Source organism: Lactuca saligna, chromosome 8 (genome assembly GCF_052625555.1).
Source record: "Lactuca saligna cultivar CGN05327 chromosome 8, ASM5262555v1, whole genome shotgun sequence".
Classification (NCBI taxonomy): domain Eukaryota; kingdom Viridiplantae; phylum Streptophyta; class Magnoliopsida; order Asterales; family Asteraceae; genus Lactuca; species Lactuca saligna.
In genome coordinates, this window is record NC_136424.1 from 12119536 (window position 1) to 12191624 (window position 72089).

The 72089-nt window shown below is 36.7% G+C and overlaps 3 protein-coding genes and 1 non-coding gene across 4 annotated transcripts; 2 read left to right on the forward strand and 2 right to left on the reverse strand.

The window, feature by feature from the left end:
- Window positions 1-9312: 9312 nt before the first annotated feature.
- LOC145013731 (U4 spliceosomal RNA) lies at window positions 9313-9465 on the forward strand. The gene has a single exon (XR_013665251.1). It is a non-coding gene; the product is annotated as a U4 spliceosomal RNA (small nuclear RNA).
- Window positions 9466-10432: 967 nt separating this feature from the next.
- Window positions 10433-21898, reverse strand: LOC145008931 (Clathrin, heavy chain). Its single transcript, XM_078967555.1, has 30 exons — window positions 21600-21898; window positions 20865-21069; window positions 19997-20085; window positions 19821-19899; window positions 19583-19710; window positions 19384-19482; window positions 19147-19255; window positions 18984-19063; window positions 18673-18900; window positions 18529-18594; window positions 18229-18345; window positions 17945-18142; window positions 17718-17834; window positions 17536-17595; window positions 17319-17405; window positions 17146-17229; window positions 16936-17070; window positions 16795-16857; window positions 16613-16717; window positions 16012-16124; window positions 15688-15940; window positions 15469-15605; window positions 15090-15368; window positions 14005-15007; window positions 12535-13020; window positions 12270-12440; window positions 11560-11745; window positions 11338-11460; window positions 11131-11241; window positions 10433-11036 (listed from the first exon to the last, which is right to left on the reverse strand). Exons 1-30 carry the CDS (start codon window positions 21642-21644, stop codon window positions 10878-10880), a joined length of 5115 nt encoding a protein of 1704 aa, XP_078823681.1. The 5' UTR covers window positions 21645-21898; the 3' UTR covers window positions 10433-10877.
- A 585-nt stretch (window positions 21899-22483) lies between these two features.
- Window positions 22484-25550, reverse strand: LOC145009401 (uncharacterized). Its single transcript, XM_078968105.1, has 9 exons — window positions 25542-25550; window positions 25214-25243; window positions 25134-25163; window positions 24706-25029; window positions 24532-24613; window positions 23886-24145; window positions 23632-23794; window positions 23136-23569; window positions 22484-22987 (listed from the first exon to the last, which is right to left on the reverse strand). Exons 1-9 carry the CDS (start codon window positions 25548-25550, stop codon window positions 22484-22486), a joined length of 1836 nt encoding a protein of 611 aa, XP_078824231.1.
- A 33850-nt stretch (window positions 25551-59400) lies between these two features.
- On the forward strand, window positions 59401-60648 carry LOC145009402 (uncharacterized). Its single transcript, XM_078968106.1, has 3 exons — window positions 59401-60009; window positions 60193-60444; window positions 60529-60648. Exons 1-3 carry the CDS (start codon window positions 59401-59403, stop codon window positions 60646-60648), a joined length of 981 nt encoding a protein of 326 aa, XP_078824232.1.
- Window positions 60649-72089: the final 11441 nt, after the last annotated feature.

Sequence of the window (72089 nt, forward strand, 5' to 3'; positions counted from 1 at the left end):
AAATTCATATTCATAAGCACTCATGAATGTTGCAGCAAACATTTGCTTATGTATAATACTCTTTTAGACAATCCACACACCAATTCACGACAATCTTCATTCATATCTACTTCCAACATATGAATGACTGTGGCCCGTTCCAATAATTCGATTATTCTTAATAAACTTAATTATTCTGGAAGTCAAAACATGCAAAGTGAAACACAAGAATAATACTAATCCCATATGGCCTCAAACCTTTGAGTATAAATAAAACTCCTTTTATTTATCACCATATCGATTACTCATTATTTGTCGTTTCGGGTAATCAACTTCTTACTTGAATTATTACACTTGTCCCATGCTCCTAGCATGCACACAATGTTTACCTATGGTTCTTACTTTTGTGGAATAGACAAATTGCACACATTTCCAATCATTCTCATTTCACAACTCCAAATCCATTGTCATAAGTTTAAGAATAACAAATTCTTGCTACTTATAGAATATGCTAGATTCTAACATCCTATGCAATGATTCTTTCGTAATTTCACTGCACCAAAGTCACAAAGATTATTGCCAATGATATTACAAAGTCCTCTATCGTAGATTGTTACAAGACAATTACTTAGATACGATGTCTCTCACTCAAAGTACATTCCTTTGAACATCCTTTTGCATAAAGGTTTCTAATCTAGTCATAAATTTTCAATATTTACTTCCCAGTATGGACACGCTTCCATATGTTCCATATGAAAACTCATTTCTTAATAGAATCTTATCTATTCATAATAATGTCAATATGGTCCATCCAATACCATGCTTTCAACTACTCACAAGCAACCAATCTTCGTCGAACTTTGGATTGTCCTTTGATAGTTGTTTAATTATTTTAGTCAAAACCGATTCTAGTCCCTTTTCCCTCTAAATGCGCTAGACATTTGGAAAATTTTAGAATGGTCAAACATTAAAGCATTTGCAATCGATCCTATACCCGAAGCGTATGGGACACGATGCACAATGTTTTATTTGCTATGTTCTCAAAATTCGAATTGTGAAGAGGAATGCCGTAATCATAATCGAAATTTTAAGAACGCACTATGTACCTTTGACTAAATTTATTAACATTTCTCAACCTAAGCCTTTAGATTTGAAATGAAGCATAATATTCTCTCCCTTAATTATAGCAAAACAACTATTCCATCCTTACAACTTTGCAAAGAATGACTCTTGTTTTCTATAATTAATATTGCCAACTTGCAATACTTTCCTTAATAATCATACAATCATAACATTTATGCTCCCACTATCATGATGATTATTATAAAACATAACACTTATGATCCCACTAGCTTCGACATGTATTCATAAACATCTTAACTTTCAGAAAAACAATACTTATTGAATTTCTTAAGTTCATGTTTCTAATACTTAGTGCTTTGATAATCTTTTATCAAGCCTTCTTGAACTTATACACATTTGCCTTAGATAGTTCATATGTGTGTCTTAAACAATTAAGACTAATTGCCAAACCTCACAATTCAAATCATGGAAAGGGATACCGTAACCATAATTGAATTCAAGAATGCAACTTTACAATCACTATCTTCTTAAAATCTTTCTTAGTGAAAGCATTTCCTCACAATCATTTTCAGGAAGGAGGAAATCTTATGACACTTAGATTTAAAGCGGTGTATTCGTTCCTATCCATGTGAATTTGTTAAAAACAGAGTTTACGACAAATTCAAACTCATATGGATCGAACTTTCTTAATCTTGATTTCTTGCCTTATGGTAGCACAGCTGCCCACCACATCTTCCAAGTAGTTAAGCATCTCACCTTTTTCCTATCAATGTACCTTTCATTGATCAAGGTGCCTTGCCTTTTATGCGTTCAAAATGAGAACTCATAGAACTCACATGCATAATTAACTCAATTGGAAACAGCACAGAAACAAAATAATGTCAACACGATAGGTTGAAAACCTCAACTCGTGTGCTAGTGATGATTGATAAGATTTATTTGATTTGTTCTTGAAACCTTTCAAGACCATTAAGACTCCCACTGACTCATTGACATATAAGATTCTCTTGTCAATAAACAATTCTTGACAAACAAATATTCAAGAGTTAGTGTAGTTTTTATCAAAACACTTCATAAATTGGTCCTAGTCGGTCTTTGTCTTATTCAAGACATCACAACTTTCTACATTTGATGAATGTTATAAACCTTTAATACTTTTCACTCATTGTCACAATCTTAACTTTAAGACTTGCTATTGGAACGAAGTATGATAGACTTCTTGATTTAACCATTTCTTCAATCCTTGATTCCTCTTCTTAAACATACAATTGTACTAAGACTTACTTAGAGGATCAATTGAGACATGGTTCTTAATCATTAAGACTCATTATAAAGCATAAAAGCTACTCTCCCTTCTTCTTAGAATGGAGAAACTTTTATCTTTCTGCCTACTTGATTCTTCTTGTTCGTTCTACTATTGATCTAAACCCTTTAATCAATTCAGAATTACACTTAATCTTGTAAGTGTAATCATATTTACTAAGCCTTTAGTAAATCATGACAAATATCTTTGTTACTCTTATGGTGAACTTGATCAACACACAACTTTGTGTACTTGATCTCCTAGTCCTTCACTTGATACTTTGTCAACGAATTTGTCTAATTTCCAAATATAAAATTTCTCATTCATCATGCAACCAAGTTGCGTGATTCCAAATTTCAGTCCAATTGAAACTTTGGGCGATTAGAAACTCTCCCTATTTGGTAAATTCTCGACATTTCCATAAATAACATAACTAAGAATCATATCCATTCGTTGTAGAAATATGCAAACATCAATTTTCATAACAATTTCATTGCAAGGAAGTAAACAAATAAATAAATAAGTCAAACAAAATTTATTTTATTTATAAAAGCAGCGGAAAAACATTTGTCCTTACAATGCAAAATCTATTGAAAACTATGTAAAAGGAAAATTTCTAACAACTCTATCATAACTATCTAAGCTCAAAATCCAATATTCAAGTCCATGCGATCGAGATCCATTTCTTGTGATTAGATTCATCTTGCTCTTTCACCAAGCTTCCTTTCTTTTCACCGATCCTGCAAAACATTCAAATGCAATCTTATCACATCATGTATTTGAATCAATGAATAGGAACTTAACGAAGTTAGATAGTGGATTTTACCTGAAGCGTAGTCATACTTTTGACTCTCCCATCTCTTAGATCTCTTAGGTAAATAGGGCAACTTCATGTCCAATGCCCCTTCTCTTGGCAATAAAAGCAAATTGACTCTTTTGGAACAACACATGGAACTACTTCATACATCGCCTTTCTCTTATGATCAAACTTTTCGATCATTGCATGTCTTTCATTTCCATTGTCTATATCCATAGAGGTCTTGAAGGCAGATTCACCAATCAACTTTGCTTTTCTATTGCGCCAAACCATTGTTGATTCAGCAGTAATAAGCATATAGGTGAGATCAATAAGGGTTACGTCGTGGTTCATCATATAGTACTCTCCTACGAACTCACTATACGAGTTAGGAAGTGACTGAAGAACCCAATCAACAGCCATCTCTTCACCGACAACGGATCCCATCATTCTTAACCTATCAAAGTGTGACTTCATCCCTAAGACGTGTGCACACACCGACTTTCCTTCTTTATGTTTACTTGCCAACAGGGCTTGAGTAATATTGAACCTTTCAATTTTACAATCTTGTGGGTTAGGGAGAATAATTGGAGGAGGGGGAGGAAGTGAAGCATGATTTCTTGTTCCTTGATCGAATCGTGGAATATCATCTTCATGTGGAATGCTTGTTCCACGGGATTTGGGAAGACCATGATTGTCGAACTTTGACATCTACAAAACGGGAGAAAACAAATTCAAGTTAGTTGATCGATTGAGTCCTTAGTAAATCACCCAAATGAGATACTAAGGCTAGGACCCAACACAATACGCTACAACCTAGAAAAGGGATGCCGTAATCTAGTTGCAGAATATTTGAAGGTAAGTGAATGACGATTCACTAATTTCCACCATGAAAAACGAAAAAGAAATTTAAGTTTTAAATCTATGAAAACTCCTAGATCCTTTGAGATTCATTGAACTTTCAATGGCATGTTTAAATATCGATATGCCCCTCTTGTTTGTGACTGGGATGCCAAGGATCACAAAGCGGGTGTGAATAACCATGCAAACTTACATGGTGCCCTCACATGTTACAATCACCCATTCGATGTGCCAGTAAACCACACACGCTCCACCGAACTATGACAAACATTGAGTCACCCTTTGCAACCTTTTCTTAGAACCATTTAGTGTGCCGGTAAACCACACACGCTCCACTAACGTCTTCGCAAGGGCACAAAGTGTAATTTCATGGAATTGCATCAATTCACTTTTGCCTAAGTAACTAAGATTGGGAATTAGAAAAAACATTTAGTTACTTTGTATCTTATAATGAAAGGTTTCGTCCTATCCTACCCGTTCGGCTAACGACCCTCCACTAGTCAAGAGTGCGGTGGGTAAGAGTGGATACTCATTCAATCGCCATTTTATAGACAATTTTCTTAAACACCCCTTATAGAACAGCTTCGTGAATGAGGCCTACTAACGGTAAGACTGACTTTTACTCATACATACATATATATATATATATATATATATATATATATATATATATATATATATATATATATATAATGTTAGACTTTTAATGTTTTATATATAGTATAGGGTGCATTTCATACTTGTAAAATACTATGTGGTTAACTTTAACAATTACACTTTTAATTCAATTAAATGGTTAACCTAAACTTTTATGGATTTATTAAATCTCTTTTAATTATACTCCTTAATTAATTAATAAAACCATAAGGGTGTATTTGAACTTTTCAAAACTATACTAGGGTTTTAGAATTTAACACTCCTAATTAAACCTTTTTAATCAACTTTTAAATTCCAAAACTTGAGGGCAAGTTTTGAAACATTTCAAAACAATTTAGTTTTAATCTATCTTAAAATTTCGAATTTATGACATTTAAATTAAAATTTTAAATATTAAAACTCTTGATTTAATAATTATCTAGAATTAGACTATTGATTTAATTATTAAATCATAAGGGATTATCTAAATAATGAGGATAATTACCATTTATACATTTAAGTTATCCTAATCCCTTAAATATCTATATAGATTTCGAAAATATGGATGGATAATGCAAGATCTTGAATTACCATATATAACAATTAGAGGATAATTACAAGATATGGGATAATCCAAATCCCTAAAAATTAGGATCTTATCTTGGGGAGGAGGCAAATTTCGAAAAAACAAGGGATTATAACAAACCCTAGATTTCGAAATTTAATGGTTTAAGGAAAGGATTTGAAGATCTTATTCAAACTCTTGCAAATTAGGGTTTGCAAACCCTAGCCTCTTAGGGTTTATTGGCAATAAACCCTAATATATCAAGTTCATACAATTGAAACCAAACCAATGGCTCTGATACCACTGATGGGTTTTTTGGTCATAAGACATCCTACGTGCCCATACAAATCCTAATGCTTGGATCTAGGTTTCTCTATTGTACATGCTTTGAATTCAAGACTATAAACCCTAATTCTAGCATATGGGAATCAATATTAACATATAATTAGGTTTAAGATATTACCTTGATTGTTATGTAGCAATAACAATCCTAATTCCTCCTTGAATTGACTTTGGAATGCTTAGAGTCACAAGTGTCACTCCTCTAATGGCTTACAAACACCAAGAGCAAATGGAGAAGGTATAAAGAGAGAGGAGAGATGTTAGAATTCATCTTTAGGACTTCTTGGGAACAAGTACATGAATTTTAAGGCCTTAGGGTCTTTATATAGGTGTAGAGATAGAGTTTCAGTCATTATCCTTATCTAGTTGCTTATCCACAAAGCAACCATAAGATAAGCCTTGAAAACCCTTATCCTTTATCCTTTGGACGATTTCAAAGATGCTTATCTCCTTGAATTCGTTCAACCCATATTTAGGATAACCATTACCATATTTTGTAACTATCACATATTTATAAATCAGCCCCTCTAGTTTAGTTAATTACACTTGATCACAAAATTAATTCCTAATTAATTATTGACCAATATTAATTAAACAAATATGATTTCTCCTTTAATATATTATTCTTATAACATATTAATAAATCATAATAACCTCTATCTCTATTTATTTCTCCAATCAAGTTGCTTTGGTGAAGGCAACCCAAAAGGACCATGCACCATCAGGTCAAGTACATACCAAAATAGTTATGGACTTAGACACTAATCCAACATCATCTACCTCAAATCTATCATCAGGCAAAGGAAATTGTACATTTGTGGGATTGGACACAAGATCACGAGATTGAACGGGTTCAGATACTTCAAAACTACGAAGAAGATATACAAAGCTAGTATTTGAAGGCCACATTACTTGTTCTTGAGTAATGTATTCAACTAGTATAAAAACTTTATCAGATTCTAACTGTATAATAAATAATAAGATAAAATACATAAACTGTAATGATAAATATAATGTTTCATATTAAATCTATGCAATTTAGACAAGAATATGTACATTATGATTAAGTGATGAAAGAAAGTTGGTAAGTGAAGACGAAAACGTGAATAAATGATAAAACAAACTATGAACACATTTAAGCGAATAGTTATTTGATGAATAAATTATGAGAAAATTTTGAATTCAGTATACCAAAATTTTAGTGCCAAAAAAAATGTATTGAAAAAATATGATTTGACAATTGCTCTTGATTTTTTAGATGATCAATGTGGTGTTTGTTTTATCACATGTGAACAGTGATGTGTTTAATTTATCAGATAAATAGTAGTTGTTTTTTCTTTATCACAAATAGTAAAAAAAAATATTTTGTAAAAGACAATAAAACATAAAAATTTATAAATATATTGATTTTTAACATTTTTAGGTAACATATTCGATATTGGTATAAATTTGAAGGTATTGATGAGATTTTATATTGTTATATTTTAATAAACTAATATAATATATAAAAGTTGTAAATAGAAAATATGATATACTTTAGATAGAAAATATTTTAATAAACTAATATATATATATATATATATATATATATATATATATATATATATATATATAGTAAAGGGTTTAAAATAGAAATTTAAAGAAAAAAAAAAAAAGCTAAAAATGAATTTTTTTTTTTTTTTTTTTTTTTTTTTTTTTTTATAAACAACGACTAAGATATAAATTAAAGATTTAAAATATAAATTATACAGAAACAAAAACACAAAAACTGAAACTATAAAATCATCCTATTTTTGCAAAGTGATTTAAAAGCACTTTATTTTTGGACTTTTTTAAGACGCCTTATTTCTGCACCCACACAAAATAATAATAAAAAAAATAAATAAATAAACACTCCGCTTCACAAAAATTCCTGCAAAATAGATCAATACAATGAGTTTCTGAGCATATATTCTCCAAGACAATATCAAGAACTATTTTATGTTAATATTTTAAAAGTTTTTAAAAGAAGGTTTAGAGAAGAAAAAAAAACACATACGCATACATTTGCGTGGCACTTAACCTATTTAATTTTTTTTTTCGTTTTTCAGCTTGAAAACGTTAGTGAAACCCCTTATATCCGATTACATAGTTGCTTTGAAAAGACGATCAAAGTTCCGGTTATTAAATCAGAAAATATAGGCTTGATGTTTTGGTTTTAACTGGAATTATGATTAGAGTTTGGCATTGGTAAAATTTGGATGATAGCAACTTCTTTACATAATAACTTGTTAAGATCTCAAGTACCCAAAGACTTAATAAATTTGTTTTTTCACAAATACAGATGGAAATTGTATGTCCCTAAAAAATCAAAGAACATCACCAAGAGGTCATCTAAAATCAGTCGAGGTGTAAAACGTTTAATCACAATCAAAACCAGAACTTGATATCAAGTCTTTCAAAACTCCACCTTTATAATATCCTCTCTTTCAACCCAATCTAACCTTCCACCGATGTGGTATTACATTTAACATTTTTCCCCTTTCATTAGTCGGTGATGTTTCATTGGTTTTAGTCACATCCCCTCATTTAAAGCCACCAACTCCAGTTATCTGTTGAATTCTCTTCATTATGCTACAAATCATATTTTGATATTTAAATTAAATAATAAACGAATTTTAAAAATTATTACTTTTAAAGACAATTTCTAACATTGCTAATTAGTGTATTATAAGTTGTAACACATTTGGATTGCTTAAAGTTCGAAATTTGCCCTTGAATATATGTATTATGTATATCAAAATATCAACATCTTACGAGACTTCTAATCAACTGTCAAGATTGAAGACCGTATGCTATCATTTTTATTCAAGTAATTTCAAGGGATAAAATTATATTCTTGAGAAATATTCTATCATTCATCTTTTTAAATGATCTTTTTTTTTTTAAGAATTGATTAATTTAACAAGCGAATGTTTATAAGCTTGATAAAAATGTAAAGTCAAAAGCCAAAACTTGATCTTTATCGACACAAATGTTTGTGAAAGTATTCAATGGACATTTGTTGTGATGCAGAACACATATTTTGCCTTTTAGAAAGTCAAGGTCAAAACTTGAGGACTAGAGGTGCTATGTGCAAAATACCTATATGGTGCTGGGCTGAAAAAGCTCATTGCAAATAGACCCAATTGAGTAAAAACACATAATCAAGTCCTATTGAGTTATTCTTGGCAGGGCGACTGGTCTCTAGGCTCGATATTAGAAAATATAGTCATAACTCATAATACTTACTATCCAGACTAAATAATAGTTTTTCGTTCATCCATGTGATATGTCAAAAGCTACAGTTTTCATCCAAATATTTAATTTGTTGCGCACATGGTCCCTAAGGGATGGTTTTGTTGCATGTTTGTTACATAACGTAATGGTGCAACCATTAAGTCCATTCCAAAATTATTTTTTGTTATTTTCTCTTTCATTTACTTTCTCAAATATTCTTTATTCGTCATCAATCACGTTTTCAGATATTTCTTTGGTTCATCATGTATCATAAACCCCTTTTTTGTGGGTTTATTATATCATATTTGAGGGATTAGTCAAACACAACTGTGTTATGTAAAGCTTCCTTGGTTTCTTGTTATGTAAACCATGTCAATACCTGAGCGTCTAATGAAAAGGTTAGATGTTAATCCCATATCGGTGGAAGCTTAGATTGGGTTGGAAGAAGAGAGTAGTATAAAGGGAGGATTGGAGGCGACTTGAAGAGGCATCTTTGCGCTTGGGGCAATGACGCAGCTAATGAGGTAATAACCGAGGCGCGTCAATTGCTGGTTGAAAACTATTTCCAAACCCCCTCCTTGGCCTTGGGTCTCCCTTGGCCATCGAGAATTTCTAGAAGGGTTCCCTTAATTGGGTAAAACCCTACAATTTCATAGTTTTTAAAAACTTTTTGTAAATTTTGCTCATTAAAAACGATCAATTTTTTTTAAATATGAGATGTGACATTGGTTTTGGTCCCCACAAGTTCCTTTGCTTTTGTCAGTGAGTAATGTATGTGCCCAATGTGACTATACATTTTGTTTGTGATACGGAGCAGGCAGCAGTTAATCATGTATTTCATAAGGTCCTAAGATGAACTCGTTTTTAATCAAAACGAACAACGGATTTTATAGGCCTTCATGTACATGAGATCTTAACGATTGTATCTAGAAACTTCTATCTTCATACGCAGATTTCAGAATCAACCAAGTTTACTCAAATTACCAAAACTTTGACTGATTCTGAATTCAAATCATAATTTCGGATAAAACAAAAGCATCAGCCCCACAATTTTTTTCAAACACAATTGCAACACTGCTGACCAACAATAGGATCTGTCATGAACTGAATCCACTAACTAGGATCATCATTTGTTGTGAAAATCATGATTTTGCTTTCACAGTGGCTTGTTAGGTAATTGAGGCATAATTTAAAGACCGTTTTACCGAAAGTGTAATACTTCAATTATTTTAATGAGTAATGGGACAAAGACAGATTGATTATACAACGTGATATTTGAGGGGTTATGGGCATATTCATTGGTTTAATTGCAAGAAAGGTCCCACAAACATACAGGTTGTTATTGTGGTTAGGTATGAATGGTTATTGTCATTCCTAACAAAGAACTCTCCCAATTCTGAATCTGAAACTAGACCATCCGACCCCATCTCAACTCTTTTGCTTTGTGAATAAAGTTAGATTCTCTATTATTCTCTACTTTGAAGTTGACAAGAAAGCGCTAGTTTTACAAAAACTAAAGTCTCAACATAGAATTAAAACAATGAAGTACAGAGAAAAAAAAAGGTGGTATTAAGTTTTATAGTCTCAAGTCTTGATAAAGAGAAAAGAATAAAATCCCAAAAGAAAACAGATAATATGAAAGTCTTGACAGAGGGGAGAAATACATGGTGAAATCAGAAAAGAAACTGAAAGCATACAAAAAGACAAAGTAGTAGTAGCATATACATGATACATCCTTCTATGGAAATGAAATGGAAATCCTCAACCCCTTTGTTGTTTTGGTACACAATTGACAATTGACAATACATACTCATACTCATACTCATAATGTTTGCTGCTGCTGCTGCCCTACCACCTGCAAAAAATTGCCTCGGCTATGGCTCTTCTCTATCCAAAGAATATTACAAGAAAAACTTATCCACACAAACACAAACACACACACCAATCAATCTTCTTTATCTTTATTATTCTTCTTTTAACCAACGACGACGACTCAAGAAAGAAACTTCCTCTACCACCAACTAACTGGAACTCTTCTTTCAGTGTTGACCAAATCAATAGGACCCCATTTGTGGCATTCCAAATGGAGGCATTGGTGGCATTCCCATTCCCATTCCCATTCCACCCATTGGCGGTGGTGGTTGACCATATCCACCACCGCCCATACCAGGCGGGGCAGGTAGAGCAAGTGGCAGTAGCTGGGCATACATGTTCTGCAACCAAACCATGTCATGTCAGTAATCCATCTTTTCTTTAATTTATTATATATATAGCAAATCCATTTAAAAAATAAATTAAAGAAAATACCTGCTGCTTGATGACATCCTGCTCTTCATTCTCCTTGGCTTTATTTTCCTTCACTGCCTCTATCTTGTCCTTGATTAACTCATCAACTTTCCCGGTGTATTCACGAATAAACTATGAATCAAAACACAAAACAAACAAACAAATAAATAGAAAAATAAAATCTCTCACCAGTCACCTCATTTAAATAAAGTGTAAAGAATTATTTACCTGAAGCAGATATGGGAAGGCAAAATCAATCATGTTGTTCAACCAGGCCAGCTCAAGTGCAACATCTGCACGGATTAGATCATAACAAACAAACAGACACGAAGCAAAGCATTCTTTCTTTCCCTGCACAGCAAATAAAGTTAAAAACAAAAACATTACTATCACATTTTACTGCTTGCTTTACTCCCAAAAAAAAAAACCAACACTTGGTAAAATAGTCACCTGCTCAATGAAATAAACGAGCAACTCTTCTGCAAGTTCACGATCCCCAGACTGTGATGCAGTCTCCATGGCATCTTTGTACACTTTGTCTTTCTTGGACAATGCAATGGATTGTTTCCATCTACCTGCCTTCTTGTAGATATATGCAGCAACTCGCCTCATCTCAAGTAGCTCATGTTTCTCAATCTGCCCAAAAATCAAAATCAGTAATTGACACTTTTTGCCCCTGAATTTTGCTAACTTCGTCCCACAAAGTTATCTCTTGCAACTTTAGAAGTTTTCGTCCCTGTTCCAAGACATTAACTATATTTTTCGGACCAACTTCGTTACCGAAACCTTAAACGAGGACCGAAATTGCATAAAACTATTCGTTTGGAACCAAAACTGCAAAACCCAACTATACTCAGGGTCCAAAAATAGTTTTTTTTTCCTTGGAACACCGATCAAAAACATTACAAGAACCTCAAAGCCAATTTTTTTCAACCAAAATTGCAAAAATCAACTATACATAGGGACCAAAAACAGCAATTTTACTTAAAATAAGGGCCAAAAGAACTTTTTTCGGACCAAAGTTGCAAAAATAAGCTATTCTCAGGGACCAAAAATAGTTTTTTTTTCTTGAAACAGGACCAAAAACATTAATGTGAACCAAAATTGCAAAGAGAAGTTTTTCGGATAAAAAAGAAGAAATTGCAGTTGAATGAAGTAACCTTTTGAGCAAGGCCGATCTGGTCAAAGTTATCATGCAAATCAATAGATTCACGCAATCTATCATAGTCTTCCTCCTCAACATATATTTCATTCAATGCCTCATTAACAGCCGAAACATTATTGCTCTGAACTGCAACCATGTAAGGTTTCACAAGATGAAGGTGTCCAGCCTGTAAAAAGCACAAGTCAAAAACACTATACCAAACAACGGCCAATTTAATTAAATAAAATAACATATGATTATATGATTATATGAATACAAACCTTGCGCATAATGTCAACGACACGAGTATGGTCGACACGAAGTGCAAGGACATTGAGAACATCATTGATGAGATCCGGATGCTCTTGTAGGTAAAAGTGAACAGCCTTATAATAAAGCTCAACATTTGCGACTTTAACTACAATATCCTTGAACTGCATGTGGTCCCAAGCATCTGGAGAATGATTCATGACAGTGGTTGCAGCATTATCAAACTCATCATATTGAATATACAAATATGTGAGTTCCTTCCAGTGTTGTTGTTCATCACATGCACGGATTAGCTTTGGGATGTTGAGACGTGTTGAGAAGAGCTTGATATGTTCCATGAGTTTCTCGTAACGGTATCTTGCGTAAAGAACACCTAACTCAGTGAAGATGCCCATGTGAGCACGTTCCAAACCTAGACCACTTTCCATTAGAGATATTAGCTCGTTGAAGCATCCTCTGTTTTGGTAGTATTCACTCACCTCTTCCAAATCATCCACCTAAAAAATTCACCAAAAAAAATAGCCTCCATTAATATCAAAACATAACACATGCCCATAAATAATACCCCACAGCACCATGCCACCATGCCTTACACCGTTCAAGACTAGTGTTGGCGAATAGTAAAACACTGAAGTTGGTAGTGTTGAACCCTTTTTTTTTTACAATTTACTCCATTCAAGTTTGAATGTCATGTATTTTAGTTTATTTAGTAGTGTAATGATATTTAACGGTAACATTTGATCTCATTTATAGAAAATCTATTCCAATGCATAAATCTCTAATATCTGTTTAAGCTTATGTGTAATAATTCTATCAATGCATGTGTAATATTTATTAAAATGAGTAATAAATGTAATTTTTTATTTAACAAAATGTTTGTTATAAGGATAATCACAAAAAATGTCCACTTTATAATGTGATATTTAACAAAGCAACGACCTTTTTTGACCGATATCACAAAATGATCACCAATTTTGCAACAGGTCAGCTGCCAAATTCCATAAAACTGCGGAATTACCTTTTACAGATAAAAGACTGAAAAAAAAAAACATTTTTATGAACAAGTTCACGACTATGAACAATTTCGCAATTATAATTGCTAAATAGGATTTTTTTTTTTTAGTGGTGGGGAGCACTTGCAAAATTCGCAGCTGACCAGTTGCGCAGTTGGTGGTTGTTTTGTGCTATTGGTCTGAAAAAGGTGGTCAATTTGTTAAATATCAAATCACAAAGTGATCATTTGTGTCATTATCCCTTGTTTTAATAGTATGACAATAAACTCAAAATTAATTAGATACGAATGATTATTTTGGTTATAATGTCACTGAAAATATAATCTGTAAAAGTATTATAATTATAGAGGGTATGAGTTAATTTTGAAATATAAGGGTATTATTGAAATTGTATATAGGTTAGAAAAAAGGAATGTACTTAATAGTTTTTAAAATGGTGTGATGAAGGAGAAGGATAAAGAATGTGACCTGGACAATAATATTGAGGCCGCAAATCTGTGCCAATCGGAACTCCTCGGCATCAACACAAGCAAAGCAAACTTCTTTCCATGTCTTTGAACTATTAGCTTTACGAGCAGCGTCAACAGCACCTTGAAACTGTTGAAGCCTTACAAGTGTGACGGCGAGCTTAGCCCAGTTGGAAATGAAAGCATATATGATCTTAGCAGCTTCATATAAAGCTTCATCAAACAAGCGATCACCAACATTTTGAAGGTTAGCAACATTAGGCATGAGGATGAACTCTTCAATGTCACTCAATCTATCAATTTTCGCATACGCATATATAAGTTCACTGTCCACCCTGGGCTCCTTCGTCTTTTGTCTAACCATGAGTAAATATTTCACCAGATCAGGGTAGCATTCAGTGTCCTCAGAAGCACGAATAACATCTAAAAATTGGGTGGCATCATCAGCACGAATGAACGACTCGATCGCCTCACTGACTAGACCTTCTCTCAGCTGGGCTTTCGCCACCTGGCTCCATACAGCGTCTTCTTCAACACGGAAAGCAAACTCAACAGCACGTGGGATACTTTGGATGTTTTCTAACAGAACATTCACTGCCTGCACGTTTAAGTTGAATTTTTTGAATATCGCATATGCTTCTTCGTAGAGCTGTGCTTCTACAGCGACTTCTCCCACTGCGGGTCCATCGAAGTTGTCTAGACGATTGATGTAGTCCATGACGCGTGATGGATCAGCTTTAATGGCTGTTAAGATGAGAAGGTTTTGAAGGTTGAAGTTTCCACTGAAAGCAGAGTTTTGAAGAACGATTTTCTCGAGTAGCTCGATTAGCTCGTGGGGGAGATCGGCTGTCATGAAAGCTTTCACAGCTGCTGAAACTTGCTCGGGGCTTTTGCTTTCGGGTAAGGCTGTAGAGACAACCTGATCGATGAGCTGGCGTCTGTATTCGTTCTCAGGGTTGAGAACCTTCTCCCATAGATCCGCATCCATTCTCTCCACAACATATCTATAAAACAAAAATAGATATTATTAGTTAACAAGTCCTCAAAAACATCTATTTGTTTAAAGAAAAATAACAGGTTAAGTACCTGGCTTGCAACTTGAAGAGAGAATTCTTGTTTGTGACATTGACGAGTTCTTCATCACACTGGCCTCTACGGTATGCAACAACAGCAAGCGTAGGGTCACGCTTCTCACAGTACTTACCCACAACACGTGAATCATAATAGGGGTTGGTGGTGAGGAAATGCTCTGGATTGTTATTGCTATCTATGATGATTTTACCCAAAGCATTGTGAACATGAACATCTTGGCTTCCTTCACTCACAAGATGCTCTAAAAACTGAGTAAGTAACCGTAGCCGGTTCCTGAAGAGCCACAAATACACAATAATATAAGGATTCAAACTGGAATGATAAACAAACAAAAGCAGAAATAAACAACAAGAGAAGAGAGCAGAGAGCAGACCTCTTTTCACATTCATCCACAAGGGGCTCAACTGGAAGCAAAGAACGAACAGATAGAATCAAGCCTTTGATGAAATCTTCAGGGCACTCATCATCTAGAAGCTGCCCTACAACTAAAGGAGCATTCCCCGGGTTGACCTATACAAATATATCATAACCACTCTCAGACACACAAACTTTTTGCAAACACTTGTAGATGAGCAGAAAAGATTCTGTATACCTTCTGAACATAACCTTCGATGTAGCGGAGCATGTTGTTGGTGTAGAGATAGTGGGTGAGATCTGGGACAAAGCCAAAGCGATCACACACATTGATCAATGGCCTTGCATCTGGAAGCTTGGCTTCCATTAAAAAGTTTTTGGCCTTCTCAGCATCGTAAAAGTTTGATTCTCTTGTCACACGCTCAACCTCCTTAATCTGTCCAGTTTTTGCAGCAGCCTCGATGTACTTAAAGTGGATATCAGGATCCTCACTGTCACATTGACATTAGTTAGTGTAAAGTAAGAGTTTTGCATATATAGGTGTCATTTTTAACCAGCTTACCTGGAGCTCAAATACGACCCCAAAAAGAAGTATAGACCTTCATATGATTTAAATTGCTCAAAGAGTTTGATACATGCTTCAACACCTAGCTGTTCACAGTATTCTTTGGCAACCTACAGTTCATACAATTGTCGGTAAATTGGTCAACCACTTCTGCTTCCTTTATTTGACTTCAGATTTTGACCTTTTACATAGAATTTAGGGAGGTTTTTCTTTTCTTTTTTCTCATTTAAGTTATGGGCAAAGTAGCTGAATGAGTAATGATGTCTGTCTAGATTATGTGTTATAAGGTCTGTTTCTTTTTTAGACTGAATAAACCACCATAATGAGACCATATGACCATTTAACCCTTGAATTCCAAAAAACAAACTTCACAATACTCATCAACTTAAAGTGAGAGGAGTTGGTAGGAAAAAAGAAGGGCAAATAGGTATAGAGTTGATGTCTTAATACATTATACCAAGTTTTTGTCTTAACACATTGAGTCAGTCTGTCCAGATTAAGTCAAACAGAAACAGCCATGTATAGCTGTACAGATTAAGTGCTCAACAGATTGTGCCCGTTATATGAAAAAGACATGGCCTTTAGTGTTACTATTTACCTGCACGATTATCTGAAGGTTTCCCCTAAGATTGACAAGTAAAAGATCCTTCATGCACTCCAATGCCCACTCCTTTGATAGTGTCCCAAAAAATTCCACAAGAGACTGAAAATAAAAGACAGTCAAGTTCTACTCCAGATAACCTCACAATGTAAAGTACATGAGCGTAGCAATAGACAAACCTGTGGTTCAATTGCATGAGTGTTGACAATAACACGTTTGATATCTGGTAGTTCACTGTAATGCTGCAGAAAGCAGAGTTTGAATCAAGCACGTGATATATATTTCAGGGGAAACAGAGAAGTTTCTGGAAATTAGCAAACCTGAAGGGCTCGGACAAAAAGACCTGCTTTCTCACAAAGTTGAGCGATGCGAGGACGATCATAGTGACTGAACATACCATTTGCTAATATCGCATCAGCAACGTTAGGAAATGTCACGAGATTGATTTCAAGAACCTATAGAAAATAGAATTTTTAGAGAATGACTTCTACAGTTATATGGCTGAAGTTTATTAGACTCGGTGAATTTACCTTAGTTTGCAAGTGAGCATGTTCTGGCAGATTGGGCTTAAGGACGTCCAAGAGGAAAGCTGTTGCCTCACGTATTAAGTTCCTCTAAACAGATTGAATTTAGAAAATTAGCATTTTAAACCGGTTTTCAAAATTGGAAAATGTAGACAGGTTATAAGTTTTAGTTAAAATACCTGGAGGAAAAGATCTGTTATTGTGTTGTAATCAACTGGACAACCTCCCTCCATTTGGGACATCATCAAAGCAAAATTAACAGCACCCTACAGAAAGCAACACAAAGTAATTAATCATAATTGCATGAAACCAATTCCAAATTTTAAACATTAAGAACAACAACTTGAGCATTGAAATAACATGTAAGCTTATTATTCACTGAATAAGTTATAGTACCTGGGGATCTGATCGAAGAATTGTTTGCAGAAGGAATAAATAATCAGGTGTATACCCAACCTGCACAATATCAGGCATACTTATAAGATAACGTATGGCAGTAAGAAGTGTACTAAACCCACCCACTTGAGATAAACTTCTACCAGAACACTAAAAATTACTGCAGTAAAAGTTACACCTACCTGCTTGGAGTAAATCAGAATTTTGTCAAACTCCCTCCGCTCAGCAAAAGCTGCAACAACTTTCGGCGTCGCTCTTGCTTTGATGTAAATTTTCAGTGCAAGATCATTATCCACAGTCTACAGGTAAACAAGGAAAACAAGTGTTAATTGTGGAAGATGTGCAGTAAAAAACGAGAACAGTTGGTTTATGCAAACAACTCAAAAGCATCAAATTTCATGTTTTATACCTTCACAAGATCTCCAAGCTCCTCACTGCACTCCAGCTTGTCCTCAGCCAACCAGTTCTCCAGAAGATTCTTCTTGTTCTGATTGACAACAAGACGAGAAAGCTCCAATGATTCAAATGCATTTAGCTTCCCTTTAGTTAGAAGGGTCCCAAAATACTGCAACAGTGGTGGTGTTTGTCCAGCTTGCACAGGTACACTCTGCATATGACACGTATGGAGGTTAAAAAAAAAGGTTAACATCCAGAATAAGTCAGATGATACTATTACTTAAGAGAAGTAGACACCTGAAATTTTGCAACTGTATCTGGTGTACGCAGAATGCCTTGAGGAGATTCTGCAGCAAGTTCAGCAGCTTCTTTGTACTTGGTCTGAGCAAACAATTCTTGAAATCGTTGAACAACCTGGGATAAAAAGTCAATCAGTCAAAATGAGCTGCAGAAAATATCATAACTTTACTTTCTCTAAACTACAAACACTGCTACAAACATGAAAAAACTTATGGTAACATTTATTTTCAATCTACTTCCAAAGCTTGTTGAAGAAACAGAGGAGTCATTTGAAAGACAAAAAATTAAAAGATTTACCAAATTCTCTGCACCAGGAAGATTTCCTCTTTTGGCAAGATTCACAGCAAGCTCCAAGTTGTTCAACTGTAAAAAACATGTTGGTTTCATCAGAACAAAGAAAATGGTGCATTCATCATGGACGGATGAAGGTTATATGCTTACTTGTCCACTGACAAAAGGCACGATTGTTGACTCATTTACGGTGGCGAGTAAGACCTGGCCACGTCTATTGACAGCATAGAAGCCTCCAACTGATGAAGCTTCAGAGGTAAGGAAAATTGGGTCAGGGCTAATTCTATTCCTATATACTGCAGTAGCCGTTTCAAGGTCATACACAAATAGAAGTCCCAGCTTGGTAATTACATAGATCAAACTATATTTGTGGGATATCTGCGAAGTCAGAAATTAAATTGTTAGTTAACAATGCAACTCCCTATTTCAAAAGTCAATACACAAAATGACTGACAAATTACCTGCATGGCAACTGGAAAATCATCTTGAAAGTCAGGAGGAAAGAAAAGGTCTGCTTGCTTCTTAGTGAATGAGGGTTTTCCTACATGTATAAAAACAAGAAGCATCAGCTTTTTATAAATAAGAAACCTAAAAATGAATGAAAATAATGTGTTGAGAATAAACCTGGTTGGGCACCAAGCTCAATGACATGAAGCTTTGAAGTAACTTGTCCAGCATTAGAGCTTTTTGTTGCGAAAGAAATAAGAATCGAAGGATTCTCATTGCCAGGAACCTGTGGAAGGCATATAAATATGTTATTCGTCAGTTTGTTACCAATGCAAGTGACTTAGATGGAAGGCAATAAAAAGAGAGGGGAGTCCATTTTAACTATGGTACTAACAGAAGGAGAAAGATTTTTACTTTGAAAGAGGCAAACGATGCTGCATGTGCTTCAAGAGCTTGACTGCGTTGCTGATCAACAGAAAAAAGCTGCATGTTTCCTTTTACTAGCTGAGGTCTCTGCTCAAATCAAAATGGTAGGAGGGTATTATTAAAGCTGGAAATTCTGGTCAGCAATTTACCATAGGTGGTGCTACATGCTATACTAACAAATACAAACCTCTGGTGAGCCAGGGGCAATTCCAATCAACACCAACCATTTCTCAGATGGATCACATCTGTAGTTGATTATCTGATTGTTTGATAGATTAGCTGTTCTGTCAAACATCTTTGTAGGTTCAGAATCACCTGTAAAGAAAAGAACACATCAGGTTCACAAAATATAACCTTCAGATTATACACCAAATGGAGAGAAAAAATGAAGCAGTATCAATTCAGGGAAAATGATGGCAATGTACCCTCAATTGACCAATGATATACTGAGGTCTGGGTCACCATGCCCAACATCTTGGGGGTAATCCACTTCCAAAAGACGACCTGGAGAAGAAAGTATGATAAGATCATGTAAAACGTCAAAATTAGCAAACAAAATGAAAAGGCCAAAAATCATTAATTAAAACCTTATTGATGTTACCTGCTCAGGCATCTGATGGGACTTCATTTTGGCTTTCATCTCAATATTGAATATTTGTAAGTGGTCCTGAGTAGTTCCCGGTAGTTGAGCTTCAAGAAAATCACACCATCAATTAGGTATACAAGTAGAAACAGGCCTAGCTATCTCTCTGAGAACCTTCATATGAGTTTTATGCATTCTTGGTACATTATGTTGTAAAGTATAGACGATTTAAACATCACACAGTAAATGGAGAACAAAGCAAAGCAGGTTTATTCCAAGTCTTCTACTACCATTACTTTTTTCAAATACTGAAAACTTTTTGGTACTTTTTATTAGACTAATCCAATTAAATTGTGAGTATGAGGGCCTCATGCGCCAAGCAAAAAAATCAATAGCTTAATAGATGTAAACTTCTATCAAAAGCATGAAGAGAATTTCGAGAGCAGTGAACACTGAATTGGAGATCAATATTACCAAAAATTCTAAGGTCCGCAAGTAACTTTGAAAGAATAGTGGGACTAAAATTGCAAATTCTAGTACACTATGCAGCCAAGGAGTGATGGTATTCATACCAGAAGGTTCAATATGGATGAAACAATAAACTGTACCCTGCCCATCCTACAAAAAGTTCCGGAATATTTTGTTTTGAGTTGTCCAGAAGTAAATACAACTCTTCGCTTTTGAACCAATAAGAAAATTTTATTTAGTGGTCCTCATTTCAGGATAGCAAAGATCTTAGTTATAACTGATTTTGGTCAACAATACTTGCTCAAACTAAAACCTAAAAGTTAATTTCAGACATTCTTAAGTTTGACTAATAGTTGAACAGTAATACATTAATTTCAGTTGTCACAACTTCCACAGTACCGAGGAGGCGAGGAAGTACCTTTTAAAGCCAGTATCCTGGAAACAGGATTCATAAGAGCTGAGTCAGCAGTAATTGGTCTCCTCAGTGGCTGCATAGGCATGCTCATATCGATAATCACCACACTATTCTGAGGAGATGTTTCTCGGACACAAATGAACTTATCTGACTCCATTGTGACATTAGTAAACGTGATAAACTGGGGATTGATCCCTACGCTGGGCAACTGCAGCAACAACACATAAGTCAAACCCATTAGAACAATGCACGCATAGCCAATGATTAAGAAACTTATAAATTGTTATATCCCACGGATCTAAAATAATCAATTAAAAACAAGTCTGCTTATCTAACAAATCTAAGCAATCTAAGCAATAGAAGACTAGATAAGCTAGCAAAGTTGATCACTTCAAATCAAATTAACACTATCCGAGACACTATAGGTAGCTAAAACGATAGAATAGCGCTAAATTGAGCAATGCTTATAATATTAAAGTGGAAATCTATTCTTATACAACAATAATAGGCTTCGAAGAAATACAGTAAACATATATCCTCTAATTTACCAAATCTATACAATATGAGAGTAGAGAAGCTCCAAAATTTAATTTTGGATTTCAATTAACCCTAGATTACTCAAACATATTACGAAAAGCATAAAATCATGTAAATTGAGCTAGGTTGTGGACAATACAAGTGTGATCTATTCATCTGTGTGAATATAATCAAACTAGGTTTTCGGGGAGATTTACATACCGTGAGTGCCTCTTTCATAGTAATTGGAGCGTTAGCGGCCGCCATGGTGATGGCGAAAGAGATCAAAACGACGGCAGATCAGATATAGATATGATCTATGAGATACTTGATTTGATTGAATCGCCGGCAAACGAATTCCGGCCTACCGGACAAACAGACGCTCGGCGATCTCCCGGAGGTGATAGATCTAGAGAGAAGAAGAAAAAGGAGAGAGAGAGAGAGAGAGAGAGAGAGAGTATGTGGAGTCTGGTTCTTCTAACAGCCGAAGACTTGGAAAAACACAAAGCAAGAAAGAATTCGAAATAAAAATAGAGCGGAGAGAGAGAGAGAGAGAGAGAATGAAATCTACAGCTTTTTCTCTTTTTTTCTAATTAATTGGAGAACAACCTTCTATTATGTTCGACTTACAAAAATACCCTCAATATATATTTTATGGTTGTTATAATAAAATTTCTATGGAATGATAAATTTTATTTTTATGCTGTTCTCATAACAAATGTAATGATTTATTAGACCATGGGGTATACATAGCACCAGGGTTTCATGGTGATGAGTCGGAGGAAAGGCAACGAACGTTCACATCATTACAAAGGTGTTGTGTTTTAATCGGAAGTTACGATTGTGACATCATGTGTGTATACGATCAATTTGTTCTTGTTTTCATTTCCTATTTGTTCATTTCTCTTCTTTCTATCCACCACCGTCATGACCTCATGTTGCAAGCAGGGACGGATGCAGAAATTAGTAGTAGGGGTTGCACAATTTTTTTTTTCTGGTCGAACATAATATAGAAGGTTAAAAAAAATCCGGTCAAACATAATATAAACCATCTAATACAAATTTTTTTTCTGGTTAAACATTATATAACAACTATCTATTATAATTTAAATTTGTCTTCTTCGTGCAGACATCTTTTGAAATCGCTTCATTACTTTTTCATCCTCAACTTTCGTAAGTGCTTCCGTCTCGACATTACAAAGCAATGCGTCGTTCAAAAATTCATCGCCAATTTTGTTACGCAAGTCTGTCTTCAAGAGCTTCAACTTTGAAAAACATCTTTCTACACTTGCGGTCGCTACGGGTAATATTAAAGCCATCTTTAAAAGCTTATAAACCAACGGATAAGACCGATGCTTCCCTGTACTAACCATCAAACGAGAAAGGTCGGAAATTCCTTTCAAACTAGTGAAACGCTCATCTTTCATGCAAGAGTGATAAAATATCTCAAGTTGCCCTTCGAGGTCTATCATATCTGAATCATCAAAGTCATACTTGTATAACTTACCCAACTTCAATAACTTTGATTTGTCAAATTGTGCAAATGATTCACAAGGGCTCAAAGCACCCATGTAATTGGGTGCTTGTTTCACTAAATCGATCCCGATATTCTGTAAGTTGCATATCTACCACTGTGTTGAAGATTTCAACCTCAAAATGAAACTTATTAGTCTTTGTAGTCCTACGGTTTCTCGCACCAATATACAACTCTTCCATATCTAAAGTTTCAATTTCGTGTGTTTGACAAAAAGATGATACTTTTGGCAAAATGCTAGCAAACCCTATGTTTCTAAAAGACCGCAATGCCTCCATTGTCCCTCTAACCATCGAAGCCGCTTCCAAAATGTCTAGATCTTTTCTTTGAAGTTGCTTTGACAATGTACCCGTGAGGTGTAAAATGTCATACATCATATGTAAGTAAAACACGAACTCATATGATTTAAAATATGCTAAGATTCCAGATGCTTGTTGACGGTTTGCCAATGACCCTCCCTCCTCTTTCACAAAATCTAAAATTACAAGAACATCTGCAAACAACTTCATCAAACTTGTGAGTGTGTTGAAATGTGAACCCCATCTTGTTTCTCCTGCTCGAACAAGTGTAGTCTCTTGATTTAACCCTCTTCTTGTTTCAAGATCACCACTACACAAGCCTTTTTGCACCCTTTCTCTTGCTTGCTCTCGTAGTAAGTCTTTTATTTTACACGAGGCACAAACAACATTAACCACCAACGAAATTTGCTCAAAAAAATACTAACACCATCATGCTTCTTTGCTACAGGCACAACTACTAGTTGAAGTTGGTGTGCAAAGCAATGTACATAAAAAGCCGTGTCATTCTCTTGTAATATCAAAACTTTCAAACCATTGAATTCCCCTCGCATATTGCTAGCCCCATCGTAACCTTGTCCTCTTATCTATTAAAATTTAAAACAATATATATATATATATATATATATATATATATATATAATTAAATTGAAATAAAAAAAGTAAAGAATAAATTACCTGACTAAAACTCAACTTATTACTTGTAAGTACTTCATTTATGACGTTTTTGAGGGTCAAAGAAGATGTATCCTTCACGTGCACTATTCCTATGAATGTTTCTTTCACAAAGCCAAGACTATCGACATAACGCAAAACAATAGCCATTTGTTCCTTTTTTGAAACATCACTAGATTCATCAACTAGTAAAGCAAAAACATCTTGATCAATCTCTTCACGAATACTCAAAAGTACTTCTTGTGCAAAACATTGCACAAGATCTTTTTGAATTTTAGGGGAAATTAGTTGATTGTTTTTAGGAGCATTTTTTAAAGTATTGTTAAAAATCTCTTCACTAGTCTCTCGAATGGCTTTTTAACACTTCAATGTAAAGCCCTCTATTTTCCGAGTTAACCGACTCGTCATGACCACGAAACGGTAAACCGGTTTTTAATAAAAGTCTAACAACAATAATAGAAACACGTAATCGAGCTTTATATTTATTGTCCTCCGCTTCAGTTTGCCTCCTCAAGACTACATTAATTACTTGTTTTTCCCTCATTAAAAACTCACACTTTTCTCTTGCTTTGTTGTGAAAACTATCAACATCACCCACATGAGTCCGAAATGCATCTTTTTTATTCAAAGTATCAAAACCTTGGGAAACAAATGCATATCTCCCTCCTTTTTATCCCATGAGGTCCCCACACAAATAACAATATAAACAATATGCATAATTCTTTTTCACACTATATTCCAACCAATCAAAGTCATTAAACCATGAAGGAACTAATCTTCTAAATCTATCACCTATTTTTTTAGGAAACTTATGTGCCCTTACTTGACACGGTCCTTGAAGCAAATATGCTCTTCTTACATCATCTCTTATATTTGAATTGTAACTTGTAATCAATGGCCTATCCGCCGGGTTCTTTGGAAGATCTTTCAAGTCAACGTTATCATTAGGTTGGTTAGAACATGGTGTTTGTGGAATTGGATTAGAAACCCAAGGGATTAAATGATTGGTGATTGGTGTTTGTGGAGTTACATTAGGATTAGAAACAGAAGGAATTGATTGATTAGTGATTGGTATTTGGGAACATTCTTCACCACTTTCATTAGGATTAGGTTTTTGTCTTTTGGTACAAAAACCACTTCGTTTAACCTACAAAAATATAACAATTACACCTAATCAAACAATAAAACAAGTTGCTTTCACCTAATCAAACAAAAAATCAATAAAAACTTAACAATTACACCTAATCAAACAATGACTTCAATAAAACAAGTTGCTTTTACCTAATCAAACAAAAATTCAATAAAAACATAACAATTACACCTAATCAAACAATGACTTCAATAAAACAAGTTGCTTTCACCTAGTCAAACAAAAATTCAATAAAAAGATAACAATTACACCTAATCAAACAATAACTTCAATAAAACAAGTTGCTTTCACCTAATCAATCAATCATTTAATAAAAAAAAACATATGAATTTCACCTAATCAAACAATCAATTCAATAAAAAAAACATAGCAATATATGAATATAACCTAATCAAACAATATAACTTCAACAAAACAAATCAATTTCACCATCAATCAACAACTTAAAAAAAAACATATCAATTTCAAATATCTAAATGAATTGGTAAATGGTAATTGGTAAAACTTACTTGCTTCATTGTAGAAATTGAAAGAAGACAATTAGACAGAAGTTGATCGATACTATTGTTGAAACCTGCTTCAAGAAATCGATCAAGATTCAAGGATTAAAATCAATCAAACAACAAAATCGATTTTGGGCTGTGACTCACGATCAAGAAGACAGAATTGGGATGTGACTCGATAGAATATAGAAGTCATCCAGAGGCGATCGGCATTAGGCAATCGATTGAATTTTGGAACCTTAGAGGCAAGCCGCAAGCGCCAAGAAGTTGAGTCGACGTCTGGATGATCGTTTACGTTGCTGTGTAATCGGTTTTTTTTTTTTTGCTTGTATGGTTGTACCGATCATCAATTAGAAACTCAAATAATTAGGATGGGCTATCTTTTTTACAAGCAATTAGCCCAATTGCTAATTTATCCACTTAAGTTTTATTTTGGGCTTTGAGCAATTGGGCTATTAGACAATAATCGATTAAAACATTGGATTGTGGGCTCGTTATTATTTTTTTTCGTTTGGTAATTCCCGATAGAGTGACAATTTTTTTTTATGTAGTTGCACAATTTTTTTAGTAGTTGCACGATTTTTTTACGTAGTGGCACAATAGGTAAAAAATTTTAAAAAATGAAATTTTTTCAACTACGTACGCGGAAGCTAGGTGTTGCCGGTGCCACACCGGGCACCTAGCTAGGACCGCTCCTGGTTGCAAGTGCATCAATAAGATAAAATTCATGTGGAAAGAGATAATGGAAATTACTTTAAGTGTCCTTTATATATGATGGCCTTACCGATCAAACCAGATCAATAGTTAAGAAAATAAAATTAGATGCATAATGTTTTCTCAATGTGCTTGATTTAGAATTAGCTAGGTCATAAACTAAACAAAAAAAAAAAACTATTATATATAAGTAAAAAATGAACCTATTGTATATAAACAAAAAAATAAAACTATTACATATATATTATTATTCTTGGTTTTAAAAAATAATGAGGGAATCAAGAGTTCTTGAGTTATCACAAATCTTTTAATTCATGCAATAACTTAACCATATATATATATATATATATATATATATATATATATATATATATATATATATATATATATATACACACACATACACATACCACGTTTTTTTTGCATAAATACAAGTTTTTTTTACTTAAAGTGTAATGTTATGTATTAATTATTTATATTATAACCATTCGCTTTGCATTCCTCCAAAGTACGATGCCCTTACTTTTCAACTTACGTAACTCAAATCATCGCTTTGGGAACGCATCGCGACTCTTTACTCAATGTGTCATGACCTTCCAGAAATATGTTTTCCTTTGCAAGTTCTAAAGCATAATTTCTACTACTTATACATACATATGTATTAACAATGTTCATTATTCTCTAAAACACCAAAATAATCATACTACACACACATATATTTCATGAATCTCATTCACAATTTCATTCATCCAAGAGTTTTTTAGTTTAGCGATTTAGCTTTAACTTTTTTATTCTTTTTTATCACATTACACTGTCTCATGACCAACAACCGCGTCACTACATGTAGGGATGTGTATAATACGTATGAATTAATGAAATAAAGTATTAAAAAAGATGTTGTAGCCAATACATATTTTTAATACATTTAAACTGTATTTTCATGTATATATTTTATTTTAAACCATATTTTTAAATTTAAATTACATATTTATATGCACAATGTAATGTCTCATATTTCAAACCAAAATTTTCATTTTAAACTAAATGAAATCATTACAAATTCTTTCTCAAAACAGATACACAACTACTTGTTTCAAACCATAACTAAGTCAAATTCATATAGATAATAAAATAAAGTGTGCATAAATCTCTAAAATATATATCAACAAATATAATGTAATTAAGTCGCACCCTTCTCATTTATGCTCACTTTTGTTATTGTTTTGGTCAAAAATTGTATTTATCAACCAGATTGAATGAGAGGTTGTCATGTTTGAATTGTGCAATAGAAAAAGGTAAAGAGAATGACACAATTGTTTACAATGAAAGCCCTTGATCATTGCTAGGATCTCCGGCACAAAACCTTGGGAGGTGATAATTATCACTTGCCTTGATGATTTTATTAATATAAAATGATGATTACAGAGAATATTTCGGTAAAAACAAAGAAAAAAGTTATTTGAGTAAGCCCAGAGTTAGCAGTGTGTGTCGTGTGCGAGATACAAGTGTCGATCTACAGTCCAAACTAGCTAACAAGATGTCCAATATTCCTGGGATCCTCTATAACCAGCTTTGTAAACGTTGTTTGACTTGGTACTCCGGGTCTTTAGCATAGTTGAGACGAAACTCTATTGAGAATAAGTCTTCTCTTGACTATTTCTACACATATGTTAGTTATGAACGAAATATAACCGTTATAAATGTTAATAAATAATAATAATAATGGTAATAATTGGGATCCTGAGATAGTTGAGGATTCTGAATATCTAATAAGGTTTGAGGATCCTGAATGATTTGAGGATCCTAGCCCTAACAATTGCCCTCAAGTTATTACTGCAAATGTAGGAGTTAATTTCGAGAATATTAAAGGAATAACTTAAATTAAAGAGAAAATGAAATAAAGAAGAGTTTAAAAATTATCCCTCAATGGATAAGTTTTATCCATCTCGAGGTAACCGAGAAGCAGTCAAATCATCTTTCTTATCTCTTTTGTGTTATAAATATGGGCTTCCGGTAATTTCTTTTTTATTCTCTCAAGTCATCATCGTCTCATTGGGAAGGTGAATTTTTCCTCTCACTTATTTTCTGTTGCTCCGATTTTCCTCGTCATGGCTAAAAAAACTAGTTGTCATCGGGCTAGCGTTGTTACTTCTCCCGAGAATGACTTTAGTGACCAGGCAATCTCATATTATGATGAGGTTTGATCTTTCGACGATGAGGATATGGAATCGTTGAAATCCATTGGGGTTTTTCCTTCCAATGTAGTTTTTCGACCTTTTGAGGCCAACATTCAACCAGATTTTGTTTCCTCGACATGGGTTTTCTTTCCCGAATACTCATTTACTTTAGGTTTACCTTATCATTTTTCTGGTATCGTTCGTCATTTCTTTTTGACTACCCAAATTTCTTATATCCAAATAATGATTGTGGTTTGGAGGATCCTATTTTGGATTGATCGCTTGAATCAGTTCAAGAATATGGACATTGGGTCACCTGAGCTGGTTCTCATTTATGATCTTTCTACTTTTGGTTCTTCACATTTCCTGTTAAGAGTTAAGACAAACAAACACCACCTCATTCTGAAATCGAAACAAAATGATGGTGCTTGGAAGGAAAATACTTCTTCGTGAGACGTGATTCGATTCCCAATGGGGATTCCTTTTCGAAAACATGGATTAAAAAGGGTAAGATTTGAATTCATATTTCAAGGATCTTGAAATTTACTTCCTTTATTTTGTTTGTTTCGGTGTGGTGTTTAAATTTGAGGAACTTGTTCCTGTTACTGGTGATTCTGAGGACAAGATTTCCAAATTTCTTGCACTTCTTGCATTTGAAAGGTAGTTCAAGCTCGAACATTCCAGTCTCCAAGAGGGTTCTTATACTACCGCTTTTATCGCTACTTGTAACATTATTTTTCTTGGATACTTCTTTTAGACTGATAAGGATCCTAAGTTGATAGGGATCCTTGTCAAGTTCCAAGACTACTCTGTGACAACCCGAAGTTTCCATTATGTACAAACCATATCACTTCAATAGAAGTTATAGCAGTCACAGTTAATTTTCAGACTTTTCGTGTAAGTTTGAGTAATTCAGGGTTTACACTTCAGGAAATATCAGGAGAGTGGATGCACTAGAGTTTTGTGCAACACTATTATTCCAACACTCTATTATATTAGAGATCATTTCGGGAATAAAATATTTTCTGCCAAAAATATCAGGACTATAAATAGAATTATGAACCAAAATCATTCATTATTCGCATTTCTAACTAGAGAAAAGCCATTTTCTCTCTCACGGATCTTCAGGTTTTTATACCAAAACGTAAGTAACTCTTCCAAGTAGTGTTAGAAAGATTTATATGTGTTTATGACATGATTTAGAAGGCTAAATCACTAGATTTAGGAGTTTACTCCCCAAGGTGTTCTTGGGAGGTAAACTCCCGAAACAAAGCCTAGACCGTCCCTTGTGTTATGCTACTACCTTAGACTCATATGTATGTGTATTAGGGACAAGAAAACATCAAAGAATCACCCAAGTTTGGTAGTTCACGGCCCAAGAGGATCTTGGACCGTGAACTCCAAAATCATGCACAAAAGGGTGCTTTTAAGGCACCTAAGGCCTTAGGCATTTACATAGACTTATTCCCATTTAATCAAAGGCCTTAAACACATCAAAAACACCTTTCAAAGTGAGTTTACGGCCATGACATGGTTCTTGGGCCGTAAACATGATTAAAGGGCACCAAAGTGTGTCCAAAGCTTTCATATGCTTGGAATAAAAATCTAGAACCTATACCACTTGTGCAAGAGACTTGAAAGCATCAAAAACACCCATCCTTAAGAGTTTACGGCTGCAAACTCTAAGGGAAATGGCCTTAGGGCCGTAAACTCCTCAAAGGAGTGTTTCTATGCCTTAAACCCTTCCAAGAATTGAACCACCAAGTTGGAATAATTCTAGGGATAATTTAGAACTTCAAAACACAAAATACCACCAAGGTTGGGAGTTTACGGCCGTAAACTCAAGAGTTTACAACCATAAACTATATGTGTGATGGTATATGGAGAGTAAATTCATATATGGGGTCCTTTGGAACCCTAAACTCAAGTACCTTGTCCCACAATAGCTCAGATGCAATCCTTAGGGCTTAAAACACTTATATAAAGTGTTTATTTTGTTCTAGGGTGTCTTAACATTTTCAATTTGTAATTTAAGACTAATTGAGTGCATATATGTGTGATTATATGTTCATTAGGATCATAGTGTGTGTACAAGTCCTCACTTGGCACCTAACAATCCTACACCGTTCAGTTCATCCAAATCACCATCTACAGGTGAGTTCATACCCCTAATCAATGTTTTAAATGATTTTAAATGCTTTAATGGGGGGATACAAGTAGAAAACAACATGTTATTAAATCATTTATATGTATTTTATAACTGTGTTTTCATTCAACAGATTTCACATACTACAAAATGTGATGCATGAAATGGTTTTCTATCTTTAAAATACTTTGTTATCAAATGTATTACTTTTGAAATGTTTATCAAAATGACATCAAGTCGTTTTTTATATTTGTTCAAAATCCTTAGATGTCTTACAAAACCATTTTACATTCTTGAACTAAACTATGCATATACTCTTATATTCTTATATATGTATCGATGTTATAGTTGTCATCTTTCATTTAGTTTCCCACACCCTTGAGTAGTAAAAGTGTATAAACCTACTTGAATAATCAATTACCTTTCAGTAAATTATCGAAGGGATAATTTGAAGATATCAAACATTATTCCTATTACAAGGAATCACACAAGAGTTAGTTCATTAATGAGTCTACACAAGTACATTACCTGATACATGAGTACATTTAGATATGATTACATGATACATGAGTACATTTACATATGATTACCTGATACATGAGTACATTTAGATATGATTACCTAATACATGAGTACATTTACATATGATTACATGATACATGAGTACGTTTACATATGCTTACATGATACATGAATAACATACATGAGTACTGTTACATAGATACATTATCCTGTATTCACTTACCTGGATACTTGTACCTAGAGTTATGAGGAAGATTTATTCGTACCTTCTGTGTAAATTTTCCTGCTTATCCCTGTTCGACGGGATATCTAGACGGGACTAACCATTTCGGAACCCATCTGTTAGCACCACGGGTAATGAACATCCACGGATGTCTACGGTTATCACTTATGATAGATAGATTGATATCAGAACTAACCATTCCTCCATCTTACTGTTGCAACAGAGGATGAGATGAAAATCTTTGGATGATCATTAGGTTACCACTTATATTAGGAGTCGGCTACGGGACTAACCCTTCCTCCAACCTACTACTGCTACAGAGGACAATTGGACAATCTTCGGATGTTCATTAGGTTATTCATATCGCTTACTGCGATGGCGTGTTAGTTATGGTATCCAGGGATAACACTTACATGGTTATATTTTTCCTATTCACTTTATTTTGTGATATATTCACATAAACGATGAGTTAGACCAATTACTGTTCGTAGTAGTCAAAAAGAAGGAAAAACTATCATTTTACTTACAAAACATCCGGGTCTTTGTAGAAGACTACATTGTCATAACAAAACATTCGGGTCTTGGTAGAAGACTACATTGTCATAACAAAACATTCGGGTCTTAGTAGAAGACTACATTTCATACTAGTAGGAAATAAGGGATTTCTTAGGGTTTTTCATACTTATATCAACTGTCTTACTTAAAGGTTTTACAGGACATTCATAACAGTTTATCAAAGCAAGAAAATGACACTTAAATACTTATGAATTCACCAGCTTTAAAGCTGATACTATCTTTCAAAATAACTTGTATTCTCAGGTCATCAGTAGACAGGTACGGTGGCCAGGTTTTGAGAAGACGGAGCAGACAAGTCTCGTCTTTTATTTTGATTATGTATTTTTGGTGTCTTATTACAATGAAAGAACACACATGTATTAAAACTTTACTTATAATGCAATGGATGATGTTGTTGCTTGTTTACTATTTTACACTGTTGTGATACTGTACATGACGTCCTCCACCCCTGAACGTTTCCGTCGTTCGTGATTTTGGGGTGTGACATACTTTATCCAAGGCTCGTTTTGGTTTGGCGGATCTTGAAAACGATATGACTAGTGGTTTGATCAAGGTTAAGCAAGAAAAAGGTGTCACACTTCCTATTCCCAAGAGATCTCACATAGACCTTACAGTTAAGGCTTCAGGGTCCTGTAAGTGGAAGACTTCTGAGGCCATAGATTTCAGCCTAGAGAACCTTAGTATCGAGGATGCTCTTGGGAAGTTGATAAGGATCTTGAGTTGATGATGGCTATCACGGAGGACTTATGGAGGGCCACCAATGAAGATCTCCTCCCTAGGGTGGAGTTGTTGAGCAAACAGAAGGGAGATAAGGAGGAGGAACATTATGCGGATCTCGACGAGGTGATCGTCGATACGAAGAAAAGTGTTATGATGGCTATCTCGGAGGCTAAGATCAAGTTGGTGGAGGATCTGGAGAATACAAGTTCTTGGGATGTGGACGGTTGGCGCTAGGCATTGGCCAAATTGATTGGCAAGCCTGCTACCGCCAATCAGGATCCTGTATTGTTGCTGACCGATGGAGTGGAGAATAAGGATGCGGCCGATGATGACCAGGCTAAGATCTAGGCCCGCGAGAAGTTAGTTTAAGCAGTTTTTGTTTTATTCAAGACATTTAGTTTTTGCCTTAGTAGGTTGATGTGCAACTTTTTTAAATGACATGGCAGTATTTTCCTTTTATCTCTCTCTCTTGATTTCTCTTCATGATTGTTACAATATTAGGATCCTTAAATAATCAGGATCCCGAAAAACTTGGTTCCTATTAAAAATCCTTAGACAAAATTATCTTAGTGAATCATTTTTAGCATACTTGAATTTTGATAATCAAATGATTTTTGCTTAGGATACTAGAAAATTCAGGATCCTTAAACTTCACTTAGAGTTTTTCGTGAATAAGGACAGATGGAAACCGATCGTCTTCAAGTTTTTTCTTAAGCTTCATAAGATTTTGAAGCTTAGGATTTGCTGAGGATAAATCTCAACTTAGAAAAGATCTTAGGATCGTTGTTGACTTCTGATGATAAGAATCTTCGTTGATGAGGATCTATAGCGATGAGGATCCTTAATGATGAGGATCCTTAGTCACTAAATCATACGGGGGAATTCCCTTCTTAGGATAACTTGTTTAGGTTATAGACTTTGACAATATTCTTGGGTGATACCATAAATTCAACTAATAACATGTTATATGTTGGGGAGGATCCCAACTTGTAACATATCTTATAGGAAATACCCTTACTTATGAAAATGTTACGATTTATGTATATTTTATGGGGAAAAATCCCAACGTGTGATAACATGAAGATGCTATAAACCTTATGTAATTTCTAGGGTAATATCCCAACGTGTGATAACATGCAGGTGTTATAAACCTTATGTAATTTATGGGGTAAGATCTCAATGTGTGATAACATGAATATGTTATAAACCTTATGTAATTTCTAGGGTAAAATCCCAATGTGTGATAATGGTGGTTGTCGAGGACAACGAAATTAATAAACCTAATTATTACACACTAAAATAGTGTATAGCGGTAAAGGGATCGAATCCACGGAGATTGGTTCAATTTGATAACTCTATGAAAAATCTCTTTGTAAAAATACTTGGAATATGACAATAAATTAAAAATGGGGGTTTTGATGTTTTGAAATACTTGAAACAAACTACAATTAACTATGATTTAAATAGACAATTGCAACAAAAATAAGAGTTTGATGTAAAATCAATAAGGGAGAGATGGTTGACTTAAAGTTTCCTCATTTTGACTTTTGATGAACATATCATTAGAATCCAATGGTGCAATACTTTGATTTAAATCCTTAATTTGGCTATAGTAATCCAAGAAGCTTGAGATTACCTAGAATTTTCTTAGTTGTTAAAATGGTTAGAGAAGCTCATAGCAATTTCCTTAGTTAAAGTCATAATTTCCATTAAGCATGTAATTAGTGAAAGTCAACTAGCATTAAGAACCAAAAAGTCACCAAATCCAAGAGGGGTCAAATGCTTTCACCACCATGTTGGAGGAAATGTTTTCATGATTGTGTGAAGAAAAAACAACACAAAAATCATTTGTTGCTTGCTAATTTGAGGATCCTTTACTTAATCAAGAAATTAGCCAACTAATCACCACAAACACATTTAAACTCATGAACTAAAACATAAAAGTAGTGATAAGATGTTAAAACACAAAACATTTCCATAAAGATTTAAGAACATGTTCATGGATTCTTCAACATTTAACAAAAGTTCAAAGGATTCAACAAAAGTCAACCAAGATTAGTTTAGCCAAGCATGGCTAAACTCAAAGAAACAAAGTTAGAGAAGATTGTACCAAACATTAAGCAAGAATCAAGAGGTAAAAAGATGATGTTCTTGAGGTGTTCTTGGCCTTCAAAAGTCTTCAAAACTCCAGAGAGAATCTTCAAAAATCGGATGTCCAAGAGTATGCAAAAGATAGGCACCAACCTTCCCCATATAGCTTAAAACATGAATTCCCGGAAATGCCCCTGCAAGGCCTTGCACGACCCGCGTGCGGCTGCACGGGTGGTGCCTAACATGGGCTTCTTTGAGTTTTTAGGTCTCCAAAGCATATCCCACTAGCCCAGATCGAATCCAATCACCTCCTAGCCCATTTTCTTCAAGTTTTTACTCATTTTAAGCCCAATTTGGCCTCTTCAAATCCTCTAAACTCGCCCGGTTAATAATCTATGCACGCTTGAATAAACTCCCACATCTTGCAAATTTAAAGTTATTTCTCCCCAAGCCTTCAAATAATCATCAAGCTCGCTCCATGCATCATCTCCATAATCACCAAGCCTAACATCCTTTTTTGTCTACCAAATCCCATCGCTTTCCATACGTCCTGAACACTCCCGCTGCACTAGACCCGAAAACCTGCAATTTTGCTCACAAAATTCGAAAGTACCCGAAATAGTCATAAAATAACAAAAAGGAAAATATGCATGGAGATTATCTAAATTATGGATGAAATAAACTAAAATAAACTATAAAAAGAAGTAAACAAAATAAACTATCTGATAACATGAAGATGTTATAAACCTTATGTAATTTATGGGGTAAAATCCCAACGTGTGATAACATGAAGATGTTATAAACCTTAAGGATCTTAACTTATGTTTAAAGATAGAGGGTTGCCAAGCCACTACATCGTGAAATGATACCCATATTCATATCCTATAGTTAGATATCGTGTGTTCAAGCGAGGTGTATAAAACTTAGTTCGTGTGAAAGTGATAATTAGCTTTTTAAACCTCAGAGGGGATTTAGTACCCTTAAGCGTAGGAGAGATGATCAGTCTCTAGCTTGTGTATATGATAGTTTAAAGATTTTATTGTTGATACAATGGATTTGTTTAAGTGCTGATATGTTAAGATATTTGTGTGTCAAGATCCTTATATTTCAGGATCTTCAACCTCGAGGATCCCTATGTTTCAGTATATTAAAGATCCTTATGTTTAAGGATCATTACTTGTGGAGATCCTTAGTTGTGCGTCATACTGCATAACATACGTTAGCTAGGGGTGGGCGTTAGTGTGACATCCCCAAAATCTCGGCCAAAAAAGACCGATTTTCATTTATGTTTTCAAAATAATTTCAGAGTAAATCCTTTTGATATGAAAGAGTTGCGGAATTTGTTCCCAAAAACAAAACGTGATAAAATAATATTTACCAAAGCATTTCATAAAAGAAATGTATTTTCATTATATAATCAAAACTCGGGATGTCATGTTCCGATATAGACCATAAAGCATAAACGATAACATTACAAGTCATTCAACAAATATATACATATATAGACTTGTAAACAAAACAACTTGATGGTTCATCCATCTTATGCCCTTGCGCCACTTCTTGTAATACAAATAAAACTGAGTGGGTTAGGCTGGGGAGCCTGGTGAACATATAGAGTTTTCAACCCACAATAAATAATTAAATTAATTTTCATCAACCAACAATAACCCAATTACCCATTCCCGTTATTCTCATTTTATGTCCCTAAAATAACTAACACAATGGACCTAGTCTAAGAATATTTCATCGGGGCGACAACACATGCTTTCGGGGGTTTTCCGGCAATATATGTCAAATAAGGCAACCAGGGGGGGATGGAGTACAACGAATGAACACCCAAGTCCATTAACACCTACATGTGGCGAACCTGCTAGCGTTCCACATGACTGTCTAGAAAAGTCTGTGGTCGTCATCTAAACTCCACTAGATGACTGAATCAAAAACAACATCGAGGCCTCTCATCTATTTATCACACGTCAACTATCTACCCATGTTCTACCCGACATATTAGTAGATAAAAATATATATTTTTATACATAGTTTAAAACCTGCATAGCATTCTCATTCAATACATATTCCAAAACAACAGATGAGACACATACACATAACACGTATTTCATAGAGAATAAATCATATCTATGAGATAGAAGAAAGTGAATATACATTCACGCATATAACAACAAAATATACACATAACACGTATTTTATATTAAATACTTGATAATTATGCGTTAGAAGAAAGTAACCACACACTCACTTGATCAGAAGATGATCGGACAACACTACGGCTTGCAGAAGTAGTAATCCTCAGCAGATCTGGAAGATCTCTACAAAAATCGAACTTCTCGCGGGCAGAGCTTCGGCTCGGGAATCGCACTTCTCGGGATCCCGGGAGCGTGAAACTTCCTTCTTGATTTGGATATGAGATCCGGGGTGTCGGGATGGCTTCGGAGGTTTACGCGCAGAGTTTTGGCACAAAGAGGAGAAGAAATGAGCAAAAATACATGGAACCCTCGCATCCTTTTTATAGGAGGCTGAGGCCTCGCCGTACGCTGGGCGTACAGCCTTACGCGGGGCGTAAGCCTCCGAATTCGTCACTGCATGCGTCATCTGAAGAACTCGAGTGCGAGGTGCGTCATGCTTCGCGGTATACTGGGCGTACGCCGGATCAGATCAGTGACTCCTTCGGATATACATCCGAATTAAAGATTAAATTTAAATATTAATTATTTAATAAACTTCGGAAATTCATATCTTCTTCATACGAACTCCGTTTTCAACGTTCTTTATATCCACGTGTAGGTGAGACTACGCTCTACAACTTTCGTTTAGACTTCGTCGGCTAATTTTGAATTTATTTTTATTATTTATTTTTAGTAGGCCCGGACAGGAAAACTTCGTTATAAATTCATAACTTCTTCGTTTGACGTCCGTTCTCGCATAACTTTTTATCGTTTTACTACAATTAATGAGATCTTCGATTCTCATTTAGATTGTTTCGGCTAAAAACCGCCCGGTCTCAAATCGAGTATTCGGACTGCATACCGCTAAGTCGAAACTTCGAAAAATCATAACTTCCTCATACGAAGTCAGATTTTGGCGTTCTTTTTATGCACGCTCTCAGTTTAACGAACTCTACGACTTTTGTTTAGATCACTAAGGCTAAATATCGCTCTAACGTAAATTTCACTTTTTACGTCATTCAGCGTTTGTCGGTTCTGTCGCGAAACTTCGACATGTCATAACTTCTTCGTTATAACTCGGATTTCGACATTCTTTATATCTTCGAAATCCTTGTTTCGACCACTACATCTTTATGCAAATATATTGGGATTATCCCACACTTCAAATTTGATGCTTATTTTATTCTTAATTCATTAAAGTATAATAATTAAGAAAATAAACACATAATTCGCATAATACTCAAATATTTCATCATTAATACTTCAAAAAGAGTTACAAGGGTTAACCTAGACTATTACATCAATGAAAATGCCTAGCCTGGAAACGCGGGCGTTACAGTTAATCTAGCTAACGCGCCTCCGATCCTTAAGTTAGTAATGTATTTGAGGATAAAATAAGTACTGATGAAAAGTTTAAGGTAAATAATGTGTACACCTTGGTCTTGTTGAAGACCAATCGATCTTATTTGCATATAGTATGCTTTGAGATGTATAGCATTCTGGGATCTTTGCAAAATGTCTCCTTCGAGTGTTGTTGGCCAATATGCTCCTTTTTCCTGCTTCAGCATATATGAGAAACGGTCTTTCCCACTTAGGAGCTAATTTATATGCACTGGTATCGTTGGTGTTTTGGTATGTTTTCCTTAATACCAAGTCTCCTATTTGGAATTTTCTGGCTTTTATGTTCTTAATGTAAGCCTTGGTGATCCTTTTTTGATGAGCAACAATGCATATCTTGGCAAGATCTATGAGTTCATCAATAGTGTCAAGATCCTGGGCTAGGATCCTGTTATTGTTTTCTTGATTTTGGAACAAGTATCTTGCCGTCAAGATCACTACTTCGGTAGGGATCATTGCTTCTGTCCCGAACAGCAAGGAATAGGGGGTCTGACCTGTGGCTACTTTAGAGGTGGTCATATCTGCCTACAGGATGAAAGGAAGCTCTTCTGCCCATCTTCCTTTCTTCTTATCCAGCCTTTTCTTCGAGTTGTTTACTATGATCTTATTGCTAGATTTTGCTTGACCATTAGCTTGGGGGTGAACAGGAGTGTACATTATCATTTTGATTCCCCAACTTTTTCAAAAGTCTATTATCCTTTTACTTATGAATTCGGATCCATTATCGCATATGATTTCAGTCGGGATCCCGAACCTGGTCAAGATATTACGTTTAATAAATGAGACGACCTCTTTGTCTCTTACCTGAACGAAGGCTTCAACTTCGATCCACTTCGAGAAGTAATCAGTCATCATCAACATGAATACTTTTCCTCTTGGAGCTATTGGTAATTTTCCCACTATATCCATTCCCCATTTCATGAATGGCCATGGAGAGATAATATGATGTAGTAGTTCTGCTGATTGATGCAGGATTTTGTTGTGTCTTTGGCAAGCATCACACTTTTGAGCATGTAGAAAAGAATCTATCTTCATGGTTGGTCAGCAGTATCATGTTCTCAATAGCTTGGAGCATAAGGATCTGCCCCCAGTAGGATTGCCACAATCTCCTTCATATATGTCCTTCAAGACTTTTGCAGCTTTAGGATCTTCCAAGCATCTGAGATATAGACCTGCCATAGATTTTTTTATAGAATTTACCTTATATTATTAAGAATCTTAAGACTCTTGTTATGAATGCTCTTTCGCTTTTTTCATCTATTGGGATCGTGCCATTTTGGAGATATTCCATAATGGGTTGGATCCATGATCGTGGACTTCTTTGAGAATCCTGTTCGTTGGGATCACTTCAAGGAGGGATCTGAGGGTCGGGATCTTCAAAGGATGCTACACTTATTGGTTGTTCAGGATTATTGGATTTTTCAGAAAGGGCTTCTATAGCTGGACTTATTATGTGGGTTATATAGATCTTCATTTCTAGTGGGGTCCTTAAGGAGGATCCTAAGTTAGTTAATGTGTCCGCTTCTGTGTTTTCTTTTATGGGAACTTGGGTTAGGCTGAAGTTCTCAAAATCAGAGGCTAATTTTTTTGAGGATCTCCAGGTATAATGCTAATCTTTCACCTTTCACTTCATAAAATCCATTGAAGTGATTAGTTAATAATAAAAAATCAACAAATACCTGAAGATCCTTAGCAGATTCTAGTCCCATGATGAGTGCTTCATATTCTATTTCGTTATTGGTTATGTTGAATTCACAACTAAATGGCTAGGGTAGGATGTCCCCCTGTGGCGATTTTAGTATGATCCCTAGCCCTGTTCCGTTTTGGTTTAAAGCTCCATCTGTGAACAATGTCCATTTTCCCAGGTGTTCATCTTATAGGAGTTGTTTGGCTTCAATGTCTACTTCATTTTGTATATCATCACTAAAGTCAACCATAAAGTCTGCTAATGCTTGTGACTTTATGACGGATCTTGGCTCATATTTGATGTCAAACGTGCTTAACTTTATTGACCATTTTGCCATCCTTTATGACATCTCTGGTTTTCTCATCACATTCTTAATAGGATAATTAATTTTCACATGTATAATATGTGTCTCGAAATAATGTCTTAACTTAGTAGAAGCAGTTACTAATGCAAGAATTAATTTTTCGAGATAAGAATATCTGGGAAAATGAGGGAACCTTCCCTGTCCACATCTCGTGAGTTGTTTTGGCAACCTTCTTAGTTGGGACTAGATTACAGATATGGTCGACAGTCTCTAAGGTATACCCCCAGAATGAGATAGGTAACGAAGCTCGACTCGTCATGGAATGAACCATGTCCAACAAGGTTTGATTGCGCCTCTTAGCCACACCATTAAGATGTGGTGTCATAGTTGGCGTCAATTGTGAAACAATTCCACATTCCTTAAGATAATAGTGGAACTCGATACTAAGATACTCTCCACCTCGATTAGATCAGAGCATCTTTACCTTCCTGCCCAATTGATTCTCCACTTCTTTCTTAAACTCTTTGAACATTTCAAAGGTTTCTGACTTATGCTTGATTAAGTAGACATAGCCATATCTGTTGTAATCATCTGTAAAAGTCACATAGAAGCAATTAACATCCCTTGTGGCGGATTTGAAGGGTACACACACACCGGTGTGTATGAGATCCAACAAACCTTCACCCCTTTCACAAGTACCAGTGAAGGGTGACTTGGTTATATTTCCAAGCAAACAAGATTCGCAAGTGTCATCTGACTTAAAGTAGAATGACTCGAAGACTCCATCCTTTTGGAGTTGCGCTATGCGCTTCTTGTTGACATGTCCAACACGACAATGCCACGAGCATACCTTCTCCAAAAAAACATTGGACAAATCAATATTCAACACATTATTTCATAGGTTATCTACAACTATCACAGTTTCATATATATATATATATATATATATATATATATATATATATATATATCATTACAAGACAATGCTTTAAAATAAGATACACCATTAAAGAAAGCATTAATAGAACCAATTTCATTATCAAATGAAAATATAAAACCTTGTTTATACAAACCATGAAAAGAAATAATATTTCTTGCTATATCAGACGAGTAACAACAATTATTCAACTCTAAATTTAAACTACTACTAAGCAATAAATAGTGAACTCTAATCTTGGTGACAAGCTACACTTATCTATTTCTCATGATTAAGTTTATCTTCTCATCCTCCACATCCCTACTTCCTTTTAGTCCCTGCAAATAAGAACAAATGTGAAATCCACAACCTGTATCAAGGACCCAATGATTAGCATGTGATGAGTTATTAGAAAGAATAGTGTAAATACCCATAAAGGTGGGCCTTATCTTCCTATCCTTAATGTCCTGCAAGTATTTGGGACAGCTTCATTTCCAATGCTCATTTTCATGACAATAGAAGCACTTTGCTTCCTTTGGATTGGTAAAGGGTTTAGCATGACCAACTTTGGTTACACTAGAAGAGGATCCATCATGGGAATTTCCCTTGTGGCTCTTGGAAGGAGCCTTCTTCTTCTTTCCCTTCCTATGTCCAATCGCCAGAACATGGGCAACAACAGTAGGAGTTAAGGGTGAGCATGGTGCGGTTCGGTGAGATTTTTGGACCAAACCGCAACCGGAAGTTGCGGTTATTTATAGTGAAAAACCAAAAATTACGGTTATGATTCGGTGCGGTTTTGCGGTTATTTCGGTGCAGTTTCAGTTTTTAACCGTAAAATGAGGTAGTGTGAATTTTTATTTTTCGATTCGATTTTTGCTCACCCCTACCTACTATACATAATTTTCTATAATGCTAATTATATATACAAGTATAACAGATTAAAATGGTATAATGAATATGGGTTATTATCAACCTATGAGTTTAAAATTGAGACGATTGAAAGATAGGATGTTGGGTTTGTATGCTACAAGTTGTACAAGAAATGGTCATAGCAACTAAGGAACCCATGCTAAGACTGTTAGGTTATTACCGATTGGTTTATGCTTATTTAAATTTCGAGCATACATACATATTAGTACGGTTGGTGGGATGGAAATACATTCTCTCATTATTCTAATATTCTTACAATTTCTTTGCGGATTTAATTAGTAACTAAAATATTATAAAATTTAATTAATTTTAATTTCTTAGTTTTCTGGACATTCAAATTGGTTGGTATGTAAACCTTATTTCAAAATAGTTTATATTTAAGATCATATTATGCCACTACGCCAACCAAATAAATTATATATATATATATATATATATATATATATATATATATATATATATATATATATATATATGAAAATGATCAAATGAGAACACCTAAAAGGTTGAAAACGCGAGAACACATATATTCATTTGTGATTCCATATATTCATTTGTGGAGAAATGATAAATTTTTATGCACAATCAACATGAATATACTTTTTCTCTTCAATTGAAATAAATGTGTAAAAATTTATCATTTCTCCATAAATGAATACACGGAATCTCAAATGAATATACTTTGTTCTCGCGTTCTCAACTTTTTTGGTGTTCTCATTTGATCCTACTCATATATATATATATATATATATATATATATATATATATATATATATATATATATGTATATAATAAAAAATATTGCGGTTATTTCAGTTTTTTGGTACGGTTATACGGATTAAAACCGAACCGCACCGAAATTTGCGGTTTTTTAAAAATATAAAACTGCACCGTCGGTTTTATGTTTGGTTTCGGTTTTTTGGTTATTTTGCGGTTTTTTGGTTTTCAGTTCGGTTTTTGCTCACCCCTATTAGGAGTGGATACAACGGATTTGCCTTTCAAGTTGCTTTCTGCAGTTTTTAGAAGGTCTTGAAGCTTGCTAAGAGTGACCTCCTCCTTGTTCATATGATAGGTCATACAAAACTGATCATAACAAGAAGACAAAGAGTGTAGAATGATGTCTATGACCAAATCTTCATCAAAATTGACATTCAGTTTCAGCAATCGGTCCACATATCTCTGCATCTTTTGCAAGTGGGTCGTGATAAACTCTTCGTCCTACATTTTGGTTGTGATCATGGAGGCAATGATCTCATACCTCTCATGCCGAGCACTTTGATGGTACCTTTCCATCAAATCTAGGTGCATCTTAAAGGGCCAGAAGTCTTCATAGGAATTTTGACGCTTAGTAGTCATGGTAGCAATCATAATGCACGACACCTTTGTCGTGTCCCTCTCATGAACCCTGTATTCCTCGATTTGCTCGAGAGTAGCAGTTTGTTCATAAATTTCCTTCAACTCTTTATCAAGACACATATTGTTTGTCCTCGTAGCGAAGGGCCATACAAATGTATCGAATCCAATCGTGAAAATTTGACCCATCGAAGATAGTTCTCCCAACTAAGTTCATGAGGGAGAATAAGCTAGAAGGGTTACAACCTGAAGCATTGTTTGGGGTAGACATCTGAAAAGGAGAAAGAACAAAGTTTAGATTAGATGATAATCCTTAATATAACACCCAAATGAAATATTAAGGCTAGGACCCAACACAATATTCTACAATTTTACAATACCCTTTTCCACCCTTGACAGTCCCAAATTAGTGTAATGCCTTGATCCTCAGGTAGTGATGTATGTATGAATCTATTTGGGTTTTTGGGTCTACTCGACGAGTTGGCTGCCCTACTCGTCGAGTAGTAGCGGGTTGGTCCGCGTGTTTTAGTGATTTACTCGCCGAGTGCAATAGTGGACTCGACAAGTAGGAGCTGACAGATGAAACCCTATATTTCGGGGCATTTCACCTTATTTAAAGGATCATTGGCCTCCCCCAGCCTCCCATTTACTGCTTCTTGTCCCTCTCAAACCGTAAATCGAGTGTGTGTGTTCTTTTGGTGTGATCAAGCTTGGAGGGGGAGTTTTGGAGGAGGAAACACTTGGGGAAATCAAGCAAGTAGAAGCAAGAACTCGTGGGATTCACGATCTACATCGGTGGACATTCTCTTGAAGGTGGTGGAGTTTGTAGCAGTGATCCGAGAATTTGAGCTTATTTTACGAGTCGACTGTTGCAAGGTGATTTACCTCACTATACTAAGGGGTCTAAGGCACCAAGGCCGACCCATTGGATATGTTATTCTAGCAGTGTTAGTATGTTGAGTATGAAGTTAGTTTTGCATGCTAGTGGTTATGCCAGTTAGGTAGATTTGTAGTACTACATGTGTTGTTATATGATTATCTGCATGCTCAGTGATTATGCTATATGTTGATATGTTATATGGGATGGGCTAGGTGGGACTGCTTCATGCAGTAACCAACAAACCTAGGAGCATTCCAGTTACAGACTAAGGGAGACTCGTACGGTGGGATCGATGACAAGCCAGATGTGAGCTGTGGGCCCGCAAGGCAATCTAGACTCACACTGTGGGCCCAGGGGTAATCCAGTATGTAAAGTTGTGGACCCGTTGCATGATGTTTAGTTTGTTATGTTATGATATTACTGACAGGGTAATGTAGATTGTATGTGTATCGGTATTTTGGGAGAACTCACTAAGCTTTCGGGCTTACAGTTTCAGTTTATTGTTTCAGGTACATCTGGGGATCGCGGCAAGGAGAAAGCATGATCGTACAACTCCTCCTATTTTGTTTATGGTTCTAAGAAAACTCTGATATTGACCTATTTTGAAAATGTAACGTCATAAAATTCCAACCAAAAATTTTCATTTTTACAACCATCAAAACATGAGTAATAAGTTTAGATTCCAAGGTATCAATGTAGTCACAACCGATTACATAACAAAAGATAACAAAATAGTTTCCCCGAGTGTGTGTACGGTCACGCTGGCGCCTTCCCACGGTCCTCACTAGTACCTGAAACACATAATGCGACAACTGTAAGCATAAAGCTTAGTGAGTTCCCAAAATACAACATACGCACATACGCCTTTCCAGGCCTTGACCTTCCGGTCCACGTGTCTAAGGGGACTTCCGTCCCGACTGGGTAAACCTTGCGGTCCTACCCACGTCAACCCTTACAGTCCATATGACCACGCCTTCCGGCCCATAACATGTTGCCTTCCGGCCCAAATCAAACATATCATACATGACACATATAGCAAATAACTTAACACACATAAGGCATATATTTCATATCATATTCGACCTTCCGGTCACACAACCAAAACCCTTCCGGGTACAGTATAGTGAGAAGATTCACCTCGAATGCCTCGCTAGGTCGCTAATCGTGAATCCTGAAATCACTCGGACTCGAACCCTCGAGCTGTAATCCTCCTATGATATTATAAATCTATAATTATTACTTGTACCACAAAGGTGGGCCATCCTTATCAAGTCGGCACAGGTTGACTTGGTCAAATGTCTTTAATCAATTTGGACCGGACTCGGCGAGTGCACACTAGTGACTCGGTGAGTCTACACATTTTAATCAACTATCAGGGTTATTCCCCTTTGACTCGTCGAGTACTCCCCCGACTCGACGAGTCCCCCCCCTGGGCCTGAATCACAGGGCCACCGCGACTCAACTCGCCGAGTCGAAGGTCAACTCGGTGAGTCCCAACCTGACTCGGTCCACCTGTCAAAACCTTTCCAACTCTCTGCGACTCACTGAGTCGCCCACAACTCGGTCCGGACTACGCACAGGATGGTTTCAAGGACAATCTTCAAGCGACTCGTCGAGTCTGTTCTTCAGACTCGGCGAGTCCATGCCATGCACCAGCTAAAACTGGCTTTTACGGTCAGATCCGCTCCATACATACATAGATCTGGCCTTCCCAAGCTTATTTGTCACGTAAAGTCTCAGTCTTGGTTGCCATGCAATGCATACAAGGCTTATTTTGAAGAAACAACCTCTAATATGGCAAGTTTAGCTTCTAACTCAAAAGAATGGACATAAAGCTTGTCATAAGGGGTCTCCTGGATCTGCTAAAGTCCAGATCCAGGTTCCATATCTCCATGGGACCTCTCATACTTCTTATTCAAGCCAAGAAATGCAAGAAGAAACCCTAGATTTGGCACATCAACACAAAACACGAAGTTTGGCTCTGAAAATTACCTCAAGAAGACTCCCTTGATGAAATAGCAACAGATCTAAGCTCCCCAACACTTCAAGCTTGCTCCTCTCCCTCCTTTCCTTGCAATATCACACAAAATGATGAACAAATGGTCTTCAAACACACTCATAAGGGCTTACAGACGTATGGAGGCTCTTAGGGTTCAAGGTGGCCGCAAATGAGGGACATAAGGTCCTTTAAATAGGACTTAGGACCGGGAAATTAGAGTTTCATTAAACAGTGCGGACTCGCCGAGTCCATCCCTTGGACTCGCCGAGTCCGGACGCGAACCCCCGCTAAAAACCGCGACCCGACTCGGCGAGTTCGACCACCAACTCACCGAGTCCCCTCAAAGAATGTCAAAATATATGAAATGAAGATACCTGGGGATCCGGGCTGTTACAAATCTCCCCCACTAGAATAAGACTTCGCCCTCGAAGTCCCGCTTAGGCAAAAAGCTCCGGATGCTGCTCCCGCATCTCCCGTTCCGGCTCCCAGGTCATCTCTGATCCCTTCCGATGCTGCCACTGAACCAATACCAGGGGTACCTCCTTGTTTCTCAAAACCTTGATCTTCCGATCTTTGATGGCTACAGGTCTTTCAGCATAATTCAGACTTGCATCCACCTGAATATCCCATAACAGAACCACCGCTGATTCGTCGGCTATACATTTCCACAGTTGCGACACATGGAAAGTATCGTGAATCTTTCCCAACTCTGCTGGCAAGTCTAAACGGTAGGCTACCCGACCCACCCTTGCGATCACACGGAAAGGACCAATATATCGGGGCCCCAACTTGCCCCTCTTCCTGAACCGAATCACTCCTTTCCAAGGAGAGACCTTCAGGAGCACGAGATCACCAACTTGGAACTCAAGCTCGGACCGTTGCCTGTCTGCATAACTCTTCTGTCGGCTCTGAGCGGTCAACAACCTTTGCCTGACCATCTGAATTTGCTCGGTCGTCTGAAGCACGATCTCCGTGCTACCCATAACCTGCTGTCCCACCTCACCCCAACAGACGGGGGTGCGACACCTCCGCCCATACAACAGCTCAAAGGGCGGCATACCAATGCTTGAATGATGGCTGTTGTTATACGAGAACTCTGCTAAAGGTAGATAGGTGTCCCAACTCCCTCCGAAGTCCAACACACATGCCCGAAGCATGTCCTCAAGTGTCTGTATTGTCCGCTCACTCTGACCATCTGTCTGAGGATGATATGTCGTACTGAAATGTAACCTAGTACCCAACTCTTCATGGAATTTCTTCCAGAACCTGGAAGTGAAACGCACGTCGCAGTCCGAAATAATCGAGATCGGCACCCCGTGCCGAGATACTACTTCCCTCACATATAACTCAACCAACTTCTCCGTAGAAGAGCTCTCACTAATAGCTAGAAAATGAGCGCTCTTTGTCAGCCGATCCACGATCACCCAAATCGCATCGACTCCTCTCGCCGTTCGCGGTAACTTGGTGATGAAATCCATAGAGATTTGTTCCCACTTCCATTCGGGAATCTCTAGCGGTTACAGCTTACCGTGCGGTCGCTGGTGTTCGGCCTTGACCTGCCGACAAGTCAAGCACCTCTCGACGAACCAAGCGAAATCCCTTTTCATGCATGGCCACCAGTACTCCTTCTTGAGATCCAAATACATTTTCGTAGCACTAGGATGAATCGAGAATTTCGATCGATGTGCTTCCTCCATCAAAATAGTGCGCGCACCGCCCACAAACGGCACCCAAATTCGTCCCTGAAAAGTCATAAGCCCTCGACCATCCGTAACAAATCCTGATACCTGACCTACAACCCGTTCCTTCTTCTGGTGTTCCGGTTTCGCAGCCTCCATCTGAGCCCCTCGAATAATATCCATAATCGAGGCCAAAACCATCAACCTCATACAAATATCTCGGATCGGGGCGCTATCCGCCCTACGGCTCAATGCGTTGGCTACCACATTAGCCTTGCCCGGGTGGTACAGGATCTCACAATTGTAATCCTTCACCACATCCAACCACCTCCTCTATCGCATATTCAGATTTGGCTGATCCATCAAGTATTTCAAGCTCTTATGGTCCGTGTAAATCGTAAACCGAACCCCGTACAAATAGTGTCGCCAGATCTTGAGGGCAAACACCACCGCCCCCAATTCCAGGTCGTGCGTGGGATATCTCGACTCATGAGGCTTCAACTGCCTCGAAGCGTACACTATCACATGACCCCTCTGCATAAGTACCGCCCCCAAACCCGATATAGAGGCATCACAGTATACCACAAAATCCTTCATCCCTTCCGGGAGTGCAAGTACTGGAGCCTCGCACAATTTCTGACGAAGCGTCTCAAATGAAGACTGCTGCTCCGGTCCCCATGAAAACGTAACACCCTTCCGGGTCATCCTAGTAAGTGGCACAGCAATCTTGGAGAAATCCTTGATAAATCTGCGGTAATATCCAGCCAATCCCAGAAAACTCCTGATCTCGGTGGGCGATCTCGGCACCTCCCACCTCAACACCGCCTCAATCTTGGCCGGGTCGACCAATATCCCCTTCTGGTTCACAAGATGCCCGAGGAACTGGACCTCTCGTAACCAGAAATCACACTTTGAGAACTTGGCATACAGTCTCTCCGATCTCAAAACCCGAAGAATCTCCCGCAAATGTTCCTCATGCTGGTCCCTAGTCCTCGAATACACCAAAATATCATCGATGAATACGATCACCGACCGATCCAGCATCGGTCGGTACACCCAGTTCATGAGATCCATGAATGCGGCCGGGGCATTGGTGAGCCCAAAAGGCATCACCACAAACTCATAATGTCCATAACGAGTCCTGAAGGCAGTCTTTTGGATATCCTCCTCGCGAACCCTCATCTGATGATATCCCGACCTCAAGTCAATCTTGGAAAACCAAGATGCCCCCTGCAACTGATCGAACAGGTCGTCGATCCTAGGTAACGGGTATCGGTTCTTAACCGTCAACTTGTTCAACTCCCGATAATCGATACACATCCGATGTGAACCATCCTTCTTCTTGACGAACAAAATCGACGCTCCCCAAGGCGAACTACTCGGTCGAATGAATCCCTTCCCCAACAGCTCCTGAAGCTGCGAGGATAATTCCTGCATTTCCGGTGGAGCGAGACGGTAAGGTGCCTTGGTGATGGGCGCCGCTCCCGGAACCAAATCGATACGAAACTCCACTTGCCTTTCCGGAGGCACACCTGGTAACTCCTCGGGGAACACATCCGCAAACTCGCATACAACCGGAACGTCATCAATCGAATTGGGCCTCTCCGCGGTCACACGAGTATCCATCACATAGGCTATGAATCCATCACAGCCCTGCTGCAAACTCTGCCTTGCCCTGGCCGCTGAACAAAACGCCGACCCACACCGGGTCCCTTCACTATAAACCGTGAGCACTCCCCCACTAGGGTCTCGAATCATCACCAGCTGTCTCTCGCAGTCAATGACTGCTCCAAACTTACTCAACCAATCCATGCCCACGATAATGCAAACATCCCCCATAGCTATAGGGACCAAGTCTATAGGAAACTCGACCCCAAAAATCTCGAGCACGCATCCTCGAATCACCTCGGTGGCGTATACCGCTCTCTCATTTGCTATAGCAACTCGCAGGGGACGACTCATCGTCTCCCGATCAATATCGATGTGCTGGCTAAAAGCCAATGAAACAAAGGACCGACTCGCACCCGAGTCGAATAATACCAAAGCAGGCACATGATTCACAAGAAAAGTACCTACGCAGATAGTAATATAAGCATAATATTTCAGCATAAATGTAAATACATGAAAGAATACATACCGGCCACTACATCAGGCGCCGCGCGGACCTCCTCCGCAGTCAACTGGAAAGCTCTCCCACGAGCCTTCGGGGCCTCGGTCTTCACTGGCCGAACCTCAGGAACCCTGGCAGTAGGCGAAGATCCCTGGCGAAGCTGGGGGCAGTCGGCCTTCCGATGGCCAGTCTGGTTGCAATGGAAGCAAACCATAAATCCCTTGGGGCAATCCCTCGCAATGTGCCCCTCCTTTCCACACTTGTAGCAAACACCCGATCGACATGCCCCCTCGTGACCCTTGCCGCACTTCCCACAAGTGCGACTCTTCTGCCCTCCGGATCTCAAATCAGCGGACTTGGTCCGCTTGGCTGCCGGCTGCGACTGAGCCGGCCGCCGATCCACCGGTTGAGACTCGACCTCCTCCCTGGCCTGGGTCTCCAACTCGATCTCACGCTTCCTGGCATTCACCTGAAGCTCAGCAAAATTCTGATATGACGAGTTCGATACGAACTCCCGGATGTCTCTCCTCAGCACTCCCAAATACCGGCTCATCCGAGCCTGCTCCGTGGACACCTGCTCGGGGCAGAACATCGCCCTTTCATGAAACTTCCGTGTGATCACTGTAACCGAATCGTTACCCTGCTTGAGGGTCAAGAACTCCTGAACCAACCGTTCCCTCTCCACCGGGGGAACATACTCGTCTCTGAACATAGCAGTAAATCTCTCCCAAGTCACGGCTGAAACCTCCGCAAGAGTGAAGTTCGCCGTCACGAACTTCCACCAATCCTTTGCTCCCAGGCGGAGCTGGTTCAAGGCGAACCGCACCCTCAGATGCTCCGGGCATGAGCAAGTATAGAAGCATCCCTCGATATCCGCAATCCACCTTATCGCAGCAATCGGATCCTGCGTCCCGTCAAACTCTGGTGGTTTCGTGTTGCTGAACTCCCGGAACAGCAACGAGTCACCCCCCTGTGGTCTGGCAGCGGCCACAGCTGCGGTAGCTGCAGCGGCGGCAGCCTCAGTCAACGCAGCGTACCGCTCATCAAATGTCTCCATCAGCGTGGTCTTAACAGACCCAAACATCTCCGGAATCTCGGCCCGGATCGCTGCAGCTACCTCCTCACGAATCATCTGACGAAGCTCCTCGTCAGTCACTCCACTCGTGCCAGGTCTGTGTCGCGGTCCAACCATGATGTCTCTGAAATACAACATAAAAATATCAGAGACTCTATCGGGCAAAATCGCACTCGATAACGCAGTCCTACTCAGTCTCCGATACTCAGGGGATCTTACTTGGGCTGCCCACTGACCCGGTGTCCTTGGTAGTACGGGCCCAATACTACCAATTACACCGCATCGGTATTCACCCCAAGTCCTCCTCCCCAAACCCCGAATCCTGAGCACTCTATTCTTTTCATACTCTAGTTACTCACTCGCTCTCGAGCACCTCATAGAAGCAAGTTTCCCTAGACTAAGGCATCACAAAATCAGGCCACTCTAGTCCTAATATGTATACCTAGTCTACTAGCATGCGTATCATATCATATCATATCATATATCGTAACACATATAATAAGAGTATTTTGGGGATTTTTACCGTTCGGGCGCTGGCTGACCGTACACACTTTTTCTTCTTTGGTCGTCTCACTTCTCAAAATTTTTAATTTTAATTAATTAATTTTTTTTTTAAATTTTCTCAAATCCCCGGTTTGAGTTCAGTTACGCCCGAAGGTGTACCCGAATCCCTCAAACCAAGGCTCTGATACCAACTTGTAACGTCATAAAATTCCAACCAAAAATTTTCATTTTTACAACCATCAAAACATGAGTAATAAGTTTAGATTCCAAGGTATCAATGTAGTCACAACCGATTACATAACAAAAGATAACAAAATAGTTTCCCCGAGTGTGTGTACGGTCACGCTGGCGCCTTCCCACGATCCTCACTAGTACCTGAAACACATAATGCGACAACTGTAAGCATAAAGCTTAGTGAGTTCCCAAAATACAACATACGCACATACGCCTTTCCAGGCCTTGACCTTCCGGTCCACGTGTCTAAGGGGACTTCCGTCCCGACTGGGTAAACCTTGCGGTCCTACCCACGTCAACCCTTACAGTCCATATGACCACGCCTTCCGGCCCATAACATGTTGCCTTCCGGCCCAAATCAAACATATCATACATGACACATATAGCAAATAACTTAACACACATAAGGCATATATTTCATATCATATTCGACCTTCCGGTCACACAACCAAAACCCTTCCGGGTACAGTATAGTGAGAAGACTCACCTCGAATGCCTCGCTAGGTCGCTAATCGTGAATCCTGAAATCACTCGGACTCGAACCCTCGAGCTGTAATCCTCCTATGATATTATAAATCTATAATTATTACTTGTACCACAAAGGTGGGCCATCCTTATCAAGTCGGCACAGGTTGACTTGGTCAAATGTCTTTAATCAATTTGGACCGGACTCGGCGAGTGCACACTAGTGACTCGGTGAGTCTACACATTTTAATCAACTATCAGGGTTATTCCCCCTTGACTCGTCGAGTACTCCCCCGACTCGACGAGTCCCCCCCCTGGGCCTGAATCACAGGGCCACCGCGACTCAACTCGCCGAGTCGAAGGTCAACTCGGTGAGTCCCAACCTGACTCGGTCCACCTGTCAAAACCTTTCCAACTCTCTGCGACTCACTGAGTCGCCCACAACTCGGTCCGGACTACGCACAGGATGGTCTCAAGGACAATCTTCAAGCGACTCGTCGAGTCTGTTCTTCAGACTCGGCGAGTCCATGCCATGCACCAGCTAAAACTGGCTTTTACGGTCAGATCCGCTCCATACATACATAGATCTGGCCTTCCCAAGCTTATTTGTCACGTAAAGTCTCAGTCTTGGTTGCCATGCAATGCATACAAGGCTTATTTTGAAGAAACAACCTCTAATATGGCAAGTTTAGCTTCTAACTCAAAAGAATGGACATAAAGCTTGTCATAAGGGGTCTCCTGGACCTGCTAAAGTCCAGATCTAGGTTCCATATCTCCATGGGACCTCTCATACTTCTTATTCAAGCCAAGAAACGCAAGAAGAAACCCTAGATTTGGCACATCAACACAAAACACGAAGTTTGGATCTGAAAATTACCTCAAGAAGACTCCCTTGATGAAATAGCAACAGATCTAAGCTCCCCAACACTTCAAGCTTGCTCCTCTCCCTCCTTTCCTTGCAATATCACACAAAATGATGAACAAATGGTCTTCAAACACACTCACAAGGGCTTACAGACATATGGAGGCTCTTAGGGTTCAAGGTGGCCGCCAATGCGGGCCATAAGGTCCTTTAAATAGGACTTAGGACCGGGAAATTAGGGTTTCATTAAACAGCGCGAACTCGCCGAGTCCATCCCTTGGACTCGCCGAGTCCGGACGCGAACCCCCGCTAAAAACCGCGACCCGACTCGGTGAGTTCGACCACCAACTCGCCGAGTCCCCTCACAGAATGTTAAAATATATGAAATGAAGATACCTTGGGATCCGGGCTGTTACAGAAAACAAGAATGTAATAACAATTGCTTTTGAATGTTTGGAAAGTTTTTAATTGGCTTGAATTTTTCGAATGTGACAATTAGTGTGTCGGTTAGCCACACACGCCCCACTAACGACTTGACAAGGTGCAAAGTGCAATTTCATAGAATAACACCATTTTCACATTTTTTCCTAAAGTAACTAAGATTGGGAATTTATAAAAGTTTAGTTACTTTATAATTTCATTATACTTATTAATGAGGATTAATGTCATATCCTACCCGTTCGACTAATGACCCTCCACCAGTCAAGGAAGCAGTGGGTGAGAATTGACACCCATTAAACCACAATTTTATAGGCAGTAACCTTATACCCCCTTATAGACCGGCTTCGAGAATAAGGCCTACTAACAGTAATACTGACTTGTCTTATATATATATATATATAAGTATTAACTTTTAATATTATAATAGTATAAGGGTTGAATTTTAATTTTTTAAAACTCTAGGGTTTGGAATTAAATGTTTCATTAGTAAGACTTTATAAATTACAAAACTTGAGGGCAAATTTTAAAACTCTTCAAAACTCTTCATTTCTATAACTTATGAGTTTAATGTAATTTTAATGGATGAGACTTTTCGTGTTTCATAACTTGATGACAAGTTATGGAACTCATTAAAACATTTAGATCAATTTCAACAACTAAAATTATTATATAACTCATGATTGATCTAACTAAACTCATAAAACAAGATAATATCAAATCAACATTTTACAAGTAACTTTGTTTATCATATAAACCAACAATTATCTTAAAATCTTGACAATTATCTTTTGATTAGATGAGTACTATCACTGCCATATCAGAACAAACATATTTTATGATGCAAAACAGTTTGTGGTAGTGATCCCAATCCAATCTAGGCCAAAAATCCTGAAAATCTACTAACAGACTGTCCGACTCGTCGAGTCAGTTAATGGATACGTCGAGTTCATCATGAAATCGTCGAGTTCATCCATGGACTCGACGAGTCCAGTCTGTCAGAATGCAATTTTCAGTTTGCTTCAACTTTAAACAATGAACAATGCAACAATATAACAGAAAACTACCATAGGCTCTGATACCACTGTAGGGTTTTGAGCACTATAACACTCCTATGGTGCACATGCAACCCTAGATGATTTGAATCTAATTTTTCTCTATTATACATGCAATATTTTTTCCAAAGCATGAAGCCTAAACTAACATATAAAACTTTGAGATATACAACATAAAACTAAAGCATATGAATACCTCTTAGTGTAGCTTAGAGTTCTTGGCCTTCAAAAGCTTTAGCACCTCAAATGTGATGCCTCTAATGTGTCACAAACACCAAGTGCAACAGGAGGCTTATGAGAGGTAGCTCAAAATCGGTTGTGAATCTTCTTAGAATGCATGGGGGGCGATTTTGGTGACTATGGGGTTCCTTTTTTAGTGTGGGAAAGTCTAGGGTTACATCCATGCAAACCCTAATTCCCATGACCATTCATATCTCTTAAGTTACATGGGTTTAACCTTTATGGGCTATCATATATGTTTACCCCACCCTAACCAACCATGGATCACTAGCCCAACTATAAGTATTACTGATTTACATAATCAATCCCCGTATATTTAATTAGTATCTTTTGATAACTAAATTAATTATTGATCAATACTAATTAAATAATATGATTTATCAATCAATATATTATACTTATAATATATTAATAAACCACAAATAACCTCTTCTCAAAAAATCCATCCTATCAAATTGCTTTAGTGAAGGCAACCTAAAAGGATCATGCTACATTTGGGTCAAGTACATATACCAATTATAGTTATGAGCTTAGATACCTAATCCAACACCTTATACCCACAGGAAGGTGGCGACAAGCCATACGCTTCTAACAACTCACCATCGCCTTAAAACTTCCCGAACAAAAACCCGAAATTCATAAAAGAGCGAGTTATCAATTTACGATTATACCCCTGGCCTTCGAAGACACCATCGAACACTTAGAATACTTAAACCATAACACCCACATCCGAGAAGGGCCAAATCCTTTCTTTTCCAAGGCCCTAAACCTCATGACAACTGATGATTGGGTTGCAGCCCCGAAAAATAAAGCAAATCCAAAACCGAGTGTTACACAACAGATGGCGATTTTGTCTTTCCTCCAATTTGGATTTTTTTTCAAGTTCAAGCAATGTACATTAAATTATTAGACAACCATACGCTCTGATACCACCGATGGGTTTTACATGCAATAACGCGGATATATCCTTATACACTTAAGGGTACATGCAACCTATCAAATATAGTCATAACTCTACTGAAGTAACATTCTATTGAACAACAAGAACGCTATAACCCTAGGTAATTTCGAAATTCATATAAGAAAACATACCTTTTGATTTTTATAGCAAACAATCAAACAAAAATCCTTCTTGTAGTAATTTGGAAGCTAGCACCATCAATCTTGTGTCTCTGATGGTTCACACCCAACCCTAGAAAAAAGGAGGCTTAAGAGAGAGGAGAGGGGATGGAGAAATTTCGGCTATGCCTAGGAAAAAGAGATGGCCGAAATTTAGAACTACATTGAGGGTTTGTATAGGTGATCAAATGAGCTATGGATAAGGCAGTTTCCTAAGATAAGCCTTAATCTTTAACCTCGACTGTAAGGCATGCAATGTTCCCTTGATACCTAAGGAAACCCTAAAGCCCTTCTAGAATCCCCCCCCCCCCCCTCCTAGAGGTTCTAGAATTGCTCATTGTTCAACTTTTGAACATTGTCGCCTATATTCCTTCCGCTTTTATTTATTCCAATTAGTCTTAAAATTAATTCTAATTAATTTTTTATTATTTTATAATTAAACAATATTATTTCTAATCAATATATTATTCACATATTATATTAATAAATTATTTATATTGATTTCTAATTAATTTATTAATCATATAATAAATCAGTTTTCCTCTCTAAAAGATCATCATATTCACTTACTAGGTTTAAGGGCAATCCAAAATGACTTTTCTAATAATTCAAGTATATATTAATTCAGTTATTAGCTTAGACACCTAACCCAAAAATTAAATGATATTTAATTCATTTAAAAAAGTTGAATCATGTCATAAGTTCAACTCAAAACTCCATGGAAGGTCCTCCTCGTAATTGAAAACATAAATTATAGGTCATTGATTGGAAATTCCTAATTATGATGGATTCAGTTGTTTAAAAAAAGCTTAGAGTACTTCAAATAAGTTTGAAACTAACAATGTATTCATATTTGAAGTTCAAATCAAGCTCACCATTGTTAGGATTTGAATCTTTCCAAAGACGAATTCATGAACACCCAAACAAACAATTTGTGATTTGATTGAATGTATATTAGTGGTTTAATGAGAGTGACTAACTAGAAACTCAAACAAACATCCAAGATAACATTTATTTTCAAATTAAAAAAAAACCTAACATAACTAGAACTTTTTTTGAACCGACAAATATAAATACATAATCTACACCTAAACTAACACCTAATTTCACCTATGTCCACGACAAGATTTGAACCCTCGACCTCAAACAGGGAGGACACCACCTGAAACCGCTGTATTAGAAATCCTTGGTCTGACATAACTAGAAATTAGTTAGATTTTCTTAACTCCAATGATTTTGAATATTATTTCTAGCTTTATTTCTTTGATGCCAGTTTAATCGTACTCTAGAATTGCTCATTGTTCAACTTTTGAACATTGTCGCCTATATTCCTTCCGCTTTTATTTATTCCAATTAGTCTTAAAATTAATTCTAATTAATTTTTTATTATTTTATAATTAAACAATATTATTTCTAATCAATATATTATTCACATATTATATTAATAAATTATTTATATTGATTTCTAATTAATTTATTAATCATATAATAAATCAGTTTTCCTCTCTAAAAGATCATCATATTCACTTACTAGGTTTAAGGGCAATCCAAAATGACTTTTCTAATAATTCAAGTATATATTAATTCAGTTATTAGCTTAGACACCTAACCCAAAAATTAAATGATATTTAATTCATTTAAAAAAGTTGAATCATGTCATAAGTTCAACTCAAAACTCCATGGAAGGTCCTCCTCGTAATTGAAAACATAAATTATAGGTCATTGATTGGAAATTCCTAATTATGATGGATTCAGTTGTTTAAAAAAAGCTTAGAGTACTTCAAATAAGTTTGAAACTAACAATGTATTCATATTTGAAGTTCAAATCAAGCTCACCATAGTTAGGATTTGAATCTTTCCAAAAACGAATTCATGAACACCCGAACAAACAATTTGTGATTTGATTGAATGTATATTAGTGGTTTAATGAGAGTGACTAACTAGAAACTCAAACAAACATCCAAGATAACATTTATTTTCAAATTAAAAAAAAACCTAACATAACTAGAACTTTTTTTGAACCGACAAATATAAATACATAATCTACACCTAAACTAACACCTAATTTCACCTATGTCCACGACGAGATTTGAACCCTCGACCTCAAACAGGGAGGACACCACCTGAAACCGCTGTATTAGAAATCCTTGGTCTGACATAACTAGAAATTAGTTAGATTTTCTTAACTCCAATGATTTTGAATATTATTTCTAGCTTTATTTCTTTGATGCCAGTTTAATCGTACTCTAGTTCTTCCCCCTAGCTATAAATCGCCTTGTACAAGTTTTCTAGTTCCTCCTATCAATTCCTCATTTAAAATGAAGGAGAATATGATTCTTAGACCATACATATCAGTGCAATGTCACTAATCTTTCAATTATGTCACATCAGTTTTGTAATAACTATTCATATCAGTGCAATAACACTCATCTTTCAAAAGTGATCCCCACTGCCACATTAACAATTACCTTATATATATATATATATATGCTAACATTTTCTTTAGAATGATCCCACTAAAAATTAACAAAATGTTTTAGATATCTTAAAATATATATCTGTGTCTAGGTATTAGAAATAATGAATAATGATAAATAATAATAATAATAATAATAATAATAATAATAATAATAATAAAATGAATAAGTTAATATTTGCAAGCCTTTCTGTACATAATCCTACATAGCAATGAAAACTCATTTGCAGGACCATCTGCCAAATCGTTGTGGATGGTCTTATGTCTAAACTTTAAACAACTAACTAATTTGTTCCATCAACATTCTATTTTGCATAATTTGGCCACATGTGACATAAATAATTGAGTTTTTGTCATAAAAGCCCCCAAATTTACATAAAAAAACTGGTTATGCCCAAAATCGGTTTTTTTACCACAGATGCCTAACATTTGCCCCTCATGTTTCATTTCAATGTTTTTTATCGGTTCCCCTTAAACAATCGGTTACTTCCCCATTTGCAACCGGTAACATTTGCCCGTCTCCTCCGTTAACACTCTCCACCTCCCATTTTGGTGAAGCATTCTCATTGTCTGAAGCTAGATTTTTTCAATAGGTAAGAAATTACGGTCTGATCATGTTTTTTACGAGAAATCATCTCTATTAAGTCCTTACTTTTCATGATAATGGTTGCGATTGTGCAGGGGTTAGAAATGGGTTCTTCAGGCGATGGTTACGACGACCCATTTTCTGGAATTTACGAGCCATTTTCTGGGTTAAATGAGATGGATTTTGAGCTACACGGGATTTAAATGGATCATGAACCACGACAGGAGTTTGTATCAAGGCTTGATAAATGTAAGGATCATTTTCTTAACATTCTACTTTGTGATGCGAACATTAGAAATGCAAGTATGACTGATGAGATGAAAGATCGAGTGGACCATGGTAATGATTTGCAAAATGATGAGGAGGCAGAGGAAGAAGTGACTAACAAATACAGAATACACGATCCAAATGTTAGGTGGGATAAGATGGAACCAAAGTTAGGGGACGTGTTTGAATCACCTGCACAACTGAAATTCTGTGTGACAAACTATGCAGTAAATGGAGGGTACCAAATATACTTTCAGAAGAGTGACAATAGAAGAATTGTTGCAAGATGTGGTAAGAGACATGAAGATAATAAATGCCCTTTTAGACTTTATGCAGCATGGATGTACAATAACAGAACCTTTCAGGTTAAAGCAATGAATTCTGAGCATCTTTGTTCTAGAGTGTTTAACTTTGGGTCTATTGTTACCCCAAAATGGATTGGAAGACACTATGTAACTGAGATAGCAAATAAGCCCAAAGTTAAACTTAGGGAGATGATCAGTGACATCAAACAAAGATATAGATGTGTGGTATCTATAGGACAGGTTAGAAGGGCAAAATAGTGGGCAAAAGAACTGATTGAGGGTAAATTAAATGAACACTATGCAAGAATTTGGGATTATGCCCAAGAGTTATTGAGATCAAACCTTGGGTCTACATGCAAAGTTGGTTTTACTAACAATCCAGATGATAAGAATTATTTTAAAAGGTTTTACATATGTTTCAAGGCTTTAAGTGTTTGCTGGAAAATAGGGTGTAGGAAGGTAATAGGGTTGGATGGATGCTTCCTAAAGGGTCAGGTAAAAGGTGAATTACTCACAGCCATAGGTAGAGATGCTAATAACCAAGTGTTCCCAATAGCTTGGGCTGTTGTTGATGTGGAAAACAAGGATAATTGGACCTGGTTTCTGGAGCTTCAGAAGGATGATCTTGACCTTGGTACTGGTGTAGATTTGGTTGTTATTTCTGATCAACATAAAGTAAGTTCCCTTATAATTATAGTATACTTCAATTTGATTATTTCAATATGGTTATAAATACTAAGATAATATGTCTGTTCACAGGGTTTGCTTGAATCTGTTAAGGTTATTTTGCCACATGTGGAGCACAGGCAATGTGCTAGACACATTTATGCAAATTTTAATAAAGCTTTCTCTGGATTGGAGTTGAAGAAGCTGTTCTAGGCTTGTGCAATGAGTTGTGTTTAAGGTGACTTCTTGAGAAACATGGAAAAAATAAAGACCATAAGCCCTAGTGCATATGAGTATCTAATGTCAAAAGAACCCAAAACATGGTGCAGAGCTTACATGAGTGTAGGGTTTGCTTGTGAGGCAGTGGAGAATGGTATTTCAGAGTGTTTCAACTCCATAATTGTAGAAGCTAGGAAAAAACCTTTGATTACAATGCTTGAAGAGATAAGGATATACATAATGGATAGGTTTTCCTTTATGAATGATGAATGCAGTAAATGGAAAGGTAATATATGTCCAGAGGTGATTAAGAAGATGAATCTTTTTGGAAAGAACTTTAGGTAAGACACAAAATAATTGTTTCTTTGTCTAATTGTCATTATAGTTGATATATCATGACTAATACATACTCATTTATCTTCATACAGGCTTTGGTTAGTAGTGCATAGCTTAGGAAATGTATTTGAAGTGAGAAGAGCATGTACTAATTACAAGGTAGATTTGGATGGTAGGATTTGTTCTTGCAGATTATGGGATTTGTCTGGAATCCCTTGTGTCCATGCCATAGCAGCCATTAATTATATCCACCAAACTCCAGATGGATATATTAGTGACTACTTTTCAGTGAATAAACTCAAGGAATGCTACTCAACAAACATCAGTCCTGTGAATGGGAGTAATATGTTGCCTCTAACTGGATACAACAAGCCTTTGCCACCTGTTGGTAGGAAAATGCCTGGTAGGCCCAAAACCAAAAGAAGGAGGCATGCAAGTGAGAAAGAGAGTAAGTTTAGTTCCACTTCAAGGGTGAAACCCCCAAGGACAGTGAGATGTGCTAATTGTCTTGAGTATGGGCATAATAAAAAAGGCTACAAGAATGAAAAAAGGTACCAGTTCCTATGCCACCAAAGAAGATTGGGAGGCCTAGGAAATGTGATGTAGCTGGATCCAATCCACATGTTTCTGTACCCACTCAATCTAGTCAACAAGCAAGTCAACAGGGCAGTCAACCACTTGTGACATCAACTGTAACCACTCAACCTAGTCAACAAGCAAGTCAACAGGGCAGTCTGCATGCTTCAAGTTCTAACACTAGCAAGAAAATGAGGAAATTAGGTTTAAGAGGCCCAAGTTTCAGAGTTGGTGAAATTTCAAGTGAAGTAACTGTCCCAGATGTTAGAAGGAAGAAATTGGGTGTAAGAAAGCCAAATAGGAAGTCAACAACCAAATTTCAGGATGAAGTCAACAACCAGCTTCCAAATAAGGTTGCTCAAGCTGCTGCTCTTAATGATGTTCCTTTGGTGAATGAGATGATAGAAGAGGAAGAAACTGAGGTGTCAGTGAAGGTGCCAGAGCCAATTTTTAAAGAAGTTCATTTGGTCAATAACCAAGTTCCAGTTGTGAATGAGGTGATACAACTTCCTGCTGTTAATGATGTTCCTTTGGTGAATAAGGTGATACAAGAGGAAGATGACATTATGGTGATAGAAGAAGAAGTAGTTGATGTTCCAGTAAAGGTTGCCCAAGATATAAAACAAAGTCTTGATGAAGTTGGAGATGCAATTGATCAAATTCTTGGTTCTGGAAATGCATCAGATGCATCTGATGTTCCATTGGTGAATGAAGGTGGTGTAGAACCTGAATTTACTGAAGGATATGCATCAGATGTTCTCCCAGATAAAATGAAGATAAGTGTTGAAGACATAGCAAATTTACTTGAAGCACGATATTCCATTGGTGAAATTGAAAGCATGGGGTGGTTGGAAATTGAACTTGATGACACTCCACCAGTTGAGATGGTAATTTATTAACCTTGTAATTTTAAATATATGTTATTTATTAACCTTGTTATTTCTTGCATCAGGACTTAAATGAGGATGAGCCTGAGTTGATGAAGGTGAAGCTGACTTTGTAAATGATGTTCTAAATGATGGTGGTGTGATTGAAGGTGAAGGTGAAGGTGTTGAAAATCAAGATGATGGTGATGTGATTGAAGGTAAAGGTGTTAATCACGGGAATGAGGCTGCTGGTGATGTTCTAAATAATGAGGTTGCTGATGATGGAAATGTGGCTGATGATGAAGGTCATCTGATAGTGCCTAAGACAAGGAAAAGAAAGAAATCATAGAGGATCACTAAACTAAAGCTTAAAAAGGCAGTTTTTGATAAAGATGGGGGTGGTTCCACATGTTCAAATCCAGTGAATCTGGAGTACTTAGTTATGTATATGGGGGATTTAGGTGGGAATGGTATACTTGGGCATTTGCACAGGAAGCCCTTTTTGGTACATTTTGTACATGTTAGTTTATACACCCACTAAGTATACCTTTCATCCACTTGTTCTCATGTACCTTTTGGGTTGCCTTTTTGGGATATATTTTTGGCAATTTGGTACAAATGGATGGATGGTACATGTTAGTTGATCTTTTGCAATCTTTTGTATTGGTACATGAATATGATGTAATGAATCCCCTCATTATGGTTATAATATGTTTGTTATGTTTGTTATTTTATACTATGTTTTTTTGATCCATACCATTGGCATATATATTATGTATCATTTGTAACTACAGTTAGCCAATTTTAGCATTGTACTTTACCATTTAGCAATTTAATGTATATTATGAACCATATGTTTGTTATGTTTACCATTTACATTTCACAGATAATTTCTATTTTACCATTTCACAACATTGTACCATTTCATTGTACTTTACCATTTGCATTTCACAAATATTTTGTATGATCCATACCATTGGCATATATATTATGTATCATTTGTAACTACAGTTAGCCAATTTTAGCATTGTACTTTACCATTTAGCAATTTAATGTATATTATGAACCATATACCATTTAGCTATTTAATCTTCATCCAAAACAACAGTTACTAGCCAACTTCAGCGTTGTACTTCCATTTGCAACTAAAAACCAAAAGCCAAGTCAACCCAAACATTCTACCAAAAGCTAATCCAAAATGATTTACATCTTCAAAACAACTATTGTCACCATTACAAAAATAAGAACCCAAAGACCTACAATTATTTCTACCAAAGTCTTCAACTGTCCCTGCCCCTGCCCCTGCCCTTGCCCCTACTTCTACTTTGTGTGAGTTGGGTCGATAATGTGACCATCTTCTTCATTGTACCATTTGAAAAAACCACAATCCTTTTCTTCCACCTAGAAAAAAACAATAATTTGTATGAATTACATACAAATTAGGGTAAATTTACAAATTAGGGCAAATTGTTTCAAGGTTTCTCAAGGTTTCTTCATTATACCATTTCAAGGTTTCTCAAGAAATTTACAAATTAGGGCAAATTGTTTACCTTGTAATTAGGGCACCTGTAAAACTTCTTTCCATAGTTCTCAGGTGTTCGAGCAACAGATACCTTGCACACATCTCCACAACCACATCTAACTATTCTTTTCTTTCTTAATGTTGGACCACCTTGGAAGCTTGATTTGGCAGACGAAGTCGACATTTTACAGATACTTTGGGTAGAAGACGAGGGAGAGAATAGAAGACAGGGGAGGGAAAGACTTTGGATCGATGTTAACGAAAGAGGTTTATGTTTGGGGGTTAAAAAGGTGGAAGTAACCGGTTGTTTAAGGGGAACCGGTAAAAAACATTGAAATGAAACATGAGGGGCAAATGTTAGGCATCTGTGGTAAAAAAAAAACGATTTTGGGCATAACCGGTTTTTTTATGTAAATTTGAGGGCTTTTATGACAAAGCCCCTAAATAATTAGCTTTACTTTTATTTTATTAACCTAACCCCATCAGCAATATTTGGCCAAGATAAATATTTAATTTTATTGAATCATTATTCTTTCCTTCAAAATCGTTAGATTTGATATTTGATTATTCTTATGTATTTATCTTCTTATTTTATTAACTAATTTAATAACTATAAACAAAGTTCAAATTTATCGCTAAAATGAGGATGTTTACATGTTCATAAATTTCAGACACTGTTTTTTTAACTTGTCTATAATGTTTAGTCCAAAATGTAATTGTGTCATTTGATGTATGATATAAAACTAGTCCGAAATTAAATTATTTTAATATGAAATGTTGTTTTTCCAACATGATAGCCATTATGGTAGATAAAAAACGATTCATTTATAATAATTTCAATTGTTCGGTATTCCATATTATGATTTTTATTTATCAAAATAATAACATAATTACTAAGCCCAACCCATAAATCCAAGCAAGCATATTCTTTAGGGAAAATGACTTGTAGAGTAATTACATTTATGTCTTATTCATGTTTAGGTAAAAAATTTTTTATACATTTGATTATTTAACTTGTTAAATATATTTAAATATTATCATTATCACATGCTATAACAGATGATAATGGTAATATGATAACACATTTAACAAGTTAAATGATCAAATGTGTACAAAAAATGTTGTTTATATATATATATATATATATATATATATATATATATATATATATATATATATATTACAATTTTTTAAAACCTTTTATAATTTCTTACAATATTTTTTTTTCTATAAGGTTTTCTAATACAATGTTTTAAACTTTGCTTATAATTTTTTTGAACTTTTTTTAAAAATATTTTTCATATAAATTTAATACAAATGATTTTCAACCAAATATTTTATAAATGTTTTAAAATTTTCTTACAAGATTTTTTTTTATTTACATTTTCATACAATTTTTTTTTTATAACTTTCATACAAGTATTTCTAAATTTTCTTTTACAATATTTTAAAAGTGTTTAACAAAATTTGTATGATAATTTAATACTTTTTTATAACATTTTAAAATACTTCGTTAAATACTAGCATAAAATGTTGTATTAAAAAAATTAAAAGTTTATAAACTTCTAATTAAAAATTATTAAAAAGTAGTAATAATTTTAAAACATCTATATGTTGGATAAGGTGTCTAAGTCCATAACTTATTTGGTATATACTTGACCCGACCAGCATGGTCCATTTGAGTTGCATCTCATCCAAACTATTATGGATAATTTTATGAGAGTTATACACATATATTTATTAATATATTATGAGTTATAATATATTAATATGAAGTTACGTTATTTAATTAGTTTTAGTCTTAAATTAATTATGAATTAATTTAGAGATTAAAAGGAATACTAATTAAATTATGAGCTATTTGTTTTATATAGTGTGGGCTAATACTCATTTGTTAATGGGCTAGGCTTATGTGGAAGTCCATGGATGATCCATGGAGCTTTTAACCCATGGATCCTTGGAAAAGGAAAATACATGGGTTATTAGGGTTTCACCCTAACCATGCACACTATATAAGCATGCTTATGGAGCATGAAATAGAGCCTAAGAGAAAACTAGTGAACTAGTGTGTGTGTGCATGTGTGTGGCCGATTTTATACAAGGTGTATACTCTCTCAAAGTTTTCCAAGAGTTTGTGGTGTTTGTGATTCCATTTGAGGCATTCACACTATTGGTGCTTGGCCCTCAAACTCCTTAGAACCAAACTCACCAAAAGGTATGTAATATCTTCTAACTCTTTTATGTTGAAATGTTCCCCATGCCATGTTAGATAGGTTATAAACCTTGGAAAATTATTATTTTGCATGTATTTAGACAAACATAGATCCAAGGTTTATTAGGGTTGCATGCACACTTAGGAAGTGTTAGATTGCTCAAAACCCAACAGTGGTATCAGAGCCTAGGCTTGCTTGTTTGATACTTGATGCAAAATAGTGGAAAAAGTCGAAATCGTTGCTGTCAGCATGGTGGACTCGCCGAGTCCATTGGGGGGACTCGACGAGTCCAAGGCAAACTTCAACCTACTCGGCGAGTAAGTTCATGCACTCGACGAGTAGGATCGCAAGAATGCAGATCCTCGACTTTTGCTGCTGGAAATGGACTAGAAACATTACCCTAAACTGTTTTGGTGTTATAAAACTTATTTTAGTTGGTGTAATGGTTGTTCTAATCCATTTGCAATAGCATATATCAAAATTCCATGATTTTATGTGTTCATATAATTCTTGAATTTTTGATGATCATGTTCATGTTCTTATGAATTTAGAAAATGATAGGAATTATTTGCTGAATTGTTTAGGATTAATTCTTTATCATTTATGTGTTTTAATGGAATCCATAATTTGTCCTCAAGTTATGGATTACCAAAGGTCACTTTCATTTAACACACACTTAAAACACATAAGTTACATGAAAATGAAGAGTCTTCATTTTTATGAACCTTTAATTCATAAGTTATGAAATGAAGAGTTTTGCAAAGTTACAAAACTTGCCCTCAAGTTTTGAAATTTGTAAAGTTTCACACACTTTAATAAACTTTAATTCCAAACCTTAGAGTTTTAATAGTTAAAATTCAACCCTTATACTATTTATAACATTAATGGTTAATTATTATATATATGTATAAGAATAAGTCGTTTTACCGTTAGTAAGCCTCATTCACGAAGCCGGTCTATAAGGTGGGTATAAGGTTGTTGCCTATAAAATGACGACTTAATGGGTGTATACTCTCACCCACCGCTTGCTTGATCGGTGGAGGGTCGTTAGCCGAACGGGTAGAACAATGACTTTAAATCCTCATTAAAAGTATAATGAATATTATAAAGTAACTAAACTCTTTTAATTCCCAATCTTAGTTATTTTAGGAAAAATGTGAACGTGGTGCTAGTCCATGGAATTCACACTTTGTACTTTACCAAGTCGTTGGTGGAGCGTGTGTGGTTAACTGGCACACTAACTAGGACTAGTAAGGATCACGAAGGGTGACTTAATGTTTGTCATAGATCAATGGAGCGTGTGTGGTTAACCGGCACATTGATTAGGTGATAATATTAAGAGTACCAAGTGAATTAGCATGGTTATTCACACCTTGTTTTGTGATCCTCGGCATCCCAGTCACAAAACTTGAAGGGCACAATCGAGATTGAAACATGCCATTGAAAAGTTCAATGAATCTCAAAAGAATCTAGGAATTTCAAATCCAATTAAACCTAATAAATCATTTCGTTTTCATGGTGGAAATTGGTGAATCGTCATTCACCTACCTTTCAAATATATTATTACTTAGATTACGGCATCCCTCTTCTAAGTGTAATATATTATGATTGGATACTAGCCTTAATATTACATTTGGGTGTCTTATTAAGGATCCTAAATATCTAATCTAAACTTACTTTCTTCTTTCAGATGTCTTCCAACACTAATGCTTCAGGCTCTAACCCAACTGGTTCTTTCTCTCTCATGAATCTTTGTGGGAGGGTCATCTTTGATGGTTCCAACTTCATGGATTGGATTAGGAACATCAGGATGGTTACTCGTTACGAGGACAAGGAATATGTCCTCGATAAGGAGTTAAAAGAACTTGATGAGTCTACTGCTACTCCTGAGGAGATCGCTGAATTCAGGACTCATGAGAGAGATGCTACTAAGGTGGCATGTATCATGATGGCCACGATGACAGCCGAGCTCCAAAAGTCGTATGAAGATTTCTACCCTTTTGAGATGCACCAAGACCTGATGGAAAGGTACCATCAGAGTGCTCGTCAGGAGCGGTATGAAATAATCTCCTCCATAATAACTACCCGCATGAAGGATGGTGAATCCGTCACGGGCCACATGCAAAAGATGCAAAGGTATGTGGACCGTTTGCTGAAGCTGAATGTTAACATCCCCGAGGAGTTGGCAATTGACATCATTTTGCACTCCTTGCCTTCTTGTTATGATCATTTTCGAATGACATATCATATGAACAAGGAGGAAGTTACCCTCAGCAAACTTCAAGGACTCTTGAAGACCGCTGAAACCGGTCTTAAGGGTAAAGCGGTTGTTACCTCTACTACTCCTACTCCAACTTCTACCCCTGTTTTAGCTATTGGGCAAGGCAAAGGGAAAAAGAGGAAGCACCCTTCGAAGGGTACCAAGGGAAAGTCTCTTGAAGGCTCCTCATCAAAGACTAAGAACGGTTCTGTCACTCCTTCTGCCATTCCCAAGGATGCTGAATGCTTTTATTGCCATGAAAAGGCACACTAGAAGCGAAATTGCCCTAAGTACTTGCAGGATCTAAAGGATGGGAAAGTGAAACCCACCTATGCAGGTATTTACACTATATTGTCTAATTACTCAACATATTCTAACTCTTGGGTGCTTGATACAGGATATGGTATTCACATATGTTCTGATTTGCAGGGCCTAAGAAGAAGTGAGGATGTGGAGCACGGGAAGATAAACTTAATCATGGGGAATAGGAAGGCTTCACCTGTTTCCAAGATTGGAGTTTATACTTTGTTGCTTAATAATGGGTTAAAATTAGATTTGAATAAATGTGTGTACTCGTCTGAAATGGCGAGAAATATTATTTCTTTTCATGCTTTGTACAAACAAGGTTTTACCTTTTCGTTTGATAATGAATGTGGTGGTATTAATGCTTTCTTTAATAATGTGTTTTATTTTAAAGCATTACCTTGTGATGGTGTGTATGAAACTGTGTCGATTGTGGACAACTTAGGAAATAATGTGTTGTATATTGATTCTTCTACTAGCCTAGATAAAGCATCATTGTGGCATTGTCGTCTTGGACATGTAAACAAGAAACGCATAGGCCAACTCCAAAAGAGTGGAGTCTTGGAATCATTTGACCTCAAATCAGATGATAGTTGTGAATCTTGTCTACTTGGAAAAATGACAAAATCACCCTTCACTGGAACTTGTGAGAGGGGTGAAGGTTTGTTGGACCTAATACATACTGATGTATGTGGGCCATTCAAAACCACCACAAGGGATGCTAATCGGTATTATGTGACTTTTATTGATGATTTTAGTAGATATGGGTATGTCTACTTAATCAAAAATAAGTCCAAAACCTTTGAAAGGTTTAAGGAATTCAAGCAGGAAGTAGAAAATCAATTGGGCAGGAACATTAAGATGCTTCGATCCGATCGAGGTGGTGAATATCTTAGTACCGAGTTCCTTGACTACCTTAAGGAGTGTGGGATTGTCTCACAATTGACTCCTCCCAGGACACCACAGCTGAATGGTGTAGCTGAGAGGCGTAATCGAACCTTGTTGGACATGGTTCGCTCTATGATGAGTCGAGTTTCGTTACCAATCTCTTTTTGGGGGTATGCCTTAGAGACTGCCGCCCATATCCTTAATCTAGTCCCTACAAAGAAGGTTACCAAAACACCTCATGAGATGTGGACTGGGAAGGTTCCCAATTTGGACCACATCAAAATTTGGGGTTGCGAAGTCTTCGTGAGGCGCGAAACTCATGATAAGCTTGAACCCCGAAGTGAAAGGTGTATTTTCATCGGCTACCCACAAAAATCCTTCGGTTACCTCTTCTACAGACCCAGTGAGAATGTGGTCTTTGTAGCACGAAGAGGGATCTTTCGCGAGAAAGAATTTATAAGCCAAGGAGACAGTGGGAGGCAGATTGATCTTGAAGAAATTCAAGAATCAATTGGTGAAGGAACCTCAGACACTAGCAATCAACCTGAGGAGGAAACTCCTGTTGATCCAGCTGACGAGTCTGTACTTCCGAGGCGTTCCACACGGGTTAGGAACACACCTTCGTTTTATTATGGTTTTCATATTACTACGGAAGGTGATACGTTTATTAGTGATAGTACACTAGTAAATTTGGATGAACCTAGCAGTGTTAAGGAAGCCATGGCAGGCCCGAAGTCTGCTAAATGGAAGGAGGCTATGGACAGCGAGATACAGTCCATGTATGACAATCAAGTTTGGAACTTGGTTGACAATGTACCAGGCCGTAAAACAGTCGGGTGCAAATGGATCTTCAAAAAGAAGACAAACATGGAAGGAAAAGTGCATACTTATAAGGCTCGACTGGTTGCGAAGGGTTTTACTCAAACTCAAGGTGTTGATTATGATAAAACCTTTTCGCCGGTAGCAAAGATTAAGTCTATTAGGGTTGTGTTAGCCATTGCAACATTTCATGATTATGAAATATGGCAAATGGATGTCAAAACCGCTTTCCTTAATGGAAAGTTGGCTGAGGATGTGTACATGAATCAGCCAGAGGGTTTTGTCAATGCAGAGTACCCTAATAGAGTATGCAAGCTTGAGAAATCCATTTATGGATTAAAACAAGCATCTCGTAGCTGGAATCTTTGTTTTGATGAGAAGGTAAAAGAGTTTGGCTTCTTGAGAAGCGAAGATGAGTCTTGCGTGTATGTCAGAGCTAGTGGGAGTATAGTTAGCTTCTTGGTACTGTATGTGGATGACATACTACTCATAGGAAATGACATCCCAACCTTGCAGGAGGTTAAGTCCTGGCTTGGGAAGTGCTTTGCTATGAAGGACCTAGGGGAGGCTACCTATATCCTAGGGATAAGGATATTAAGAAAAAGGAGTAGAAAACTAATTGGACTTAGTCAGAGTATCTACTTGGATAAGGTGTTGAAAAGGTTCAACATGGAGAATTCCAAGAAAGGAGATTTACCGATCCAAAGCAATACCAAACTGAGTAAGACTCAGAGTCCGAGTACAGAGGCAGAGATAGCTGAGATGAGCCAATTACCATATGCTTCCGCAGTTGGCTCGATCATGTATGCTATGACTTGTACCCGTCCTGATGTGGCATTTGCTTTGAGCATGGTCAGCAGGTATCAGGGGAACCTTGGCAAGGCTCATTGGACCGCGGTAAAGACCATTCTCAAGTACCTACGGAGGACTAAGGATTGGATCCTTACCCTTGGTGGCAGTGATGACTTGAGAATATTAGGGTATAGTGATGCTGGTTTTCAGACTGATAGGGATAATTTCCGCTCTCAGTCGGGCTGGATCTTTACCTTAAATGGAGGGGCAATTTCTTGGAAGAGTTCCAAGCAGGAGACGGTGGCTGATTCGACTTGTGAATCAGAGTATATAGCAGCGAGTGAAGCAGCGAAGGAGGCGATATGGCTAAAGAACTTCATCGGAGACCTTGGAGTTGTACCAGCTATTAAGGAACCTATAGAGATTTTCTGTGACAACAATAGTGCGGTTACCTTAGCCAAGGAACCAAGAGATCATGGCAGATCCCGACACATTGACAGAAAATATCACTTCATAAGACACAAGATTGAAGGACTCCTTGTGACAAGGAGGATATCGTCGGATGAGAATCCTGCAGATCCCCTTACGAAGGGACTGACGAGGGTTAAGCATTTTCAGCATGCGAGACACATCGGTCTGAGGGACGATATTAGTTTTACAGATTAGATAGTTTTCCTGAAACTTGTAAAATGTAATCGATGTTTGATGATGAATAAAATTTGTGATTTATTTATGAGTAAAGTGTTACTATCATTGTCAATTATTTACTATTGTTTCAGTTTTGCATGTTTTGACTTCCAGAATAATTAATTTATTCAAACCTCCACAATCGATCATACGTCGGAAGTAGGTATGAATCA

Excerpts from the sequence above, each read along its gene's own strand:
- LOC145009401 (XM_078968105.1), bottom strand. Across the intron at positions 24,146-24,531 it reads AAGGAGGGAGATATGCATTT|ATCTTGTGCAATGTTTTGCA; the intron begins GTTTCCCAAGGT and ends AAATTCAAAAAG. Across the intron at positions 23,570-23,631 it reads AAAGAAGCATGATGGTGTTA|ACTTACTACGAGAGCAAGCA; the intron begins GTATTTTTTTGA and ends GTAAAATAAAAG.
- LOC145008931 (XM_078967555.1), bottom strand. The coding sequence starts at position 21,644 with ATGGCGGCCGCTAACGCTCCAATTACTATGAAAGAGGCACTCACG. Across the intron at positions 19,711-19,820 it reads ATATCATTGGTCAATTGAGG|GTGATTCTGAACCTACAAAG; the intron begins GTACATTGCCAT and ends TTTTCTTTACAG. Across the intron at positions 11,746-12,269 it reads AGATCGGCCTTGCTCAAAAG|ATTGAGAAACATGAGCTACT; the intron begins GTTACTTCATTC and ends ATTTTTGGGCAG.
- LOC145009402 (XM_078968106.1), top strand. The coding sequence starts at position 59,401 with ATGGATCATGAACCACGACAGGAGTTTGTATCAAGGCTTGATAAATGT. Across the intron at positions 60,010-60,192 it reads GTGTGGTATCTATAGGACAG|GCTTTAAGTGTTTGCTGGAA; the intron begins GTTAGAAGGGCA and ends ATATGTTTCAAG. Across the intron at positions 60,445-60,528 it reads TTATTTCTGATCAACATAAA|GGTTTGCTTGAATCTGTTAA; the intron begins GTAAGTTCCCTT and ends GTCTGTTCACAG.